Here is a 72,089-nt window from a genome sequence, read left to right as displayed (position 1 = left end):
TGTCTGTAATAAGCCCTTTTGTGGGGGAAAAACTAATTTTGATTAGCTGGGCCTGGCTCCCCAGTGGGTGGGCCTATGCCGTTCCAGGCCCAACCATGGCTGTGCCCCTGCCCAGTCATGTGAAATCCATAAATTAGAGCCTAATTTATTTATTTCAAATGACTGATTTCCTTATATGAACTGTAGCTCAGTAAAATGGTTGAAATTGTTGCATGTTGTGTTTATATTTTTGTTTTTTGGGGGGGAGGCACATGGAGCAGTCTGAGATTGTCGAGGAGTTATTGGACAGATTGGAGGGGAGATTATGAGACATTTGAGGAGTTGTTGATTAAATTGGAGAGTGAAGAGAGAGAGCTGTTGGTTTGGCGTAGTATGCACGGCATTCACCCTGAGTAGCGTGTTAGCTGTCCGATGCCACCTGTGTCAGTTCCTCGTACTCATCCTGAAACGTGTTAAAGTTCCGGAACAATTGATGCCGGCTATACACACCAGGTTTCCAGTGTACCTTCACAACCCGGTGTGTTCTGTTCCTACTCCTCGCACTCTTCCTCCAGTGTGCCTCCAGGGTCCAGTATACCCTGTTCCTTCTCTCCGCACTCGCCCTGAGGTGTGTGTCCCCAGCCCGGTACCACCAGTGCCGGCACCACGCACAAGGCTTCCTGTGCGCCTCCAGGGTCCAGTACGCCCTGTTCCTGCTACTCGCCCTGAGGTGCGTGTCCCCAACCCGGTACCACCAGTGCCGGCACCACGCACCAGGTTCCTTCTCGCACTCACCCAGTCCAGAGCGTCCGGCGACAGTCCACAGCCCGGAGCCTCCAACGACGGTCCCCAGCCCGGAGCGTCCAATGACGGTCCCCAGCCCGGAGCCTCCAACGACGGTCCCCAGCCCGGAGCCTCCAACGACGGGCCACAGCCCGGAGCCTCCAACGACGGTCCCCAGCCCGGAGCCTCCAACGACGGGCCATAGCCCGGAGCCTCCAACGACCGTCCCCAGCCCGGAGCCTCCAACGACGGGCCCCAGCCCGGAGCCTCCAACGACGGTCCAGAGCCCGGAGCCTCCAACGACGGTCCCCAGCCCGGAGCCTCCAACGACGGTCCCCAGCCCGGAGCCTCCAACGACGGGCCACAGCCCGGAGCCTCCAACGACGGGCCACAGCCCGGAGCCTCCAACAACCGTCCCCAGCCCGGAGCCTCCAACGACGGGCCACAGCCCGGAGCCTCCAACGACGGTCCCCAGCCCGGAGCCTCCAACGACGGTCCCCAGCCCGGAGCCTCCAACGACGGTCCCCAGCCCGCAGCCTTCAACGATGGGCCACAGCCCATAGCCTCCAACGATGGGCCACAGCCCGGAGCCTCCAACGACGGGCCACAGCCCGGAGCCTCCAGCGACGGTCCCCAGTCCGGGGTCTCCAGCGACGGTCCCCAATCCAGAACAACCGGCGATGATCCACGCAGCGAGGGTCCCCAGCCCGGGGCCGACGGGGAGGATCCGCAGTCCAGAGCCTCTGACGATGATCCACGGGTCAGTGCTACAAGAGCGGACTACAAGAGTGTAAAGAAGGGGGGCGGCGTCCAGAACCAGAGCCGCCATCGAGGTTAGATGCCCACTCAGACCCTCCCATATAGTTTTAGGTTTGCGGTCGGGAGTCCGCACCTTTGGGAGGGGGTGTACTGTTTATTATTGTCTCTGATTGGGGATCCTATTTAGGTTGCCATTTCCCATTTTGGTTTTGTGGGTTATTGTCTGTGTAGTTGCATGTCAGCACTCATGTTTAAGGCTTCACATTAGTTTTGTATAGTTTGTTCAGTGGTTATTCTTCATTTAAAAGAAGAATGTATTCATCTCACGCTGCGCCTTGGTCTCCTCGTTATGACGAACGTGACAAGTATAGAACATCTGCTATCTGGATTTGGGTAAAGGAGACCCTGGAGAGGCTTGGGGGAGTAGCTGCGGGGGGGGGCGGAGCTGTTGGCCGAGGTTGGAGTAGCCAGGCGGAAGGCATGGCCAGCCGTTGAGAAAGGAGTGTTGAAGTTTTCGATAATCATGGATTTATCGGTGGTGACCGTGTTGCCTAGCCTCAGTGCAGTGGGCAGCTGGGAGGAGGTGCTCTTGTTCTCCATGGACTTCACAGTGTCCCAGAACTTTTTGGAGTTGGAGCTACAGGATGCAAATTTCTGCCTGAAGAAGCTGGCCTTAGCTTTCCTGACTGACTGCGTGTATTGGTTCCTGACTTCCCTGAACAGTTGCATATCGCGGGGACTATTTGATGCTATTGCAGTCCGCCACAGGATGTTTTTGTGCTGGTCAAGGGCAGTCAGGTCTGGAGTGAACCAAAGGCTATATCTGTTCTTAGTTCTGCATTTTTTGAACGGAGCATGCTTATCTAAAATGGTGATGAAGTTACTTTTAAAGAATGACCAGGCATCTTCAACTGACGGGATGAGGTCAATGTCCTTCCAGGATACCCGGGCCAGGTCGATTAGAAAGGCCTGCTCACAGAAGTGTTTTAGGGAGCGTTTGACAGTGATGAGGGGTGGTCGTTTGACTGCGGCTCCGTAGCGGATACAGGCAATGAGGCAGTGATCGCTGAGATCCTGGTTGAAGACCGCGGAGGTACAAAAACAACAAACGTAACGTGAAAACCTATACAGCCTATCTGGTGCAAGCAAACACAGAGACAGGAACAATCACCCACGAAACACTCAAAGAATATGGCTGCCTAAATATGGTTCCCAATCAGAGACAACGATAATCACCTGCCTCTGATTGAGAACCACTTCAGGCAACCATAGACTTTTCTAGATAACCCTACTAAGCCACAATCCCAATACCTACTAAAACCCCAAGACAAAACACACCACATAATAAACCCATGTCACACCCTGGCCTGACCAAGATAATAAAGAAAACACAAAATACTAAGACCAGGGCGTGACATTATTATTATGGACAAAAGAGCGAGTTAATTGTTATTTGTCAAACAGTAGCATCGATCATCATGTCACCAGGATAAGACCCTGAATATTTATTGGAAAGGAGCATCAAGCTCATCACCGTGCTCTTACACCACCCTGTGAAGTTCATCCCAGTTTATTTCATCTGTAGCCTAATGAACTGCATGCTTTCCTGAGTTGTAGTGGGATGACTACACAGCATGTCATCGTGTGACTCCAACTTTACTTCCATATGGTGGTTATTATATCAATATTGATTCATGAAAACGGTTCTACCGGGGGAAAAAAAAAAAATCATTTTACCGACAAGAAGATCTCACTTTGCCTAGCGTGTTTTGTCGACATGTATAAAGTTTACAGAACCATTTTCTGTTTCCATCAGGCCTGTTTGTAGGATCTTTACTCGCGTAAAAAGGTTGGATGGAAACCTGGTTACAGGAAGTAAAACATTTTACAGTATTAGTCTTTTTTGTCAGAATTCACAACTGAAAAAACTGTTGAGGGAGAGATGGGGAAGATAAGAGGAAGTAATAGGCAGGAAGGAGCTGGGGATTAATAGACTTTAAAATTAAGGCTTTTCCAATTGCTGGGAAGGCTTCTGTCTGTGTGTGTGTCTGTGTCTGTGTCTGTGTCTGTGTCTGTGTCTGTGTCTGTGTGTGTGTGTGTGTGTGTGTGTGTGTGTGTGTGTGTGTGTGTGTGTGTGTGTGTGAGAGGGAGACAGTGCAGTGTGTAGCCAGAAGCAGGTGTTAAATGTGTCAGCATGCTTCAGTTCCACAGTTGCCTAGGCAAACCGAACAAGTGTGCTCCAGTTCTCCCTTAAAAGACCTTCGCTTGGAAAATGAGAAAAAAGCTACAGTAGTAGTGTCTGTTCATTTTGAGATGCAGTAATCAGTATATTTCCTAAAATAGTCTAAATGAATTTAAGATAACTCAAGAAGTCTGTCATTCATTTTGACATTTTTGCGGAGGAGTTTTACATCTGACTAGGATGTTTTGGTGCAGTATTTCTCAATTAAAAATGTTGCAAGAAAACCAGTTGTCTCTCGTGGAATGAGAACAAAGACTTTATTTAATTATCCTTATTGTTGTCCAATCACAGACAAAGGGGCGTAGACTTCGGCTACCGACTTCAGCTTGCCTCTAGAAAAAATCTCCTTCTCCATTCCTCCTCCCTATCTCCTTCATTCCTCCTTTCCTTTACCGCTCTGGGAGGTCATGAATATGAATGGAGGCTACTGCAGAGATGAGAGGGCGGGGCCATATCCCAGCACCCATTGCTGACAGGTGTATAAAATCAAACACACAGCCATTCAATCTCCATAGACAAACATTGGCAGTAGAATGGCCTTACTGAAGAGCTCCGTGACTTTCAACATAGCATTGTCATAGGATGCCACCTTTCCAACAAGTCAGGTTGAACAATTTCTACAATGTTAGAGCTGCCCCAGGCAACTGTAAGTGCAGTTGTGAAGTGGAAATGTCTAGGAGCAACAACGGCTCATCAGCGAAATGGTAGACCACACAAGCTCACAGAACGGGACCACCGAGTGCTGAAGCAAGTAGCGGGTAAAAATCGTCTGTTCTCGATTGCAACACTCACTACCGAGTTCCAAACTGCCTCTGGAAGCAACGTCAGCACAAGAACTGTTCATCGGAACTGTTCATCGGGAGCATTGTCATGTTTCAGCCTGACAATGCACCATGGAAACCCAATTCATGAAATGGGTTTCCATGGCTGAGCAGCCGCACACAAGACTAAGATCACCATGCGCAATGCCAAGCGTCGGCTGGAGTGGTGTAAAGCCTCCATTAGACTCTGAAGCAGAGGACATGCGTTCTCTGGAGTGATGAATCAAGATTCACCATCTGCCAGTCCAAAGGACAAATCTGGGTTTGGCGGATGCCAGGAGGACACTACCTGCCCCAGTGCATAGTGCCAACTGTAAAGTTTGGTGGAGGAGGAATAATGGTCTGGTTCTGTTTTTCATGGTTTGACTAGGCCAACATGACATTCTAGATGATTCTGTGCTTCCATCTTTGTGGCAACATTTTGGTGAAGGCCCTTTCCTGTTTCAGCATGATAATGCACCTGTGTACAATGCGAGGTCCATACAGAAATTGTTTGTCGAGATAGGTGTGAAAGAACTTGACTGGCCTGCACAGAGCCCTGACCTCAACCCCATTGAACACCTTCGGGATGAATTGTAACGCTCACTGTGAGCCAGGTCTAATTGCCCAACATCTGTGCCCAACCTCACTAATGATCTTGTGGCTGAATGGAAGCAAATCCCTGCAGCAATGTTCCAAAATCTAGTGGAAAGCCTTCCCAGATGGCAGCTGATGATTGGAGGGGACCAACTCCATATTAATGCCTACGATTTTGAAATGAAATGTTGGACGAGCAAATGTCCACATACTTTTGGTCATGTAGTGTATTACCAGGATGATCTGTGCCTCACTCCCATGCCATGTTTCCTTGTAGCACAGGAAATGTTCACAACAAACAGGTATTGGCTCAAAAGGTGTACTCTTCTACATATGCTGCCTCATCCAGGTTTAAAGACAAGGCTACATGTTGCCTTCCTGACAAGGAGACAAGCTAATGATGCTATCCGAGAATAAAGCTTTTACAGGAAGTTAGTAATTGGGACAACGCCATGGATGGACCATGATCAAATCTGGGCGCTCGTCCACCGAATTAATGTGACTGTCTATGTGTCCGTCCCAGTGTGAACACTGCAACAACTAATTACACCCATGTGATCTGCTCACAGAATTTGTGATTCTCAGAGAGACAGAATAATGCATGCCTGTGTGTATGAGAGAGAGAGAGAGAGAGGAAGGCAGAGACAGAGAGAGAGAGAGGAAGACAGAGACAGTGATAATTGAAACCAGTTTTGTATCACTAGGGGTGTAAATTGCAGATTCAATATTCAGCTTGTTGGTTACACAGACTCCTCTTTTTTTTTGGAACAGTTAAGAGAGACATTCCTTCCCCAGAAACTTCTGCTAGATACTAGGTCTGTTGACAAATCTCAGGAGCCTTATTTCACAGGCTTCTACAGCCATAGAGTACTGCAGTTAGTTTATTAGAATGGTCTGGAAATTAGCCTGTAAACTATTGTTTATTTTATCACGTCCCAAAAATGTTTTATTGAATTCTTCAAAATGTTAATTATTTTGTCAATCAATTTGTTCTTAATCAATATAAAGAATTGTTTAATGTTACTGTATCAGTAAAAAGGCAGCCTATTATTGCCTAATTAAAAAACGAAAGTCCTTTGGGGTCATTTTGACCCTGGGCCAAAATCACCTACTTTCCCCTGTAGTATTTTGATAGATAAGACTTTTATTTGAATGTAGGATTCTCTGGAGACATAATAACAAGTTATCCATACCACCAGAGGGGGGAGGGGGACCTGCTGGAGTGATCGTGACCAGATAGACAGATCACCTGCAGACATGGAGCACCTTATGTACTCACCTATGGTTATGACTGTGTACTCACCTATGGTTATAACTAGTTATGACTGTGTACTCACCTATGGTTATAACTAGTTATGACTGTGTACTCACCTATGGTTATAACTAGTTATGACTGTGTACTCACCTATGGTTATAACTAGTTATGACTGTGTACTCACCTATGGTTATAACTAGTTATGACTGTGTACTCACCTATGGTTATAACTAGTTATGACTGTGTACTCACCTATGGTTATGCCTGGTTATAACTAGTTATGACTGTGTACTCACCTATGGTTATAACTAGTTATGACTGTGTACTCACCTATGGTTATAACTAGTTATGACTGTGTACTCACCTATGGTTATGCCTGGTTATAACTAGTTATGACTGTGTACTCACCTATGGTTATAACTAGTTATGACTGTGTACTCACCTATGGTTATAACTAGTTATGACTGTGTACTCATCTATGGGTATAACTAGTTATGACTGTGTACTCACCTATGATTATAACTAGTTATGACTGTGTACTCATCTATGGGTATAACTAGTTATGACTGTGTACTCATCTATGGGTATAACTAGTTATGACTGTGTACTCACCTATGATTATAACTAGTTATGACTGTGTACTCATCTATGGGTATAACTAGTTATGACTGTGTACTCACCTATGGTTATGCCTGGTTATAATTAGGTATGACTGTGTACTCACCTATGGTTATAACTAGTTATGACTGTGTACTCACATATTGTTATACCTGGTTATAATTAGGTATGACTGTGTACTCACCTATGGTTATGCCTGGTTATAATTAGGTATGACTGTGTACAAAATCTAAATTACCTTAGGTACACAGAGTGTACAAAACATTAAGAACACTTTCTCTTTCCATGACCAGGTGAAAGCTATAATCCATTATTGATGTCACTCATTAAATCCACTTCAATCAGTATAGATGAAGGGGAGGAGACTGGTTAAAGAATAATTTTTAAGCCTTGAGACAATTGAGATATGGATTGTCTTTTGTGGGCCATTTAGAGAGTGAATGGGGAAGACAAAAGATTGAAGTGCCTTTGAGCAGGGTATGGTAGTAGGTGCCAGGAGCACCAGTTTGTCAACAGTTTCCCATGTGAATCAAAAATGGTCCATCACCCAAAGGAGATCCTACCAATTGGACATAACTGGGCTAGCATCCCTGTGAAACGCTACCGACACCTTGTAGATTCCATGCTGACCAATTGAGGCTGTTTTGAGGGCGGGGTGCAACTCAATATTAAGACTGTTCTTAAAGTTTTGTGCACTCAATGTATACGCTAAGTTGCAGTCGAAACAGCTCATAAAAGTATGTCAGTGGTATGAATACTTGGTAGAATTGTAATACAGAAGCCAGCTACCCTTTGAAACCAGCTATCCTCTGAAACCAGCTACCCACAGTGCTGTTTTGGTGTGTATTTATATAAATACCAGTATTCCTATAATATCCTCTAATATTCTATATGTGCAACTTATGGTATTTTGGTTGATATTAACATTTGGTTTGAAGTGAATTTGAGAACTTGGGCCTGCTTTTTCAAGCCTCTTGCCATAGGTCATACCACTCCTATTGGTTCACTAGCAGTGATGCTAATGCTGGCTGTGGGTTAAGTCAATAAAGAAATCTAAGCCATATTGCTGGTCATTGTCTCTCAGGATCAATCCATTTTTTTGTCAATCAAATGAAGTACATTACACCTTTTGGTATACTACCCCTTTTAAAAAGTCATATTTACCACATCATGTAAAAACATGTATATATTTTCTTCAAAATTCCAAAAACTAAATGATACTACGTCAAAACACATTTTAATTATTAATGTGGATTGTACTTTGAAAACAAGCTGCACATTTATAAAAGGGAAAAATATATTTATTTTTCAAAGAATATGCTAATTCACTGTACATTTGCTAAAATAGCAGTCTGTTCTTGTACAAACAAATACAAGTCAGATCATATAATTCACATGTCTAATGATGTTTTGATAAGAATGAAGGTTACATTTTTCTAAGATTGTTGCTTTTTCCAAACGTTTCTACTTTGGGTTGAAATGACCACAGTTGGTACTCCATGTATGTACACTATGTTGGTAGTTTGAGCAGTAAGCAATGACAATCTTACTCAGTAAACAGCAGTCAATCCTGTCAATTAGTTATACAATAACGTATTCAACATGGCAGCCCTGTACAGAGATAGTCAATTGGACATACAGAAAATAGTTTAAATCCAAAAAGCTAGATCTCTTACACAATTTAATATGACTTGCGTATATCTATCTCACTTCTCCAAGATCTACCCCCCAAAAAAAATACAAAAAATACTGATGTGGAAACAAACAGTTCAAAGATGTTCATTTTCACTATTTTCTTCCAACTCTTTCCTCTGTTTATCCATTTCTAACTCTGATAGATACTTTAAAAAACAAACATTATTACAGCCACCAAAAACAATAGTTGCCATTTAAATTCAGCAGAGCACATTTGGGAAGAAACGTCTAGAGTTCGGTTGAAATACTCTACTGGATAGGCCACAACAGTGATCTAGTGATGAGAGGAGTGAGACCGCTTGTGGAACAAAGATGGAACACTATGAAGACACATACGTTGTCTCCAAATCAAATGTTATTGGTCACATACACACATTTAGCAAATGTTATTGGTCACATACACACATTTAGCAGATGTTATTGGTCACATACACACATTTAACAGATGTTATTGGTCACACACACATATTTAGCAGATGTTATTGGTCACACACATATTTAGCAGATGTTATTGGTCACATACACACATTTAGCAGATGTTATTGGTCACACACACATATTAACAGATGTTATTGCAGGTGTAGCGATATGCTTGTCTAACCCTCTACCTGTCTACCCTGTAGTGTGAGATTGGTCACTTCCCTTCACAGATTTTTAAAGGACTAGTGTGAGAAAAATATGGCGGAAACTCCCGCTATCCCATTCTTATACCAATCCAATACTTTGAAATCCATATGGAATAGAGTGCATACGCTCATACTTGGATAGAAAAGTAGAGCAATGGGACGTAGAGAAACTGGCCTGGATCCCACCGCTGACACCCAGCGTAAGAAGAGCCTTGGCCTCCAGCATGTTTACCAGGGGACGAGCAGATGGACCGCTGTGGCCCCACTGATGGCCAGGTGGATCAACCACACAGGAGCCTGGCTATTCCCCAATCCACCACAACCACCTTCTGTGGTACCATGACCTCACCACACCAGATCAACATCAACTGGGTAAGCCAGAACACTCTCTTCCTTTCATCCCGTCATCCCTCCAGTCATCACCCAACAGAGCTGGCCATCTGTGATACTAGTACTGTATATAGGATGGCATACCATGTTGACTGCATAGAAAATAAATGCCTCATATGAGTGTGTTAATCAGACTACTTGTTTTTAAAATCACTGTGACTGTCAGTGTGGTAATCAGACTACTTGTTTTAAAAACACTGTCAGTGTGGTGATCAGACTACTTGTTTTTAAAGCACTGTGATGCTAAGTTGCAGTCGAAACGGCTCATACAAGTATGTCAGTGGTATGCGTTAATACATGTTTTAAAAGCACTGTGTCTGTCAGTGTGTTACCACAAATGTATTTCTGTGTGTATGCCGCAAGTCCACGTTGCAGCATCTGAGATTTGTGGTAGGTAATCCTGCCTTAAGTTTTATTCCTTCTGTGCCTGTGTGCATGTGTATACGTGTGTGTCTGAGCGAGAGAGAGAGAGAGAGAGAGAGAGAGAGAGAGAGAGAGGGGACAGCTTGTGTGTGTGGGAGCACAATCTATATATTGGTGAAAACATTCCACTTACGACTTCAGCTCTTGACCCTGAAGCAAGTGAAGCAGCCAGAAAGGATAAAACATTCAGAAGATTGTGTAGAGGTTTGGGCGTAGGGAAATTTAAATCATTCCACAAATTATATAGATATCAATATCATGATCGAGACAGGCTAATATCTACTATGACAACTTGATGCTGGTTAGGAGCCATGCCAGAAAGAGAAAAAGCATGCAAAACTAATGGGGCCAAAACAAAGTGGTATTTTATGGCAGATATAAAAGGCCTCTAAAGCAGTCCCAGTCTTCATCAAACCTGCTGATGCTTGAAAACTCTGCCTCTCAAGGATAGAGCCCTATATTGCCTCCTCCTCTACACTACTCCTGGGGAAGTTTGAGTGTTTGAGAACACTTATAAGTCTAAAGATCACCTTGCTCTTGATGTTCTACAGTAGTAAGGACTGGGATACCCTGAATTGACAGTCTTAGTCAGTACAGTACAGTGCTGTCACATATACTCCCTCTCCGGCCTCCAGGTCACCAGGCTGCTGATTATCCCGCACACCTGTCACCATCGTCTTGCTCGCCTGCGCCTCATGACACTCACCTGAACTCCATCACCTCCTTGATTATCTTCCCTTATCTTCCCTACCTGTCACTCCCCTTGGTTCTTTCCTCAGGTGTTATTGACTCTGTTTTCGTGTCGGTGCTTTGTTTTGTGTTTCGTGTTCATTGTTTCTTTTATTTATTAAAACATTAAGACATGGGCGTGTCATGCATACTGCACCTCAACAGGAATGAGCTAGATTTGCTACAGATGTAGGATGTTAATTTGACCTATATTGTCACGGCAAAATAATCCTGCAGCAAGAGGATTTTAATGTTCTAGATTGGTGATTAGTCTATTAGCTGGCCAAAAGTAGGCTTCATGAAAAATACAGTGTGAATATAACTGTTAGTGTGGGTTTTCAGCTAATGTATGTAAATCACAAAGCGCATCTGCATTTCCTGTGGTACAGGAAAATTCTCAGCAACAAAAGAGTGATCAACATGGACTTTTTTTTTTTAGAGACTGTACATTCCCTTGAAGTGTTAACTAGCACTTCACTGTCGTCTGTGTCTTTTAGCAATCCTGTATCCACTAAAACATAATGGCCCTGATATCTCAAATTAGTTGTAATGTGAAGTATTGACTTAGCAGCTGAAACAGAGTCCAACATGCAGCATGCTTGACATTGCCTTTTCTACAATGAGTGAGGGCCGTTTTGTGTAAAGCTAGATGGCACTGATCGGCCAATGTTCACCCAGCCTTGCAGGGAAGAGCAGTACCCGTGGGCTCAAGTCAGAGTGACGCAACACTCATTATCTCTTGCATAAGGACCCTGATGCCAAGCGTCCAACGTAGCGGGAGTCTTGTCAAAATGGGGTCCGGAGCTGTATAGGAGGCTGGAACAAAAGTGCTTTCAATTTAGATCTGAAAGATTCCCTTGTTTCCCAGGAATAGGGCCATCTTTATGATGGGCAATATCCGCTCCCAAAGACAGGAAGTGCCAGAAATTGGCGGGGTATTCCGAGCATATCTATTCAGATTCAGATGAAAACCACCAACGAGAGCCCCCCACTCTTCAGTTCTCTGACATCTGTAGGTTATGAGGTCTTTGGCCCCTTATGTTGCTAACCCCAAATCCAAGCCAAATGGATGAATGAGCTCAGACGTTTGATTAGTAGTCTCGTAGTCAATTCACAGAGCTATTCACATTTTCCACGATCAAAAGGAGGGAAATGGTTGAGAGGAAAAGCTAGGAGATCTGAAAGGGAGTTCAGTTACAATGAGAAGTCAGATGAAGCTGTGCTTCACTTCACAATGTGGTGGCTAATGCATCTAATCACTGCACTTGATTTGTTTGGCTAATTGACAATTCCATAGTCTTCCACATTAGCAAACATGCAGTAAGTTGTCATTGGTTGCACTAATTGCATAATCTGGTTCTAGTATTCATGACTTCACCCTGAAGAAGGCACAGTGATGCCGAAACGTTAGTGGTTTACTTAATAAAATGACTGGGAGCTTGTATATAGCGTGCGACTCTATTTATTCTTATTGCCAACATGTTGAAAAGATGCTTACTACCAGAGACCTCCAAAGGAAAATACTCTTAACCCATTGACATTCAAGCATTTTTAGAGTAACTTATCCATGATCACTGAGAACTGTCTTCGATCCTTGACTGTGCAGACACCAGAAGATCAATCAATGAATCAATCAATCACAGCACTGTTTAACTAACTGGTAATTGACATCACTTACCAATCCTAGAAAAGGTTAGGGTTTGACATGATCCTCCATCACCTTTTTCCCAGTGAGTCTACAGATACACACACACACAGACACACACACAGCAGGAGCAGCTGACTTCTTACAGTTGAGATGCACTGTAACACTCCTCGTTGGAATGAGGTGAGGACCAAAGCGCAGCGTGGTAAGTGTTCATTATATTTATTAAACAGAGAACAGTGGTTAAGGGCGCTGTACTGCAGAGCCAGCTGTGCCACCAGAGACTCTGGGTTCGCGCCCAGGCTCTGTCGTAACCGACCGCGACCGGGAGGTCCGTGGGGCGACGCACAATTGGCCTAGCGTCGTCCGGGTTAGGGAGGGTTTGGCCGGTAGGGATATCCTTGTCTCATCGCGCACCAGCGACTCCTGTGGCGGGCCGGGCGCAGTGCATGCTAACCAAGGTTGCCAGGTGCACAGTGTTTCCTCCGACACATTGGTGCGGCTGGCTTCCAGGTTGGATGTGCGCTGTGTTAAGAAGCAGTGCGGCTTGGTTGAGTTGTGTATCGGAGGACGCATGACTTTCAACCTTCGTCTCTCCCGAGCCCGTACGGGAGTTGTAGCGATGAGACAAGATAGTAGCTACTAAACAATTGTATACCACGAAATTGGGGAGAAAAAGGGGTAAAATTCAACAATAAATAAATAAATGAATAAAAAAGAACACTAAACAAAATAACAAAAGACAACGAAACGAAACAGTTCTGTAAGGTGACAGACACATAACAGAAAACAATCACCCACAACACACAGGTGGGAAAAGGCTACCTAAGTATGATTCTCAATCAGAGACAACGAACGACACCTGCCTCTGAGAACCATACCAGGTCAAAAACAAAACCACAACATAGAAAAACGAACATAGACTGCCCATCCCAACTCACGCCCTGACCAAACTAAAACAAAGACATAACAAAAGAACTAAGGTCAGAACGTGACATGCACTCTGTGTTCAACTTACCTTCAAGACTGAGGAAGAACTCTAGCATGACGTAGCATCTCTCCCCCACCCCCCCCCCAAAAAAAAAACATAGCATTTTAATGAAGAACATTCTTTCATTTAAATTGGAAAAAGGCAAAATAACACAATCTAATGCCGCCCTGAGCCAGAGAGATTAGGTAAGTAACTAAGTATTCAATAGAACAATTTAATTGAAATCTCGAGGGTTGAGGAGGTAAGGGAGGGGAAAGCCTGCCCAGTGAGTGAAGTTTTTTAAAAAGCATCAACATTTTCCATGGAATGCCGTTTTTCACTCAGTCCAAGGAAAAGGTCAGCTTGCTCCGCTGTTATATTCATGTATAGCTGTTTGATTATTGGTTTTCTATCATTCACGAAAATGTACAATGCTCCAAGGCACAACATGTTTCTTCTTTGCATTCTCTTGCCGTAGTACTGACATTCCCTCATACATTCCCCCTGTATCTCCCTCTCTTGTTTTCATTAAGGTCATTCCACCTCAAAAAGCATCAGAAAGAGGTTTGACAACAACCATCTCGGAATGTTCTGGAATCATTTCTGTAGTTTGAAAACAGATAAGGTTAGCATTCCTGCAACATTATTTTGCTGAAATATAATTTGATAGCTGAGAAATTAAGATAATTGATTGTACCCAAATACGCCATTTTAAATTATTGGATTTAATATTATATTCAATAGATACAGTCAGGTCCATAAATATTTCAAATTATTCCAAGTTATTATTATTCTATAACAGCGTATCGGAGTTGAAATTAAACAATGAATATGAGCTGAAGGTGCAGACTTTTACCTTCCATTTGAGGCTATTTACATCAAAGTTGTGTGAAATGTGTAGGAATTACAGCACGTTTTATATGCCCCACCCCCTTTTTAAGGGACCACAAGTAATTGGACATTTGCTGCTCAGCTGTTCAATGGCCAGGTGTGTGTAATTCCTTCATTAATTAATTTACAAGTAAGCAGAGAAGTAAGTCCAGAGTTCAAGTGTGGCATCTGGAATCTGTTGCTGTTAACCCTCAATATGAAGTCCATTGAGCTGTCACTGCCAGTGAAGACATCATTAGGCTGAACAATCTAAACAAAGCCATCAGAGAGAGAGCAAAAACATTAGGTGTGGCCAAATAAACTATTTGGTACATTCTTAAAAAGAAAGAACGCATTGGTGAGCTCAGGAACACCAAAAGGCCTGGAAGACCACGGAAAACAACTGTGGTGGATGACAGAAGATTTGTTTCCCTGGTGAAGAACAACCCTTCACAATAGTTGTCCAGGTCAATAACACCCTCCAGGAGGCAGGCCTATCTGTGTCAAAGTTAACATTCAAGAGAAGACTTCGCCAGAGTAAATACAGACGCTTTACCACCATTGATAAGCCTCAAAAACAGGAAGAGCAGATTAAAGTTAGCCACAAAACATCTAAAAAACATGTACAGTTCTGGAACAACCTTGTATGGATAAATGACACAAGGAGCAACTTGTACCAGAATGACGGGAAGAGAAGAGTATGGAGAAGGGAAGGAACTGCTCATCATCAGAGCATACCACCTCATCTGTGAAGCATGGTGGAGGTAGTGTTATGGAGAAGGGAAGGAACTGCTCATCATCAGAGCATACCACCTCATCTGTGAAGCATGGTGGAGGTGGTGTTATGGTGTGGGCATGTATGGCTGCTAATGGAACTGCTCATCACCTGAAGCATACCAACTCATCTGTGAAGCATGGTGGAGGTAGTGTGTTGGAGTGGGCATGTATGGCTGCTAATGGAACTGGTTCCCTTGTATTTATTGATGACTGCTAACAAAAGCAGCAGAATGAATTCTGAAGGGTTTAGGGCCATATTATCTGCTCAGATTCAGCCAAAACTTATTGGATGGCTCTTCACAGTGCAGATGGACAATGACCCGAAGCATACCGCGAAAGCAACCCAATACTTTTATAAGGCAAAGACTGGAAATGTTCTGCAATGGCCAAGTCAATCCCCTGACCTGAATCCAATTGAGCATCCATTTCACTTGCTGAAGGCAAAACGCCCCAAGAACAAGCAGGAACTGAAGACAGCCACAGTAATGGCCTGGCAGAGCATCACCAGGGAAGAAACACAGCATCTGGTGATGTCTATGGGTTCCAGACTTCAGGCAGTCATTGACTGCAAAGGATTTGCAACCAAGTATTAAAACTCACAATTTAATGTATGATTATGTTAGTTTGTCCAATGACTTTTGAGCCCCTAAAATGGGGGGGGGCTGGCTAAGTTTACAAATGGTTGTAGTTCCTACACGATTCATACTATAATTTTGACAGAACTCTTAAATAAAAGATTCAAGTCTACACTTAAAGCACATCTTGATTGTTTCCTTTCAAATCCATTGTGGTGGCGTACAGAGACAAAATGATGCACATTGTATCACTGTCCAAATACGTCTGGACCTGACTGCAACATCCGATTTGGACCCCCCAAAAATGTTGGTTTCCTTACCCTGTAAAACAGTCTATGGACGAGGTATGATAGCAACCCATCCTTTGATTTTGTTTACCTGGCCACTGTTTCAAATGTTCACTTTTTAGCATTTGTGGCACGAATCCAATGCAACTCAAGCAAACCAAGGCATTGATTGTCAAGAAAGAGAGGTTCTGGACAGATTCTAAAAATCCCAGGCATAAATAGCCTGCTTTTTGAAAGGTTGTCTTTTCCCTGAAGGCCGAGGGACAATAACCCTGTGAGCACACAACTCAACACTAGAATTTCATTTTCAGGGCAAGCAGATGGAGTTTTTTTAATGTTTGGACATATGGGACCACCACTATGAAAAAACAGACCAACCGGTCAATCAGCCAATCAAACTTTGGTCTGTTTTGCAATGACACAGAGCATCAGTGGAATGACTTATCGTTCCATCCAAATCAATATCCTCGAAGACTAGGCGCATCATATCATCCTCTGAACCATGAGTCCGAACACACAACCAATGTAAAGCCAAAGGCTCTGTGTGTGACAGAATACAATTGGTGTTGAGCGATAGCTGTAGCTGTGGGGTGAATGGATCGTGCCTCTGCAGGGTGTGTGTAGGGTTGAGGATTGATACATACACTTTGCCTGATGTGGAGGAGAGGTTCAATCATGCTGTCCAGTCCAAATGTGGGTTAGTGGGCCAGAGCCTGTAGCCAGAGCCTAGGGGACGGATGAACCTGATTGAGATAGAGACGCAGGTAACAACAGGAAGGAGATAGATAGATAGAGACGCAGGTAACAGCAGGAAGGGGAGGGAGGGAATAGAGAGACAGGTAACAACAGGAAGGAGATAGATAGAGACGCAGGTAACAACAGGAAGGAGATAGATAGATAGATAGATAGATAGATAGATAGATAGATAGATAGATAGATAGATAGATAGATAGATAGATAGATAGATAGATAGATAGATAGATAGATAGATAGATAGATAGATAGATAGATAGATAGATAGATAGATAGATAGATAGATAGATAGATAGATAGATAGATAGATAGATAGATAGATAGATAGATAGATAGATAGATAGATAGATAGATAGATAGAGACGCAGGTAACAACAGAGAGGGAGGGGGGAAATAGAGACACAGGTAACAACAGAGAGGGAGGAGGGAAATAGAGACACAGGTAACAACAGAGAGGGAGGGAGGGAAATAGAGACACAGGTAACAACAGAGAGGGAGGAGGGAAATAGAGACACAGGTAACAACAGAGAGGGAGGAGGGAAATAGAGACACAGGTAACAACAGAGAGGGAGGAGGGAAATAGAGACACAGGTAACAGCAGAGAGGGAGGAGGGAAATAGAGACACAGGTAACAACAGGAAGGGAGGAGGGAAATAGAGACACAGGTAACAACAGGAAAGGAGGGAGGGAAATAGAGACACAGGTAACAACAGGATGGGAGGGAGGGAAATAGAGACACAGGTAACAACAGGAAAGGAGAGAGGGAAATAGAGACACGGGTAACAACAGGATGGGAGGGAGGGAAATAGAGACACAGGTAACAACAGGAAGGGAGGGAAATAGACACAGGTAACAACAGAGAGGGAGGAGGGGAAATAGAGGCACAGGTAACAACAGGAAGGGAGGAGGGAAATAGAGACACAGGTAACAACAGGGAGGGAGGGAGGGAGGGAGGGAGGGAGGGAGGGAGGGAGGGAGGGAGGGAGGGAGGGAGGGAGGGAGGGAGGGAGGGAGGGAGGGAGGGAGGGAGGGAGGGAGGGAGGGAGGGAGGGAGGGAGGGAGGGAGGGAGGGAGGGGGGGGGGGGGGGGGGAGGGAGGCGGGGACCCTGATGGAGATAAACAGACTTTCCTATATTTCCTGATTCTTATCATCATGTCTGTCTTTAGACCTATGACTTTGTATGTGGGAATTACTTTATCGTCAATTCCTAAGTGAACTGAGATCCTTTGTGAAGTGGAATGTGTGAGTAGTGAGTAGTCAGTTCTCGGTAACTATGTACCGTGTAGCTGTAGGGAATAAGGAACTGTTGGCAGGTAGTACAGAGTAGAAGGGAGGGAGGGAGTAATATTGAAGGAGTGGAAATGTGAAAAGGTCAGAGAGTCTTTAAGACTCCCACTAATGATGTCGCTGACTGAGTAGTAAATGAAGCTCTTGGTGAAAAGTGCTGACACAACCTCAAAAGGTCTCAGCCTCCTGCTGCTCTCAATCCTATTTCTTATTTTCTGGGATTAACTTTGCAGACTCTCGTCCATTGATAGACTCCCAATCAAAGCATAATTATAGAGAACCCCGTTCATTTGAGAGATATGTGAGACATTATGTATTCACTGTTTTGTATAATTTTCTGGGTAATGATTATGTGTGTAATAACACATTTTATTGCAGTGTCAGATCAGACATATTAGCATTCATGTGCTTGTCCAATTAACTTTGCTGATTGAGACACCAATCAAATTAACTAAATGATTAATGTTATGCAACAGAAAGTAACTTGACTTCAATGGATACAAAGTCTGTTTAAATATAAAGTCTGTTTAAATATAAAGTCTGTTTGCCAGATATTATAAGACTCAAGGATGAAATTGAAAGAAAGCATTACCTATAAAAGTATTGTATGGTAGACTTCTGGTAGACTTCTGGTAGACTTCTGGTAGTCTTCTGGCAGACTTCTGGTAGTCTTCTGGTAGTCTTCTGGGTAGACTTCTGGTAGACTTCTGGTAGTCTTCTGGTAGACTTTTGGTAAACTTCTGGTAGTCTTCTGGTAGACTTCTGGTAGGCTTCTGGTAGACTTCTGGTAGTCTTCTGGTAGACTTCTTGTAGACTTCTGGTAGTCTTCTGGTAGACTTCTTGTAGTCTTCTGGTAGACTTCTGGTAGGCTTCTGGTAGGCTTCTGGTAGTCTTCTGGTAGACTTCTGTCAGGCTTCTGGTAGACTTCTGGTAGGCTTCTGGTAGACTTTTGGTAGGCTTCTGGTAGACTTCTGGTAGACTTCTGGTAAGCTTCTGGTAGACTTCTGGTAGGCTTCTATAAAGCATGGTATCCCTGAGTTAGCAATGCTATGAGTGGATCAGTATCGGTATCAGAACCAGCAGTATAGTATGGACATGATCATGGATTGATGATCTGGATGTGACCAGAGACAAATCCCTCTAAGCCTTCCTCACTCAGCAGCTTTACCCTTGATTAGTAATCAGCATTGGGTCTTTAATTAAGAAATGAATGACAGAGAAGTCTGGGTGGAAAAGGTAAGGCACTGGGTTCCTGTACCTCTGTGTACCTTGGTGTAGGAGTGGACAGATGGGATGGGACAGGATCCCTGGCTGATGAGCAATGCTTCTGCTCCCATGGAGTCCATCATTACTGAGAAAGAGTGTAAGAGACAGACAGACAGAGATAAAGACAGACAGAGATAAAGACAGACAGACAGACAGAGATAAAGACAGACAGACAGCCAGCCAGCCAGAATACAGCCAGCCAAACAGACAGACAGACAGAGAGAGAGAGAGAGAGAGAGAGAATAGAGACAGTGACAGACAGACAGAGAGAATACAGACAGAGGGAATGCAAACAGACAGAGAGACAGACACAGAAAGAGAGACAGACAGACAGACAGAGATAAAGAAAGACAGACAGCCAGACAGAATACAGCCAGCCAGCCAGACAGACAGACAGAGTGACAGACAGAGAGAATACAGACAGACAGACAGACAGACAGACAGACAGACAGACAGGCAGGCAGGCAGACAGACAGACAGACAGACAGACAGACAGACAGACAGACAGACAGACAGACAGACAGACAGACAGACAGACAGACAGACAGACAGACAGACAGACAGACAGACAGACAGACAGACAGATATTTGTTTTTCTTATCTGACTTGCCTAGTTAAATAAAGACAAAAAAAAAATATATATATATATATATATATATATATATATATTTATATCTTCAATATATTTATATCTTCAATATATTGCAGATATTCTTAGGTGATATCCAGGTGACGTTGGTTTAATTTCACAGTGACGATATGAAGGCCCCGTGCCAGACGGCGTAACTCCAGGGCTCGTATTGCATCACCTGGATTCTCACACTGATACAAAATCCAGAATCTCTTACTCTCATTATCTCTCATATTTACTTCATGAAATACCACCCTGTTATCCACCTAAAAAGAATAAAGTCTTGCTGCGGTACATCCTAACAAATCAATCCAATTAAACCTGTTTTAATCTTTTCTCCATCAGGCTACCTAAAATGAGCACTGACATACGTTTAAAGGGATATACCGTGCCAGTAGATTCAAATCAGATGTAACTCTATTAGGGTTTCTCGTTTTATACCAAACCAAGGTAATTCATCTGTGTTCAAGATGAACCTATCGCAATTTCTACTACTGCACCCTCGCTCTCCTTAGGCTAACAAGCAATGTAAAATCGTATGCTGTTGATTAAAACTGCCTCTCCGATACTTGCCTCTTTAAGGTGACTCAAATGTGGATCTTGGCAATAGGGTATGGGAGTAATCAAAATGCTGATTCACTACTCAATGCGTCCCAATCAACCTGTACTGGTAGAACTTTATGTTTTCTTCATAACCTTTCTCCTGCTGTCTCGTTCCCCATGTTTTTCCATCTCTCCGTTTCCCTGTCGATGTGCCAATGACAGGTTGTGTGGTACTGCTGATTATAGCTGGCACTATTTCAACTCAGTTCAAGCACCAGTCAATCAAGGCTGAGTAACAAATTGGATGTATAACAAAGCAATATGATTGCTACATGTACTTCAATCATTTGTGTGCTTCGGCAAATCATCTTAATTCTCTCTTTCCCGCCCCTTTCCATCTCCTTACCCTTCTTCTCCCCCCTCCCTCCCTCCATGCCTCCCTCATCCATCTTCCTCTCCTTTCTACACCTCTGACTAAAGCTCCACATTCCACACGTGAGTGCTGCTAGGCCAGGACTGACAGGATCCGTGGAAAGCAGCTCTAGTATGGGTGCGTTTCGTAGACGTTGTGTAAACACCCTGCCTGCTTCAGAGCACACAGCAGGGTCACCACAGGGGCATAGGGAGAGAGGTGACAGGCATGTGTCGTGAAGGGAGAGAGGTAACAATGTTTTTTTTAAATTAAGTGTTATGAAATGTAATATTTTAAATTTAATTTAACTGCCTTAATGTTGCTGGACCCCAGGAAGAGTAGCTGCTGCCTTGGCAGGAACTAATGGGGAAACCATAATAAACCCCAGGAAGAGTAGCTGCTGCCTTGGCAGGAACTAATGGGGATCCATAATAAACCCCAGGAAGAGTAGCTGCTGCCTTGGCAGGAACTAATGGGGAAACCATAATAAACCCCAGGAAGAGTAGCTGCTGCCTTGGCAGGAACTAATGGGGATCCATAATAAACCCCAGGAAGAGTAGCTGCTGCCTTGGCAGGAACTAATGGGGATCCATTATAAACCCCAGGAAGAGTAGCTGCTGCCTTGGCAGGAACTAATGGGGATCCATAATAAACCCCAGGAAGAGTAGCTGCTGCCTTGGCAGGATCTAATAGGGATCCATAATAAACCCCAGGAAGAGTAGCTGCTGCTTTGGCAGGATCTAATAGGGATCCATAATAAACCCCAGGAAGAGTAGCTGCTGCCTTGGCAGGATCTAATAGGGATCCATAATAAACCCCAGGAAGAGTAGCTGCTGCCTTGGCAGGATCTAATAGGGATCCATAATAAACCCCAGGAAGAGTAGCTGCTGCCTTGGCAGGAACTAATGGGGATCCATAATAAACCCCAGGAAGAGTAGCTGCTGCCTTGGCAGGATCTAATAGGGATCCATAATAAACCCCAGGAAGAGTAGCTGCTGCTTTGGCAGGATCTAATAGGGATCCATAATAAACCCCAGGAAGAGTAGCTGCTGCCTTGGCAGGAACTAATGGTGATCCATAATAAACCCCAGGAAGAGTAGCTGCTGCCTTGGCAGGAACTAATGGGGATCCATAATAAACCCCAGGAAGAGTAGCTGCTGCCTTGGCAGGAACTAATGGGGATCCATAATAAATACAAATATTAACTCTCTCTCTGAGGCGGTTCACTCTAGCAGCCTGCCATACTGGCTGAGTGTGTAGGTCTTGGGTGGGAAGGTGGGAAGGTGTGTGTGTGTGTGATAATCCTGGTCGTCGCTGCACATTAGCACCAGCTATCGATAACAGACAGACACAGATGGTGTTGACGACAACAGCAGTAGTGGCAGCAGCACGTTCAATCCAAAATACATGATCTACTTGATAACCAATGGTTTCCTTAACAATAACATCTAAGGACCTGAACGGGTCAAGGGAAGAAACCAGACAATACCGAAGCATTTATTCACATCTTCTCACACATTGTCAAATTGTCAAATCATCCACAAAACTAAGCCTTTGACATAATAAATGACATTTTCATTTATCAACCGTGTTACTGTATCTCTCCCCAAACAAACAGTTTGAAAGTCATGCGGTAGTCTTTAGTGCATGAAGTTTCTATACGCATATCAGAGAATGGAATTTCAGAAATACATGTTTGAGAGTCAACAGTGCATCCATTCTGTATAAAGACATCTACAGCACCAGTCAAAGGTTTGGACACCGACTCATTCAAGGCTTTTTCTTTATTTTTACTATGTTCTACATTGTAGAATAATAGTGAAGACGTCACACATATGGAATCATGTAGCAACCAAAAAAGTTTTAAACAAATGTAGATTCTTCATAGTAGCCACCCTTTGCCTTGATGACAGCTTTGCACATACATAAATGGATGAACAATGCTAGAATACGTCAATATCATTCATTGCTCTGCTATTAAAGAATTTCCAGCCTCATAGAAAAACATTATAGGGAGTGAGGGATGATATTTTCTGAAACCATTGGAGTGGTAAGGTTTTACACAAAGATCTCAACCTACAGTGACATCTCGCTTGGTCTCTGACGGCTTACTTCTAATCAAAGGAGGTGGATGGGAATTGGCGGAGGAGGATTGGCCGACATATACTGTATCTGTAAGAAAGGAGGAAAATATAGGTTTGTCTCTGATGACATTCTCATTGATTGAAACAAGTGTCTCCCCTCCATCATGGGGCGGTGACAGCGCATAGTATTTGGGGGTCAGCCATGTCCAGAAAACATGTTTGGTCAGTGATGAATTCCTTGTTTTCCCGTACATGGGTTTTTCAATCTCTGCCAACAACACTGATAGAAAATCCACAAATCACTTGTTGGCTGTTCTTTTGATAGAAAACCTAACTGAAGACAAATGAAAAGCAGAAAGAATTTTTTTTTTTTTTCATTGTAAATTTAAAGGATAAAAATAAGAAAGTAAAAGAAAGTAAAAGAAAGAAACCGTTCCCTCCTCTCTGTCTGACCCACCTGTCCCTAACCGTTCCCTCCTCTCTGTCTGACCCACCTGTCCCTAACCGTTCCCTCCTCTCTGTCCGACCCACCTGTCCCTAACCGTTCCCTCCTCTCTGTCCAACCCACCTGTCCCTAACCGTTCCCTCCTCTCTGTCCAACCCATCTGTCCTTAACCGTTCCCTCCTCTCTGTCTGACCCACCTGTCCCTAACCGTTCCCTCCTCTCTGTCCGACCCACCTGTCCCTAACCGTTCCCTCCTCTCTGTCCGACCCACCTGTCCCTAACCGTTCCCTCCTCTCTGTCCAACCCATCTGTCCCTAACCGTTCCATCCTCTCTGTCCAACTGACCTGTCCCTAACCGTTCCCTCCTCTCTGTCCAACCCACCTGTCCCTAACCGTTCCCTCCCCTCCTGACCCTCTGTCCTGACCCATCTGTCCCTGTAACCGTTCCCTCCTCTCTGTCCAACTCACCTGTCCCTAACCGTTCCCCCTCTCTGTCTGACCCACCTGACCCTAACCGTTTTCCCTCCTCTGTCTGTCCAACCCAGCTGTCCCTAACCGTTCCCTCCTCTCTGTCCAACCCATCTGTCCTTAACCGTTCCATCCTCTCTGTCCAACTGACCTGTCCCTCCTCTCTGTCTGACCCCCTCATCTCTGTCCAACCCACCTGTCCCTAACCGTTCCCTCCTCTCTGTCTGACCCATCTGTCCCTAACCGTTCCCTCCTCTCTGTCCAACCCACCTGTCCCTAACCGTTCCCTCCTCTCTAACCGTTCCCTCCTCTCTGTCCGACCCACCTGTCCCTAACCGTTCCCTCTTCTCTGTCCGACCCACCTGTCCCTAACCGTTCCCTCCTCTCTGTCCGACCCACCTGTCCCTAACCGTTCCCCCTCCTCTCTGTCCGACCCACCTGTCCCTAACCGTTCCCTCCTCTCTGTCCGACACATCTGTCCCTAACCGTTCCCTGCTCTCTGTCTGACCCACCAGTCCCTAACCGTTCCCTCCTCTCTGTCCGACCCATCTGTCCCTAACCGTTCCCTCCTCTCTGTCCGACCCACCTGTCCCTAACCGTTCCCTCCTCTCTGTCCAATTCACCTGTCCCTAACCGTTCCCTCCTCTCTGTCCGACCCATCTGTCCCTAACCGTTCCCTCCTCTCTGTCCGAGCCATCTGTCCCTAACCGTTCCATCCTCTCGGTCCGACCCATCTGTCCATAAAGGTTCCCTCCTCTCTGTCCGACCCATCTGTCCCTAACCGTTCCCTGCTCTCTGTCTGTCCCACCTGTCCCTAACCGTTCCCTCCTCTCTGTCCGACCCATCTGTCCCTAACCGTTCCCTCCTCTCTGTCCGACCCACCTGTCCCTAACCGTTCCCTCCTCTCTGTCCGACCCATCTGTCCCTAACAGTTCCATCCTCTCTGTCCGACCCATCTGTCCCTAACCGTTCCCTCCTCTCTGTCCGACCAATCTGTCCCTAACCGTTCCCTCCTCTCTGTCTGACCCACCTGTCCCTAACCGTTCCCTCCTCTCTGTCCGACCCATCTGTCCCTAACCGTTCCCTCTTCTCTGTCCAACCCATCTGTCCCTAACCGTTCCCCTAACCATCTTCCCTGCTCTCTGTCTGACCCACCTGTCCCTAACCGTTCCCTCCTCTCTGTCCTGACCCATCTGTCCCTAACCTGTTCCGTTCTGCTCTCTGTCTGACCCACCTGTCCCTAACCGTTCCCTCCTCTCTGTCCGACCTATCTGTCCCTAACCGTTTCCTGCTCCATGTCTGACCCACCTGTCCCTAACCGTTCCCTCCTCTCTGTCCAACACACCTGTCCCTAACCGTTCCCTCCTCTCTGTCCGACCCATCTGTCCCTAACCGTTCCCTCCTCTCTGTCCAACCCACCTTTCCCTAACCGTTCCCTCCTCTCTGTCCAACCCACCTGTCCCTAACCGTTCCCTCCTCTCTGTCCGACTGTGACGTAGAAGTCCGTCACTGGCCGCGGGCAGTATTTGGTTCTTTAACGCACACACATATTCATCACTCCTCCCTGCGCCATTATACCATAAGTTAACAATGTGGGTCGACACACAATTTAACTTCTGTCTTGGTGCATGCATTTCACACTTGTCAATGTTCATATTTGAGAGATACAATAATTATTATACTTATCAATGTTGTGGATGAGCGCATTGTTTGTTTGTTCTGTTCCTCTCTCTCCATTTCTGTAGCTTCTGGGTATGCTGGAAAAGGACCCGAGCTAAGGGAATTGGGTTGGCTTTATAGTGCCTGTTCCAAATGGCTCATTAATGCATATGGGCATATTGAAAGATATTGTCAGTAGTGATGTAATGTTGTAAATGTTATGTTGTGATATTGTTTAAAACCGTGTTGCAATGTATATCCTTTAGTATGTTTAGTTCATGGAAAATGTAGGTTTGTATTGTTAATTGATTAATTAATTAGGGTTAATTGTTCTGAGGGGAGGGGCTAGCCCTACAAAAGGAGTCTCTCTCCAGTCTCTAAGGGGGATTTTTGGATTGAGCTGTGGATGGGGCAGCATTGTTGTTAAGCTATCCCATAAGGTAGACGTTGATGGCAGTACTGTTGTTTTCTGTTCCGGAATCACTTGTAAATAAACACCTTTGCACAGAAGAACTTTTGCGGTTCCGCCATCTTTTTATTTTTATAGAGGTTAGGTTATCCAGTTTAGCCATCTGGCCTACTCTACGTGACATATGGTGGCAGTGGTGGGATGGCGTACCGCAAATCAGTGAATTTCAACAAGAGAGGTAAAGGAATGCGTACAGGATTGCATTCTCAGCAACAGCATCAACTGTCAGAAAAGGTACCTGAAGTTGAACCGGGGTGGAATACCATGGAATCGTCTGGTGAAGAAGAGGTCAAGTATGAAAAACTAGGAGCCCGACCGCGGGGCCAAAGACAACCAGAACTGGGTGAGCTGCTGACTGAAGGAGCAGTTGGGAGACCAGAACCACACCCAACCATGGTAACCCTTTTTCAGCAACTTTTCACCTGCCTTGAGAGGGACGAAGACCTCAAGCAGGAGTTACGTGGCCTACGCCAATCTATCCTCACAGCTCCCCACCAGGCGGAACTCGTCAGTGAGAGCCCAAGATAAAGGCTCGATGCAGCAGGGACTTCAACTCCACAGCAGGCACCCCAAGCAGTAATGAGGCCAGCACCAGGAGACCAGTCCAGCAGTGTTAACGTCCATCTTCCAGCATTCCTGAGGAAGGAGCCAAAGATGCCCTCATACCAGCAGGGGGAGGACATTGAAAACTACCTGCTGAGGTTTGAGCGCATGGCTAAGACGTGGCAGTGGCCTGAGGTAGAGTGGGCCTGCAGGCTTGTCCCATTGCTCACGGGCAAGGCCTTAGAGGCTTACACAGCAATGGATGAGGGGCTGGCCAATGTCTACAAGGGCTTGAAGGAAGCGCTGCTGGTGAAGTTTGACATCTCACCGGAAACCTACCGTCAACGCTTCAGAGCTGCATCAACGCCATCGGGTGAGTCGCCGACAGAGACGTACCACAGCCTCAAGGGTCTCTACCGACGATGGGTTCGACCGGGGAGAAGACACAGGACGAAATCGGGAGGTCATCATCCTCGAGCAACTTCTACAAGTTCTACCACACGACATTCGAACCTGGGTCCGAGAGCACGAGCCCAAGGACGGGCTTATGGCGGCCAAGCTTGCACTGCAGTATCTTAATGCACGTAAAGGGGGCCCACCACAACCTGCAGCACCCGCTCCAAGGAGTCTCAGAGACACAAGGGACATCAGAAACGCCAGAGATGGTGGAGGTAACTCTGGGGGTTATGTGTCTGGGAGGGAGGTAAGGGATCATGCAGTTCGCTCTGATGGGAGGGGTCTGACCTGTTTTTACTGCCGGCAGCAGGGGCACAAAGCTTCAATGTGTCCGCTACGTAAATCCAAGCTCTCAGGTTACTGTTATGTACCCAGAGAGGGGGATGGTGTTCAGAATAGACAGACTCGGGAAGGGTCATGCTTGGTACCTGTAAAAGTGAATGGTAAAAGTCTTACTGCAATGATTGACACCGGCAGTTCCCTGTCATTGATCAGAAAAGGTAATGTACCTGTTAATGACATTGATTATGGTCATCAGACACTGATCCAATGTGTCCATGGTGACCAGTCACAGCAGCCCACAGCTGAGCTCACAGTTGAGATTCAGGGTCAGAAATACCTCCTCAAAGTTGGGGTAATGGAGAAGCTACCTTTTGAGATGATTTTGGGGAGGGATGTGCCTGTACTCTCTGATCTGTTGGGAAGTGTGGGGGTCAGCTATATGAGCAGTCAGTTTGCCAGTCTGATGTTCAGATGGCATGTTCAGTTGTCACTCGTGCCCAGGCCAAAGCTGGTTTACAACCTCTGCCTGACTTGTGTGATAGTCTGTGCGAGGGGGGAACCAAAGTGCCCAGAAAGTCACGCCGCCAGCGGCGTCTTGAGAAGTATGTGGGAACCCCTGTACCTGTTGCTGATGTGTCTGGGTTAGAGGTGCAATGGGATGTTCCACAAAATTTTGCTACACTGCAGAAGTCTGACGCAACCTTGAAATGTTTGTTTGACAAGGCCTTAGCTGGGGACAGTCAATGTTTATGTGGGGGGATTTACACAGTAGACAACCACATACTCTACCTTGGGTCAGAGGCAGATAGCAGGAAGTTGGTGGTGCCATCTACCTGTAGACCACTTGTTCTCAACCTTGCACATACAGTTCCATGGGCAGGCCATCTAGGGCAACATAAGACCTATCTTAGGCTAGGCTCCCATTTCTTTTGGCCCTCCATGTATACTGATGTACAAAAATACTGCAAATCATGCCCCACGTGCCAGAAAACCAGTGCTGTCCGTAGGTCTGAACGGGCTCTATGTTCACTGGCAGTTATCTCTACCCCATTCAAGAGAATTGCAATGGACATTGTTGGACCCTTGGAGAAGAGTAGTGCAGGTTACAAGTATATATTGGTGATCTGTGACTATGCCACCCGGTTCCCAGAAGCCTTCATGACACTGAAAAAACGACTGTGCTCATTCCCTGTTCTCCAGACCCCTGATTTTAAGAAGAGATTTCTCGTGCAGGTGGACGCTTCGGCTGTACGAATTGGAGCTGTACTGGCCCAAGGGGAGCCAAGAGAAGAGCTTCCTGTGCTGTACCTGAGTCGGAAGCTGTTGCCCAGGGAAACCAGGTATTCTACAATCGAAAAGGAGTGCCTGGCTATAAAGTGGGCCCTAGATAGCCTCCGTTACTACCTTCTTGGGAGGGAATTTGACCTGCACACGGACCACAGAGCACTGACCTGGATCCAGACCATGAAGGACCGGAATTCTTGTGTGACCAGGTGGTATCTGGAGCTCCAGCCCTTCAGGTTCTGTGTCCGTCACAAGGCAGGAAAAGAGAACGTTACTGCGGACTACCTATCAAGGCTCCCGAACATGGTCGCTTCAGGAGAGGAGGAAGGTAATGTGACGTAGAAGTCCGTCACTGGCCGCGGGCAGTATTTGGTTCTTTAACGCACACACATATTCATCACTCCTCCCTGCGCCATTATACCATAAGTTAACAATGTGGGTCGACACACAATTTAACTTCTGTCTTGGTGCATGCATTTCACACTTGTCAATGTTCATATTTGAGAGATACAATAATTATTATACTTATCAATGTTGTGGATGAGCGCATTGTTTGTTTGTTCTGTTCCTCTCTCTCCATTTCTGTAGCTTCTGGGTATGCTGGAAAAGGACCCGAGCTAAGGGAATTGGGTTGGCTTTATAGTGCCTGTCCCAAATGACTCATTAATGCATATGGGCATATTGAAAGATATTGTCAGTAGTGATGTAATGTTGTAAATGTTATGTTGTGATATTGTTTAAAACTGTGTTGCAATGTATATCCTTTAGTATGTTTAGTTCATGGAAAATGTAGGTTTGTATTGTTAATTGATTAATTAATTAGGGTTAATTGTTCTGAGGGGAGGGGCTAGCCCTACAAAAGGAGCCTCTCTCCAGTCTCTAAGGGGGATTTTTTGGATTGAGCTGTGGATGGGGCAGCATTGTTGTTAAGCTGTCCCATAAGGTAGACGTTGATGGCAGTACTGTTTTCTGTTCCGGAATCACTTGTAAATAAACACCTTTGCACAGAAGAACTTTTGCGGTTCCGCCATCTTTTTATTTTTATAGAGGTTAGGTTATCCAGTTTAGCCATCTGGCCTACTCTACGTGACACCGACCCACCTGTCCCTAACCGTTCCCCCCTCTCTGTCCGACCCACCTGACCCTAACCTTTCCCTCCTCTCTGTCCAACCCAGCTGTCCCTAACCGTTCCCTCCTCTCTGTCCAACCCATCTGTCCTTAACCGTTCCATCCTCTCTGTCCAACTGACCTGTCCCTAACCGTTCCCTCCTCTCTGTCCAACCCACCTGTCCCTAACCGTTCCCTCTTCTCTGTCCGACCCACCTGTCCCTAACCGTTCCCCTCTTCTCTGTCCGTCCCATCTGTCCCTAACCGTTCCCTCTTCTCTGTCCGTCCCATCTGTCCCTAACCGTTCCCTCTTCTCTGTCCGACCCATCTGTCCCTAACCGTTCCCTCCTCTCTGTCCGACCCACCTGTCCCTAACCGTTCCCTCCTCTCTGTCCGACCCACCTGTCCCTAACCGTTCCCTCTTCTCTGTCCGACCCATCTGTCCCTAACCGTTCCCTCCTCTCTGTCCGACCCATCTGTCCCTAACCGTTCCCTCCTCTCTCTGTCCGACCCACCTGTCCCTAACCGTTCCCTCCTCTCTGTCCGACCCACCTGTCCCTAACCGTTCCCCCTCTGTCTGACCCATCTGTCCCCAACCGTTCCCTCTTCTCTGTCCAACCCACCTGTTCCCTGATCTCTGTCAGACTCACTTGTCCCAACCGTTCCCTGCTCTCTGTCAGACCTGCCTGTCCCCAACTGTTCCCTGCTCTCTGTCAGACTCACCTGTCCCTAACCGTTCCCTGATCTCTGTCAGACCCACCTGTCCCCAACCGTTCACTGCTCTCTATCCGACTAACCTTCCCCAACCGTTCACTGCTCTCTATCCGACTAACCTTCCCCAACCGTTCACTGCTCTCTATCCGACTAACCTTCCACAACCGTTCACTGCTCTCTATCCGACTAACCTTCCCCAACCGTTCCTGATCTCTATCCGACTAACCTTCCCCAACCGTTCACTGCTCTCTATCCGACTAACCTTCCCCAACCGTTCACTGCTCTCTATCCGACTAACCTTCCCCAACCGTTCACTGCTCTCTATCCGACTAACCTTCCCCAACCGTTCACTGCTCTCTATCCGACTAACCTTCCCCAACCGTTCACTGCTCTCTATCCGACTAACCTTCCCCAACCGTTCACTGCTCTCTGTCAGACTAACCTTCCCCAACCGTTCACTGCTCTCTATCCGACTAACCTTCCCCAACCGTTCACTGCTCTCTATCCGACTAACCTTCCCCAACCGTTCACTGCTCTCTATCCGACTAACCTTCCCCAACCGTTCACTGCTCTCTATCCGACTAACCTTCCCCAACCGTTCACTGCTCTCTATCCGACTAACCTTCCCCAACCGTTCACTGCTCTCTATCCGACTAACCTTCCCCAACCGTTCCCTGCTCTCTGTCAGACTCACCTGTCCCCAACCGTTCACTGCTCTCTATCCGACTAACCTTCCCCAACCGTTCACTGCTCTCTATCCGACTAACCTTCCCCAACCGTTCACTGCTCTCTCCTTTCTGTATGACAGGTGGTGCTTTTTTCCGGCCATGTTTGAGCTTCCAAGGGCCCAGTGGACACTCGCGGACTGCGATACAAGCAAAGACAGGCACATGAAAGATAATTATTACCCTTTCTGAGGCTGTGTAGTCTTGCACAAAAATGAAATCAGCAGTCCCACCAGGACTCATTATTCCACTTAAGATCACAACTACTTTTATGGTTCCTGAGAAGGACATTCTAATGGCGACCAGATGTGTGCCTCTATTTGTGCTTGAGAAAGTTGTTTATGGAGTTTAAGGGGGTGTCGTGTCGGCTTAAATGATATGACATGCTATTCTATAAAATCCCTTCTCTGTAATTAATATTATCTGATTGAGCTAATCATGTAAATGCAATTAACTAGAAAGTCGGTGCACCACGAAAGAGTGTTTATAGAGCTGTTGTCTTCTGAATAAACTCTGAAAGATCTAGTAATATTTTTCATCAATAGCAGTCAATATTAATTGTCACATTATTTCAGTCTCATCTGAAAGTTGTAAATTCTTCACGAACCCTGGCTAACAAGTTGAATCAGCAATACAAAATTGGGTTTAATTATTTATTTACTAAATACCTAAATAATCACACAGAATTACATCTACACAGAATGAATCACCATTGATTACAAATGATGTCATAAAGGAAAACGTCCCTAGTGGATGGAAGAGATATGACAGCTTGTTACACAAAGAATGGGGGTTGGGTTTGAGTGAAAGAGCGGGAAGACTTGAGGAACAAAGGGAGAAGCTATGTCTCTATCGGGCCGTAGACAGCTACTCTATCGTAAATACAGAATCTTATGCATTCTAAATTACCGCCCATTTGGAAAAGGGAAATGCAATAAATATTTACTCTGAGCTGCACTTCAATAGGTTGGTGGTAGATGGAAAGCCGTGTTGCCCAACAGAGTCCTTTGTCCTTTGAAGAGTGTCTCTGATGGTGAACGGGGTACGTTGTAGTGCCGTCATTGTGTGGTAGATGGGATACTCTGTCTGTTCATTCCGAGCCCAAGTTTACAGCTGCAGTTGCTAACTCAACGGCTAGGATGTCTCACTTCTTTAGTGAGTAAGAGTTCAAAGTTTATACCATTCACAACCAAAGCTCACGGTGAGGTTGGCTTAGTTCTGTAGTTGACATGTTAGTCCTTTTCAACGTATGGACCGTTGTCCTGTCGTCCTCGGAACAGATAGTTACATTTTCGTCAAGGCTTTACATAGTGGAGGGAGAAGGGTGTGTTTTCATAGTTTATAACCAATATCTCTTCACAGGGGCGGGCCACTGATTGAGCAGAGCACTAACCTTATGAAAACCCAAATCTCTCATTTGGAAGCTAAAATTACATTTAATATTTTCACAAATAGTGTCATATTTAAACATTTAAATTGCACAACAATTCCATGTGAATCTGACAACCAGAATGTGTAGACTTTCCCAGATACAGTTTATGTCGTCCTGTCATCAGTCATAATGTCTCAGATGACAACCAAACTCACATCATATTCATTAAGTACCAATGCATATTTCAACTGGTTCTATTACCTAAACATGGTTCCTTTCCCCCCACTTGTTTGATGTTCCCAGACTCTCTATGTTTAACAAAGGCTATTCAAGAGTCCTTCAGTAGAGTCAGAGAGAGAGGGAGGGGAGGGGAGAAAAGTATTTATGGGAGAGGTCATAAACCTTACTCACAGGACAGTGTCATGACAGGGGCCATGTCCTCCAACCAGCATATGCTTCCTGACCTCCACCCTGGGGGTGACCCGAGTACCCTGATACCCTCTGTGACCCTAAGTGTACATCAGAACCGGTGTTGCTACGGTACAGAGAGCCTGAGACATCTGTGGACCGGTGAGTCCTCTGAGGCCTGTGGTGAGATCAACTCCATGGAGGAAAAGTTCAAAGGGAGAGCATTTGTGCTGTTATGGCCTACATATCAGGTAGGCCATAACAGTAGCCTACATATCAGGTAGGGGGTCATCTCAGCTTCCCTGTGTTTGTTTGTGTTCCATTTGTACTGTGTTATATTATTATAGGCTTTCACTCCCTTTTATTAGGTTTCATATAAAAAGTATAACAGTGGTTCAAAGCCATTTCCATTTCATTTGGCATTTCAATCCCACTACTCTGGCCTGTTCCTCCCTGCCAAAACTGTTTTCGCTCGAACACCAAGGGGACAGCAGTGACTGACTCAGTCCAGTCGTTAGATCACCAAGGGAAGAGCAGTGACTGACTCAGTCCAGTCTTTAGATCACCAAGGGGACAGCAGTGACTGACTCAGTCCAGTCGTTAGATCACCAAGGGAACAGCAGTGACTGACTCAGTCCAGTCTTTAGATCACCAAGGGAACAGCAGTGACTGACTCAGTCCAGTCTTTAGATCACCAAGGGAACAGCAGTGACTGACTCAGTCCAGTCTTTAGATCACCAAGGGAACAGCAGTGACTGACTCAGTCCAGTCGTTAGATCACCAAGGGAACAGCAGTGACTGACTCAGTCCAGTCTTTAGATCACCAAGGGGACAGCAGTGACTGACTCAGTCCAGTCTTTAGATCACCAAGGGAACAGCAGTGACTGACTCAGTCCAGTCTTTAGATCACCAAGGGAACAGCAGTGACTGACTCAGTCCAGTCTTTAGATCACCAAGGGAACAGCAGTGACTGACTCAGTCCAGTCGTTAGATCACCAAGGGGACAGCAGTGACTGACTCAGTCCAGTCGTTAGATCACCAAGGGGACAGCAGTGACTGACTCAGTCCAGTCGTTAGATCACCAAGGGGACAGCAGTGACTGACTCAGTCCAGTTGTTAGATCACCAAGGGGACAGCAGTGACTGACTCAGTCCAGTCGTTAGATCACCAAGGGGACAGCAGTGATGGACTTTTATTTTGATATATTAAAATAAACACTACTATTCCCTGACTGTGAATTGGAGGGAAGTCGAGTGTTGTTCTTCTGGGATTGTCAGGGGATTTCCAGCTCTGCATTGAGGCCATCTGCATCAAACACACAGAACCAGTGACCGTAACCCGCCACAATACTGTTTCTCTGTTGTTTCAACAGTGGAGTTGAACAATGAGTAATGAGGGATCATTATATTATATTTTGTAATTCACTATTATTTATACAGTGAATATATCATGTGTCATATTATTATTGACCTGGAGATGCCGTTCACTGACTGTATAATTTCTTGACTTTGTCAGAAGAGGTTGGGATTGTTAATTACATCCATGTGTGGTCATTCACAATATTGTTTGAATATGTTTATTCTACACATTTGAAAAACGGTACAACTGCAGCTACCTGCTACCTTTGCTCCTGGGAGAAACTGCTGCAGTGCTATTGCACAGGGAAAGATATATTCATCTCCGCATGAGAGCCAGTATGTGTCATAGGCCCCTGGTGGTGGAGTCAGAGTCTCTGTATTCTACAGTATGGTTGAGTCCCTCTGTATGGAGAACACAATGTGACAGCAGCCATGACACACACTCTCCTTCCCCCTCTCCTCCACCCTCTGTCTCCCTCCCCCTCTCCTCCACCCTCTGTCTCCCTCCCTCTCCCCTTTCTCTCCATCCCCCTCTCCTCCACCCTCTGTCTCCCTCCCCCTCTCCTCCACCCTCTGTCTCCCTCCCTCTCCCCTTACTCTCCATCCCCCTCTCCTCCACCCTCTGTCTCCCTCCCCCTCTCCTCCACCCTGTCTCCCTCCCCCTCTCCTCCACCCTCTGTCTCCCTCCCCCTCCTCCACCCTCTGTCTCCCTCTCCCCTTACCATCCCCCTCTCCTCCACCCTCTGTCTCCCTCCCCCTCTCCTCCACCCTCTCTCTCTCCCTCCCCTCTCCTCCACCCTCTCTCTCCCTCCCCCTCTCCTCCACCCTCTGTCTCCCTCCCTCGCCCCTTTCTCTCACCCCTCACCCTCTGTCTCCCTCCCTCTCCCCTTTCTCTCCTTCCCCCTCTCCTCCACCCTCTGTCTCCCTCCCCCTCTCCTCCACCCTCTGTCTCCCTCCCCCTCTCCTCCACCCTCTGTCTCCCTCCCCCTCTCCTCCACCCTCTCTCTCCCTCTCCCTCTCTTCCACCCTCTCTCTCCCTCCCCCTCTCCTCCACCCTCTCTCTCCCTCCCCCCTCCCCCTCTCCTCCACCCTCTGTCTCCCTCCCTCCCTCTCCCCTTTCTCTCCCTCCCCTCTCCTCCACCCCTCCCACCATCCCCCTCTTCTCTCCCTCCCCCTCTCCTCCACCCTCTGTCTCCCTCCCCTCCTCCACCCTCCTCTCCCTCTCCCTCTCTTCCACCCTCTCTCCCTCCCCCTCTCCTCCACCCTCTCTCTCCCTGCCCCTCCCCCCTCTCCTCCACCCTCTGTCTCCCTCCCTCCCTCTCCCCTTTCTCTCCCTCCCCCTCTCCTCCACCCTCTCCCACCATCCCCCTCTCCCTCCCCTCTCTCCCTCTCTCCTCCACCCTCTTTCTCTCCCCCCTCTCCCCTTTCTCTCCCCCCCCTCTCCTCCACCCCTCCCACCATCTCTCCACTCCCCTCTCTCTCCTCCACCCCTCCCCTCCACCCACCCTCCCTTCCCTCTCCTCCACCCTCACTCTCCCGCCCCCTCTCCTCCACCCTCACTCTCCCGCCCCCCTCCCCTCTACCCTCTGTCTCCTCCCCCTCCCCCCCACCCTCTCCTCCCACCCCCTCTCCCCTCCACCTGCTCCTCCCTCCCCCTCTCCTCCATCCTCACTCCCCCCCACCCTCTCTCTCCCTCCCCCTCTCCCCTCCACCCACTCTCTCTCCCGCCCCCTCTCCCCTCCACCCTCTCTCTCCCGCCCCCTCTCCCCTCCACGTGCTCTCTCTCTCCCCCTCTCCCCTCCACCCACTCTCTCTCTCCCGCCCCTTCTCCCCTCCACCCGCTATCTCTCTCCCGCCCCCTCTCCCCTCCCCCCGCTATCTCTCCCACCTCCTCTCCCCTCCACCCGCTATCTCTCTCCCGCCCCCTCTCCCTCCACCCGCTCTCTCCCGCCCCCTCTTCCCTCCACCCTCTCTCTCCCGCCCCCTCTCCTCCAACCCCTCCTCTCCGCCCCCTCTCCCTCCACCCGCTATCTCTCCCACCCCCTCTCCCCTCCACCCGCTCTCTCTCTCCCGCCCCTTCTCCCCTCCACCCGCTATCTCTCCCGCCCCTCTCCTCTCCACCCGCTCTCTCTCTCCCGCCCCCTCTCCCCTCCACCCGCTCTCTCCCGCCCCCTCTTCCCTCCACCCTCTCTCTCCCGCCCCCTCTCTCCCCCTCCACCCTCTCCTCTCCCCTCCACCCTCTCTCTCCCGCCCCTCTCTCCCCTCCACCCTCTCTCTCCCGCCCCCTCTCTCTCCTCCACCCTCTCTCTCCCGCCTCCTCTCCCCTCCACCCTCTCTCTCCCACCCCTTCTCCCTCTCCATCTATGTGTTATCTCTGGGGAAAGATGTCCCGGTTGTGTATGAAGAAAACACGCCCACCCTAACGTTGCCTGTAGGTTTCAGACCCTGTGGCAACATCCAACAGCCGGTATGATATCGACTGGCTGGGTGGAGCTGAAAGAGCCTCACTGGGCTTTTAGCTGCTCCATCATTTAGATTGCTTTGAAAAGGGGCCCTGCAGTTATAAGACGAATGTCGGGGGGGAAGATCTGATCTCTTTTCTTCCATCCACCCCTTTATAACGCTGTATTCCATTTCTTCATCCTCCAGTGTGGTGAGGGACAGGAGAAGAGGAGGATTAGGGTTCGAGCGGCGTCCTGTCATGTGACAGTTTGTCAAGTAAAGTATCCCACGGGGAGGGGGTGCGCGTGTGTGCGTGTGTGTGTGTGTGTGTGTGTGTGTGTGTGTGTGTGTGTGTGTGTGTGTGTGTGTGTGCGTGTGTATACAGTATGTCTATGTGTTATTGTATGCATGTGTTTGTTAGTGAAGTGCATTTATTTTGTTTAACCTAAGGCCAGGAAGGTCATTAGACAAAGACATGTACAACACATATAAACCTACAATATGATCAAATACATCTTTGAGGAATCATCTACAAACTATATCTAGCCATTAAATTGACATAAATAGTATGATCAGTTAACATACATTTACACTGTAGCTGTCCTGTGGCAGGTATACTTTTACCAGATTTCATTTTAGAGCACACATATAATATCTTCCTTCCTACTGGCTTTACAGGAAGTGCATTCTGTAGTGGCTGCAGGTCTGTGTGAGTCCACCCTGCCAGACCAAATCAAGATGTAACTGGCAGTGGAAAATTACATGGAAATGGAGAAAGAAAAAGGGAGGGAGTGTGAGAAGAGAACAGAGGGAGTGTGAGAAGAGAACAGAGGGAGAGTGACAAGAGAACAGAGGGAGTGTGAGAAGAGAACAGAGGGAGAGTGAGAAGAGAACAGAGGGAGAGTGAGAAGAGAACAGAGGGAGTGTGAGAGAACAGAGGGAAGTGAGAAGAGAGAGGGAGAGTGAGAAGAGAACAGAGGGAGAGTGAGAAGAGAACAGAGGGAGAGTGAGAAGAGAACAGAGGGAGAGTGAGAAGAGAACAGAGGGAGAGTGAGAAGAGAACAGAGGGAGAGTGAGAAGAGAACAGAGGGAGAGAGAGAAGAGAACAGAGGGAGAGTGAGAAGAGAACAGAGGGAGAGGGAGAAGAGAACAGAGGGAGAGTGAGAAGAGAACAGAGGGAGAGAGAAGAGAACAGAGGGAGTGTGAGAAGAGAACAGAGGGAGAGTGAGAAGAGAACATAGGGATACTGAGAAGAGAACAGAGGGAGAGAGAGAGAGAGCAGAGGGAGAGTGAGAAGAGAACAGAGGAAGTGTGAGAAGAGAACAGGGGGAGTGTGAGAAGAGAACAGAGGGAGTGTGAGAAGAGAACAGAGGGAGTGTGAGAAGAGAACAGAGGGAGAGGGAGAAGAGAACAAAGGGAGAGCAAGAAGAGAACAGAGGGAGAGCGAGAAGAGAACAGAGAGAGAGCGAGAAGAGAACAGAGGGAGAGCGAGAAGAGAACAGAGGGAGAGCGAGAAGAGAACAGAGGGAGAGGGAGAAGAGAACAGAGGGAGAGTGAGAAGAGAACAGAGGGAGAGAGAAGAGAACAGAGGGAGTGTGAGAAGAGAACAGAGGGAGAGTGAGAAGAGAACATAGGGATACTGAGAAGAGAACAGAGGGAGAGAGAGAGAGAGCAGAGGGAGAGTGAGAAGAGAACAGAGGGAGTGTGAGAAGAGAACAGAGAACAGGGGAGTGTGAGAAGAGAACAGAGGGAGTGTGAGAAGAGAACAGAGGGAGAGGGAGAAGAGAACAAAGGGAGAGCAAGAAGAGAACAGAGGGAGAGCGAGAAGAGAACAGAGAGAGAGCGAGAAGAGAACAGAGGGAGAGCGAGAAGAGAACAGAGGGAGAGCGAGAAGAGAACAAAGGGAGAGCGAGAAGAGAACAGAGGGAGAGCGAGAAGAGAACAGAGAGAGAGCGAGAAGAGAACAGAGGGAGAGCGAGAAGAGAACAGAGGGAGAGCGAGAAGAGAACAGAGGGAGAGCGAGAAGAGAACAGAGGGAGAGCGAGAAGAGAACAGAGGGAGAGCGAGAAGAGAACAGAGGGAGAGCGAGAAGAGAACAGAGGGAGAGCGAGAAGAGAACAGAGGGAGAGTGAGAAGAGAACAGAGGGAGTGTGAGAAGAGAACAGAGGGAGTGTGAGAAGAGAACAGAGGGAGAGTGAGAAGAGAACAGAGGGAGAGGGAGAAGAGAACAGAGGGAGAGGAGAAGAGAACAGAGGGAGTGAGAGAGAACAGAGGGAGAGAGAGAGAACAGAGGGAGAGTGAGAAGAGAACAGAGGGAGAGCGAGAAGAGAACAGAGGGAGAGCGAGAAGAGAACAGAGGGAGAGTGAGAAGAGAACAGGGGAGTGTGAGAAGAGAACAGAGGGGAGTGTGAGAAGAGAACAGAGGGAGAGTGAGAAGAGAACAGAGGGAGAGTGAGAAGAGAACAGAGGGAGAGCGTGAAGAGAACAGAGGGAGAGCGTGAAGAGAACAGAGGGAGTGTGAGAAGAGAACAGAGGGAGAGCGAGAAGAGAACAGAGGGAGAGCGAGAAGAGAACAGAGGGAGAGCGAGAAGAGAACAGAGGGAGAGCGAGAAGAGAACAGAGGGAGAGCGAAAAGAGAACAGAGGGAGAGCGAGAAGAGAACAGAGGGAGAGCGAGAAGAGAACAGAGGGAGAGCGAGAAGAGAACAGAGGGAGAGCGAGAAGAGAACAGAGGGAGAGCAGGAAGAGAACAGAGGGAGAGCGAGAAGAGAACAGAGGGAGAGCAGGAAGAGAACAGAGGGAGAGTGAGAAGAGAACAGAGGGAGAGTGAGAAGAGAACAGAGGGAGAGTGAGAAGAGAACAGAGGGAGAGCAGGAAGAGAACAGAGGGAGAGTGAGAAGAGAACAGAGGGAGAGTGAGAAGAGAACAGAGGGAGAGTGAGAAGAGAACAGAGGGAGAGTGAGAAGAGAACAGAGGGAGAGTGAGAAGAGAACAGAGGGAGAGCAGGAAGAGAACAGAGGGAGAGTGAGAAGAGAACAGAGGGAGAGTGAGAAGAGAACAGAGGGAGAGAGAGAAGAGAACAGAGGGAGAGTGAGAAGAGAACAGAGGGAGAGCGAGAAGAGAACAGAGGGAAAGCGAGAAGAGAACAGAGGGAGAGTGAGAGAGAGAACAGAGGGAGAGCAGGAAGAGAACAGAGGGAATGCGAGAAGAGAACAGAGGGAGAGTGAGAGAGAGAACAGAGGGAGAGCAGGAAGAGAACAGAGGGAATGCGAGAAGAGAACAGAGGGAGAGCGAGAGAGAGAACAGAGAGAGAGCGAGAAGAGAACAGAGGGAGAGCGAGAAGAGAACAGAGTGAGAAGAGAACAGAGGGAGAGCGAGAAGAGAACAGAGGGAGTGTGAGAAGAGAACAGAGGGAGCGAGAGAGAGAGAGAGAGAGAGAGAGAGAGAGAGAGAGGGAGATATTTTCCATGCCAATAAATCCATTTGAATTGAATTGAGTTGAGAGAGAGCAGCTCAATCTGAATAGGTTACACTCACACATCGCATCTCAGGTTTCATCAATAACTTAGAGGCATGATGGGAAATCCTCTTTAAACAGCCCCAGACCCTCAGCCTGCTGTTGCTCATTCTTATTTGACACGTTTTTGGCAAGAGCTTCGCACATGGACTACATACGGACACGGCCCGCTCTAGACCTTGTTAATGTCATGTGATTGTCAAGTCAATCTACCCTGAAACATATGTTAGTACTCTCCTAGGATTACAGTACAGATTTAGCCTGTTATGTATAAAATATTGGTAGGGAAAAGGGTTGCTGGGTTGGATTAGCTAGATTGAGTTGACTGATGCAGTGTTCTACCCACAATGCAACAGTCGTGGAAAATGATCAAATGTTGGTCCTCCCGGGTGGCGCAGTGGTTAAGTGCGCTGGACTGCAGTGCCAGCTGTGCCACCAGAGACTCTGGGTTAGCGCCCAGGCTCTGTCGTAACCGGCCCCAACCGGGAGGTCCGTGGGGCGACACACAATTGGCCTAGTGTCGTCCGGGTTAGGGAGGGCTTGGCCGGTAGGGATATCCTTGTCTCATTGCGTACCAGCGACTCCTGTGGCGGGCCGGGCGCAGTGTCATGACCCATATATTTACACCTGTTGCATTATTTAATGGCTGGTTATGATACCTACATAAGATTTATTTAAATGTGTTTTTCCAAGATGTTTCATTTAGTTTGTTTCTTAAGACTTTTGTTGTTGTTGAAATTAATTCATTACATGTTTTTAAAAAATCATATCTTACAACTTCTTGTGTCGAGCAATCCCGTATCCGGGAGCGTAATCATAGCCTCAAGCTCATTACCATAACGCAACGTGAACTATTCATGAAAATCGCAAATGAAATGAAAGAAATATATTCACTCACAAGCTTAGCCTTTTGTTGACAACACTGTCATCTCAGATTTTCAAAATATGCTTTTCAACCATAGCTACACAAGCATTTGTGTAAGAGTATTGATAGCCTAGCATAGCATTAAGCCTAGCATTCAGCAGGCAACATTTTCACAAAAACAAGAAAAGCATTCAAATAAAATCATTTACCTTTGAAGAACTTCAGATGTTTTCAATGAGGAGACTCTCAGTTAGATAGCAAATGTTCAGTTTTTCCAAAAATATTATTTGTGTAGGAGAAATCGCTCTGTTTTGTTCATCGACTCCATTTTGTTGATCCCTGCCTACAGACAGAAACTAAAACAAGAAGCTCCCACGCTGAGGTCTGTCCAACGCTGGTCCGACCAAGCTGACTCCACACTCCAAGACTGCTTCCATCACGTGGACTGGGAGATGTTTCGTATTGCGTCAGACAACAACATTGACGAATACGCTGATACGGTGTGCGAGTTCATTAGAACGTGCGTTGAAGATGTCGTTCCCATAGCAACGATTAAAACATTCCCTAACCAGAAACCGTGGATTGATGGCAGCATTCGTGTGAAACTGAAGGCACGAACCACTGCTTTTAATCAGGGCAAGGTGTCTGGTAACATGACTGAATACAAACAGTGCAGCTATTCCCTCCGCAAGGCTATCAAACAAGCTAAGCGCCAGTACAGAGACAAAGTAGAATCCCAATTCAACGGCTCAGACACAAGAGGTATGTGGCAGGGTCTACAGTCAATCACGGACTACAGGAAGAAACCCAGCCCAGTCACGGACCAGGATGTCTTGCTCCCAGGCAGACTAAATAACTTTTTGCCCGCTTTGAGGACAATACAGTGCCACTGACACGGCCTGCAACGGAAACATGCGGTCTCTCCTTCACTGCAGCCGAAGTGAGTAAGACATTTAAACGTGTTAACCCTCGCAAGGCTGCAGGCCCAGACGGCATCCCCAGCCGCGCCCTCAGAGCATGCGCAGACCAGCTGGCCGGTGTGTTTACGGACATATTCAATCAATCCCTATACCAGTCTGCTGTTCCCACATGCTTCAAGAGGGCCACCATTGTTCCTGTTCCCAAGAAAGCTAAGGTAACTGAGCTAAACGACTACCGCCCGAAGCACTCACATCCGTCATCATGAAGTGCTTTGAGAGACTAGTCAAGGACCATATCACCTCCACCCTACCTGACACCCTTGACCCACTCCAATTTGCTTACCGCCCAAATAGGTCCACAGACGATGCAATCTCAACCACACTGCACACTGCCCTAACCCATCTGGACAAGAGGAATACCTATGTGAGAATGCTGTTCATCGACTACAGCTCGGCATTCAACACCATAGTACCCTCCAAGCTCGTCATCAAGCTCGAGACCCTGGGTCTCGACCCCGCCCTGTGCAACTGGGTACTGGACTTCCTGACGGGCCGCCCCCAGGTGGTGAGGGTAGGCAACAACATCTCCTCCCCGCTGATCCTCAACACTGGGGCCCCACAAGGGTGCGTTCTGAGCCCTCTCCTGTACTCCCTGTTCACCCACGACTGCGTGGCCATGCACGCCTCCAACTCAATCATCAAGTTTGCGGACGACACAACAGTGGTAGGCTTGATTACCAACAACGACGAGACGGCCTACAGGGAGGAGGTGAGGGCCCTCGGAGTGTGGTGTCAGGAAAATAACCTCACACTCAACGTCAACAAAACTAAGGAGATGATTGTGGACTTCAGGAAACAGCAGAGGGAACACCCCCATCCACATCGATGGAACAGTAGTGGAGAGGGTAGCAAGTTTTAAGTTCCTCGGCATACACATCACAGACAAACTGAATTGGTCCACTCACACAGACAGCATCGTGAGGAAGGCGCAGCAGCGCCTCTTCAACCTCAGGAGGCTGAAGAAATTCGGCTTGTCACCAAAAGCACTCACAAACTTCTACAGATGCACAATCGAGAGCATCCTGGCGGGCTGTATCACCGCCTGGTATGGCAACTGCACCGCCCTCAACCGTAAGGCTCTCCAGAGGGTAGTGAGGTCTGCACAACGCATCACCGGGGGCAAACTACCTGCCCTCCAGGACTCCTACACCACCCGATGCTACAGGAAGGCCATAAAGATCATCAAGGACATCAACCACCCGAGCCACTGCCTGTTCACCCCGCTGCCATCCAGAAGGCGAGGTCAGTACAGGTGCATCAAAGCTGGGACCGAGAGACTGAAAAACAGCTTCTATCTCAAGGCCATCAGACTGTTAAACAGCCACCACTAACATTGAGTGGCTACTGCCAACACACTGTCAATGACACTGACTCTACTCCAGCCACTTTAATCATGGGAATTGATGGGAAATGATGTAAATATATCACTAGCCACTCTAAACAATGCTACCTTATATAATGTTACTTACCCTACATTGTTCATCTCATATGCATACGTATATACTGTACTCTATATCATCGACTGCATCCTTATGTAATACATGTATCACTAGCCACTTTAACTATGCCACTTGGTTTACATACTTATCTCATATGTATATACTGTACTCGATATCATCTACTGTATCTTGCCTATGCTGCTCTGTACCATCACTCATTCATATATCCTTATGTACATATTCTTTATCCCCTTACACTGTGTATGACAGTAGTTTTTTTGGAATTGTTAGTTAGATTACTTGCTCGTTATTACTGCATTGTCGGAACTAGAAGCACAAGCATTTCGCTACACTCGCATTAACATCTGCTAACCTGTGTATGTGACAAATAAAATTTGATTTGATTTGATTTGATTTGATTTGATCATGTTTGGCTAAGAAAAAAAACCAAAATTCAGTCATTACAACGCCAAACCTTTTTCCAAATTAACTCCATAATATCGACAGAAACATGGTAAACGTTGTTTAGAATCAATCCTCAAGGTGTTTTTCACATATCTATTTGATGATAAATCATTCGTGGCAGTTTGGTTTCTCCTCGGAAGCAAATGGAAAAATACACGCAGCTGGAGATTACGCAATAATTTCGACTGAGGACACCAAGCGAGCATCCGGTAAATGTAATCTCTTATGGTCAATCTTCCAATGATATGCCTACAAATACGTCACAATGCTGCAGACACCTTGGGGAAACGACAGAAAGTGTAAACTCATTCCTGGCGCATTCACAGCCATATAAGGAGACATTGGAACACAGCGCCTTCAAAATCTGGGGCATTTCCTGTTTGAAATTTCATCTTGGTTTCGCCTGTAGCATCAGTTCTGTGGCACTCACAGATAATATCTTTGCAGTTTTGGAAACGTCAGAGTGTTTTCTTTCCAAAGCTGTCAATTATATGCATAGTCGAGCATCTTTTCGTGACAAAATATCTTGTTTAAAACGGGAATGTTTTTTATCCAAAAATGTAAAGAGCGCCCCCTATATCGAAGAAGTTAAATACACTACATGACCAAATGTTTGTGGACACCTGCTCGTCAAACATCTCATTCCAAAATCATGGGCATTAATATGGAGTTGGTCCCCCTTTGCTGCTACAACAGCCTCCACTCTTCTGGGAAGACTTTTCACTTGATGTTGGAACATTGCTGCAGGAACTTGCTTCCATTCTGCCACAAGAGCATTAGTGAGGTCGGGCAGTGATGTTGGGCAATTAGACCTGGCTCACAGTCAGCATTTCAATTCATCCCAAAGGTATTCGATGGGGTTGAGGTCAGGGCTCTGTGCAGGCCAGTCAAGTTCTCCCACACCGATAGCAAAAAACTATTTCTGTATGGCCCTTGCTTTGTGCATGGGGGCATTGTCATGCTGAAACAGCAAAGGGCCTTCACCAAACTTTTTCCACAAAGTTGGAAGTACAGAATTGTATAGAATGTCCTTGTATGCTGTAGCGTTAATATTTCCCTTCACTGGAACTAAGGGGCCCAGACCATTATTCCTCCACCAAACTTTACAGTTGGCACTATGCATTGGGTCAGGTAGCGTTTTCCTGGCATCTGCCAAACCCAGATTTGCCCGTCGGACTGCCAGATAGTGAAGGGTGAGTCATCGCTCCAGAGAACCGCTCCAGGGTCAAGCGGCTGCGAGCTTTACATCACTCTGGCCGACGCTTGGCAATGCGCATGTTGACCTTAGGCTTGTGTGCAGCTGCTCAGCCATGGAAACCCATTTCATGAAGCTTCCAACAAACAGTTCTTGTGCTGACGTTGGTTCCAGAGGCAATTAGGAATTCGGTAGTGAGTGGTGCAACCAGTGAAAGACAATTTTTACACACTTCAGCACTCGGCGGTCCCGTTCTGTGAGCTTGTGTGGCTTAGCACTTCCACTTCACAATAACAGCACTTACAATTGACCAGAGCAGCTCTAGCAGGTCAGAAATTTGATGAACTGACTTGTTGGAAAGGTGGCATCCTATGACGGTGCCACGTTGAAAGCCACTGAGCGCTTCAGTAATGTCTTGTCCTGCTCCTGCATTCATCCCAGTCATCAGAAACAGAGCAATTGGAGTAGGTACATGTCTGACATCAATTTGGGTGCAATTTCAATGAAAAATGTACGTGGTCAATTTCAGAAAATGTTACATAACGTAAACATACTGTTGACAAGTAGGTTACTGTGTAATGGAATGGTTTGTCTTGAGTGGTAGGTTTGGGGGTTTTGACACTCTTATGTAGGTGTCATAACCAGCTATAAAAATATAATGCAATATATGTCACTACAGGTCTAAATACATGTGACGTGACAGTGTTATGACCACATTATGACAGGTTATAACATGGTTACAACCGTGTCATAATGTGTTACCGACTGCTTTAACTAAGAACATGTATGATAAGAGAGGAAGAAGAAGGAGGAGAGCCATAACTGGGAAAGGGGGATGATTCACTCTTCATCACAGTCTGACATGAGGCCAAACCCACTATTGTAGAACATGATAAAAAGAGACTACTAGGAAACATAACCCTGAAGGGAGAAAGGAAATGATTCCATGAATAGTTCTTCGCAACTTCAACATCCAATTTAGCATTTGCTTATCCTTTGTCTAGGAAGTTGTTCATGCTTCAGGAAAAAAATAATCCATCTCTCTACATATGAAGCCTCAATCTCCACGACATAAAACCCCCCAAAACGATAACACTTGGTCAGTGCAAGTCAAGACAGTGGAACAGTTCACAAAACTCTCCACAGCTCTTTTCGAAGTCCAAAATAATCGTTTCTATGGACAAACAACCAAACACAGCTAGTCAGTCAACTCCACTGTACATTTCCTTTTTGTGCAAGCTGTAGGTCTCATAGCAGCAGCCAATCGCAGGGCAGAACTCAGAAGGTATAGGGCTAATGGTGTTCAGCTGTGCCTTGTTGTAACTCGTTAGTGGGTAATTAGGTCAGCTTGTCACATCAAACAACACAACACTCTTACAGCAAACATTCCTGCAGAGCCAAATTAAGGCAATGGCCTTGAAATACAAAGCAACATTATTGCAAGACACCACAGACAGAAACACACTTTTTCATTTAACATTACATTTTGTAAAAGTGAGACATCTCCTTTATTTTATAATAGACAGCCTGACAGGAGACGGCAGTATGGCTTTGGTCATTTATGGCTTCATCTTGCTCCCGAGAACTCAAGGCATTAACCAGGCATTAACCAGGCATTAACCAGGCATTTCCAATGCATTACCAAGGCATTAACCAGGCATTAACCAGGCATTTCCAATGCATTATCAAGGCATTAACAAGGCATTACCAAGGCATTACCAAGGCATTAACCAGGCATTAACCAGGCATTAACCAGGCATTTCCAATGCATTATCAAGGCATTAACAAGGCATTACCAAGGCATTACCAAGGCATTACCAAGGCATTCGGCATTCCGTAGTTAGCATCTATGGATGGAAGTTATGTTTCAACACACAGTAATGAAAGGTGTAGAACCCTGGGATTCCCAGTGTCCCATAAAGAGAGTGTGAAATACATAGAAATATACCTGGGCTCCCGAGTGGCACAACAGTCTAAGGCACTGCATCTCAGTGCTAGAGGTGTCACTACAGACACCCTGGTTCGAAGCCAGGCTGTATCACAACCGGCCGTGATTGAGAGTCCCACAGGGCGGCGCACAATTGGCCCAGCGTCATCCGGTTTGGCCCGTGTAGGCCGTCATGGTCTTAACTGACATGCCTAGTAAAATATACTCATATTTGATCTAGATAGCGTGTGGAGGGTAGGCTATATGGCCTGCAGTGAGAGGCAGCAATAGACAAGACAGCAGCACCAGTTAGTTCCCAGGGGGCTCCAGGACAGCAGCACCAGTTAGTTCCCAGGGGGCTCCGAGACAGCAGCACCAGTTAGTTCCCAAGGGGCTCCGGGACAGCAGCACCAGTTAGTTCCCAGGGGGCTCTGAGACAGCAGCACCAGTTAGTTCCCAGGGGGCTCCAGGACAGCAGCACCAGTTTGTTCCCAGGGGGCTCCAGGACAGCAGCACCAGTGCTTTCCCAGGGGGCTCCGGGACAGCAGCACCAGCTGCCCATGTCACAGTAACGTCAATGGCTGCCATAATGAAGCTCTCAGCCCTGCAGCGTACTGCACACACACATGCAAGCAAACAAACACACACACACACACACACACACACACACACACACACACAGCAGTACACACATGAGCATGAACACCGACAGTAAACCTAATGAAACACAAGCCTGCTCCTTCTCGCTCTCCTCTCTCTCTCTCCTCTCTCTCTCAAACACACACACAGTGAACATAACACACTTCTGACTAAATGCATAGCATTACTCTTCTTGACACTCAAACAATGCAAAGAACAGACCACTAAAACATCCACAACTTCCCTCCCTCAACGCTTGACTTTCCCAAGAGACAAGCTGTCCTTTCTTTCTCTCTGTGCGCTTTAATCATTTATTTCCGGTGGAAGCACAGGTCATCACCAGTTCAGAGATGGTATTTTCAGTGTGTGCCATAACTCAGTCAAGCTTCTTGATGAGAATTATTAACTGTGGTACTTGGAGTTTATCCCCTGCCAGGACCCACAGCTGGCTACTGACCCTGTTTATCCCCTGCCAGGACCCATAGCTGGCTACTGACCCTGTTTATCCCCTGCCAGGACCCATAGCTGGCTACTGACCCTGTTTATCCCCTGCCAGGACCCACAGCAGGCTACTGACCCTGTTTATCCCCTGCCAGGACCCATAGCAGGCTACTGACCCTGTTTATCCCCTGCCAGGACCCATAGCAGGTTACTGACCCTGTTTATCCCCTGCCAGGACCCACAGCTGGCTACTGACCCTGTTTATCCCCTGCCAGGACCCACAGCTGGCTATTGACCCTGTTTATCCCCTGCCAGGACCCATAGCAGGCTACTCACCCTGTTTATCCCCTGCCAGGACCCACAGCTGGCTACTGACCCTGTTTATCCCCTGCCAGGACCAATAGCAGGCTACTGACCCTGTTTATCCCCTGCCAGGACCCACAGCTGGCTACTGACCCTGTTTATCCCCTGCCAGGACCCATAGCAGGCTACTGACCCTGTTTATCCCCTGCCAGGACCCACAGCTGGCTACTGACCCTGTTTATCCCCTGCCAGGACCCATAGCAGGTTACTGACCCTGTTTATCCCCTGCCAGGACCCACAGCTGGCTACTGACCCTGTTTATCCCCTGCCAGGACCCACAGCTGGCTACTGACCCTGTTTATCCCCTGCCAGGACCCACAGCTGGCTACTGACCCTGTTTATCCCCTGCCAGGACCCACAGCTGGCTACTGACCCTGTTTATCCCCTGCCAGGGACCCATCCCCTGCCAGCAGGCTACTGACCCTGTTTATCCCCTGCCAGGACCCATAGCAGGCTACTGACCCTGTTTATCCCCCCAGGACCCCAGGCTACGGACCCTGTTTAGCCAGGCTACTGACCCTGTTTATCCCCTGCCAGGACCCACAGCTGGCTACTGACCCTGTTTATCCCCTGCCAGGACCCATAGCAGGCTACTGACCCTGTTTATCCCCTGCCAGGACCCACAGCTGGCTACTGACCCTGTTTATCCCCTGCCAGGACCCACAGCTGGCTACTGACCCTGTTTATCCCCTGCCAGGACCCACAGCTGGCTACTGACCCTGTTTATCCCCTGCCAGGACCCATAGCAGGCTACTCACCCTGTTAATCCCCTGCCAGGACCCATAGCAGGCTACTCACCCTGTTTATCCCCTGCCAGGACCCATAGCAGGCTACTGACCCTGTTTATCCCCTGCCAGGACCCACAGCTGGCTACTGACCCTGTTTATCCCCTGCCAGGACCCATAGCAGGCTACTGACCCTGTTTATCCCCTGCCAGGACCCATAGCAGGCTACTGACCTTGTTAATCCCCTGCCAGGACCTATAGCAGGCTACTCACCCTGTCAATCCCCTGCCAGGACCCACAGCTGGCTACTGACCCTGTTTATCCCCTGCAAGCACCCATAGTAGGCTACTGACCCTGTTTATCCCCTGCCAGCACCCATACCAGGCTACTGACCCTGTTTATCCCCTGCCAGCACCCATAGCAGGCTACTCACCCTGTTAATCCCCTGCCTGGACCCACAGCTGGCTACTCACCCTGTCAATCCCCTGCCAGGACCCATAGCAGGCTACTGACCCTGTTTATCCCCTGCCAGCACCCATAGCAGGCTACTGACCCTGTTTATCCCCTGCCAGGACCCACAGCTGGCTACTGACCCTGTTTATCCCCTGCAAGCACCCATAGTAGGCTACTCACCCTGTCAATCCCCTGCCAGGACCCATAGCAGGCTACTCACCCTGTTAATCCCCTGCCAGGACCCATAGCAGGCTACTCACCCTGTTTATACACAGCATGAGCCACAATACTATATACACAGCATGAGCCACTATACACTCAGTATGAGCCACTATACTATATAAACAGTATGAGCCACTATACACTCCGTATGTGTCACTATACTATATAAACAGTATGAGCCACTATACACTCAGTATGAGTCACTATACTATATAAACAGCATGAGCCACAATACTATATAACCAGCATGAGCCACTATACACTCAGTATGAGCCACTATACTATATAAACAGTATGAGCCACTATACACTCAGTATGAGTCACTATACTATATAAACAGTATGAGCCACTATAGCCTCAGTATGAGTCACTATACTATATAAACAGCATGAGCCACTGTACTATATAAACAGTATGAGCCACTATACTATATAAACAGTATGAGCCTCTATACTATATAAACAGTATGAGCCACTATACTATATAAACAGTATGAGCCACTATACTATATAAACAGTATGAGCCACTATACTATATAAACAGTATGAGCCACTATACTATATAAACAGTATGAGCCACTATACTATATAAACAGTATGAGCCACTATACTATATAAACAGTATGAGCCACTATACTATATAAACAGTATGAGCCACTATACTATATAAACAGTATGAGCCACTATACTATATAAACAGTATGAGCCACTATACTATATAAACAGCATGAGCCACTATACTATATAAACAGTATGAGCCACTATACTATATAAACAGTATGAGCCACTATACTATATAAACAGTATGAGCCACTATACTATATAAACAGCATGAGCCACTGTACTATATAAACAGTATGAGCCACTATACTATATAAACAGTATGAGCCTCTATACTATATAAACAGTATGAGCCACTATACTATATAAACAGTATGAGCCACTATACTATATAAACAGTATGAGCCACTATACTATATAAACAGTATGAGCCACTATACTAATCTCAGCAAAACAATAAGCGTCTTCTCACTGTCAACTGCGTTTATTTTCAGCAAACTTAATTTAACATGTGTAAATATTTGTATGAACATAACAAGATTCAACATCTGAGACATAAACTGAACAAGTTCCACAGACATGTGACTAACAGAAATGGAATAACGTGTGCCGGACCAAATGGGGGTGTCAAAATCAAAAGTAACAGTCGGTATCTGGTGTGGCCACCAGCTGCATTAAGTACTGCATTGCATCTCCTCCTCATGGACTGCACCAGATGTGCCAGTTCTTGCTGTGAGATGTTACCCCACTCTTCCACCAAGGTATCTGCAAGTTCCCGGACATTTCTGGGGGGAATGGGCAGAACACTGACATTCCTGTCTTGCAGGAAATCAGGCACAGAATGAGCAGTATGGCTGGTGGCATTGTCATGCTGGAGGGTCATGTCAGGAAGGGTAACACGTGAGGGAGGAGGATGTCTTCCCTGTAACGCACAGCGTTGAGATTGCCTGCAATGACAACAAGCTCAATCCGATGATGCTGTGACACACCGCGCCAGACCATGATGGACCATCCACCTCCAAATCGATCCCGCTCCATAGTACAGGCCTCGGTGTAAAGCTCATTCTTTTGACGATAAAGGCGAATTCGACCATCACTCCTGGTGAGACAAACCGTGACTCATCAGTGAAGAGCACTTTTTGCCAGTCCTGTCTGGTCCAGCAACGGTGGGTTTGTGTCCATAGGCGATGTTGTTGCTGGTGATGTCTGTTGAGGACCTGCCTTACAACAGGCCTACAAGCCCTCAGTCCAGCCTCTCTCAGCCTATTGCTGACAGTCTGAGCACTGATGGAGGGATTGTGCGTTCCGCGTGTAACTCGGGCAGTTGTTGTTGCCATCCTGTACCTGTCCCACAGGTGTGATGTTCGGATGTACCGATCCTGTGCAGGTATTGTTACACAGTCTGCCACTGTGAGAACGATCAGCTGTCCATCCTGTCTCCCTGTAGCGCTGTCTTAGGTGTCTCACAGTACGAACATTGCAATTTCTTGCCCTGGCCACATCTGCAGTCCTCATGCCCCCTTGCAGCATGCCTAAGGCACGTTCACGCAGATGAGCAGGGACCCTGGGCATCTTTCTTTTGGTGTTTTTCAGAGTCCGTAGAAAGGCCTCTTTAGTGTCCTAAGTTTTCATAACTGTGGCCTTAATTGCCTACCGTCTGTAAGCTGATAGTGTCTTAACGACTTTTCCACAGGTGCATGTTAATTAATTGTTTATGGTTCATTGAACAAACATGGGAAACAGTGTTAAAACCCTTTACAATTAAGATCTGTGAAGTTATTTGGATTTTTATGAAATATCTTTCAAAGACAGGGTCCTGAAAAAGGGACGTTTTTTTTTGCTGAGTTCATATAGACAGTGTGAGCCACTATACTACATGCTGTGTGCTACATGATACGTCATGAATAAAGGACGGAATTCCCTCTCGTCAGTGTTTCACATCAAGGTATTTTTACCTGCTGTATAGGAGTCAATGGGAATGTATGAATAGAAATGCACTCGTAGAAGTGTGGGTGTGATTATTCAGAAGAGTGTCTGAGGTAAAGTGACCAGTCGGTTGTGTTGTCTGATGTGAGGAAGTTATCTTCAGGGAGGATGTCAGGTTTGACGTATTCTGTCATGAGATGGTGTGTTGGCTCTGAGGCATTATGTAGACAGGGGAAGGTAGAGAGAAGGATGGTTTGAGATGGTGTGTTGGCCTTGAGGCATTATGTAGACAGGGGAAGGTAGAGAGAAGGATGGTTTGAGATGGTGTGTTGGCCTTGAGGCATTATATAGACAGGGGAAGGTAGAGAGAAGGATGGTTTGAGATGGTGTGTTGGCCTTGAGGCATTATGTAGACAGGGGAAGGTAGAGAGAAGGATGGTTTGAGATGGTGTGTTGGCTCTGAGGCATTATATAGACAGGGGAAGGTAGAGAGAAGGATGGTTTGGAATGGTGTGTTGGCTCTGAGACATTATATAGACAGGGGAAGGTAGAGAGAAGGATGGTTTGGAATGGTGTGTTGGCCTTGAGGCATTATGTAGACAGGGGAAGGTAGAGAGAAGGATGGTTTGAGATGGTGTGTTGGCTATGAGGCATTATGTAGTCAGGGGAAGGTAGAGAGAAGGATGGTTTGAGATGGTGTGTTGGCTCTGAGGCATTATATAGACAGGGGAAGGTAGAGAGAAGGATGGTTTGGAATGGTGTGTTGGCCTTGAGGCATTAGGCATTATGCTATGAGGCATTATGTAGGGGAAGGTAGAGAGAAGGATGGTTTGAGATGGTGTGTTGGCTCTGAGGCATTATAGGGAAGGTAGACAGGGGAAGGTAGAGAGAAGGATGGTTTGGAATGATGTGTTGGCCTTGAGGCATTATGTAGACAGGGGAAGGTAGAGAGAAGGATGGTTTGAGATGGTGTGTTGGCCTTGAGGCATTATGTAGTCAGGGGAAGGTAGAGAGAAGGATGGTTTGAGACGGTGTGTTGGCTCTGAGGCATTATATAGACAGGGGAAGGTAGAGAGAAGGATGGTTTGGAGCACCAAATGGGAACTTGGCAGCAGTGGATGACTGGAGCACCAAATGGGAACTTGACAGCAGTGGATGACTGGAGCACCAAATGGGAACTTGGCAGCGGTGGATGACTTGCCAGTCTTCTCATATACAATAGTAGATTTGATCTAGATACAAAAAAACATGCAAGTCAACAATGATGAATGAATTGGTCTGGCGACTGGAGGGCTACTGGTTTCACATCCTCCAGACATTCCCCTACTGTTGGGCCCTTGAGCAAGGCCCTTAACCTCAACAACATGTTCTCCATCCAGAGGCGATACACTGCAGCTTGAACCTGTTCTCATGTGCTTTCTGGGATGGGGTTGAATCATAAAACACGGGACGAGATGTTAAAAACTGCCCATTGTGCCAATAGATGGTATGCACTCACATGAGATTTGCCGTGATGTTGACAGAGTGGCATGGGAGGTTTATTTCTTAGACTGGGTTAAGATGTCAATTTTGGGACACACCCTCAGTAGTGTGCCTTCGAATCAGTGGGTGTTTCGGCCTTTAATCACTAAACACCCTCATCAAAGGTGGCCAGCTAAAGGGTGATCAAGCCTTAGCTTGTGTCCCATGCCCAATTAAGATGTCCCACGGGACTATGCAAGGCAGGGGCGTCCTCTTCCCTGAGCCAGCCCTACAGCTGACCGCATACCTCATATGCCCTCCTCAAGTTGGAGGGATCTGAATTGGGTTCTCAGGTGGGGGTGGGGGTCATGAAGTTATAGCCCAGCAAGGGTCCTTCCGTTTGATCCAGATCCACTGGCTGCCTCTTTCAGCTGCTTGAGAAACTGCTCTGACGGTCTGCCGCAGAGCCTGTCCATGGATTCCAAGTTCTTTCAGCAACCTGATGGTGGAAGAAGCCACGAATCCTCTGCATCCCACTTCAACTGGCCAGACTTTTGCATTCCAGCCACGCTGAGTTGCGTCTGCTGCCAACTCTGTGTAACGCAGTTTCTTACGCTCGTAGGCCTCTTCAACAGAGTTTTCCCACGGGACTGTGAGCTCTATGATGTACACAGCCTTTCGTGAAGGGGACCAGAGTACCATGTCTGGCCTAAGGTTGGTAGAAGCAATCTCAGATGGAAAAATTAGTTGCTGGCCAATATCGACAAGCATCTTCCAGTCCCGGGCCATGGCTAGGTGTCCAGTTTCTGGCTTTGTAGGAGGATACTTGGGCCTTTTCTGTCCCTCCCGGATGAATGTTGTTGTTTTGACGGGATTGCTTGTTTTTGGAGGTAATGAATTGGTTGCACTCCTCTTGGTCTCAAGTGCTGCAACCAGGCACTTGAGGACCTGATTGTGCCTCCAGGTGTAGCGGCCTTGTGAGAGGCTGGTCTTGCAACCTGTCATTATATGCCTGAGAGTCGCTGGAGCTGGGCAGAGGGGGCAGGTCGAGTCCTCGCCATACCATTGATGTAGGTTTTTTGGTGATGGAAGCACATCATAAACAGCTCTTATGATGAAGCTGATGTTGCTTGCCTCCATTTGCCAATGCTCACTCCAGTTGATCTTTCTCCTCTCCAGGCCTTCCCACCGCGTCCATTGCCCTTGTTTAGCAAGAGAGACAGCCTTTGCACTTCTTGCAGTCTCCTCCTGTCTGCGCACCTCCTCGACCACCAGCTTCCTGCATTCAGATGTTGTTGCCTTATGGAACGTTGGTTTGCTTCCTGGCAGACCAAAGCCTCCTCTTCCATGCTGGATATTCCCCACAATGTTTTGGTGTCTCAGGGCTGATGTTGCTTGCTGCACAGCCTTGGATGATGTCCATTTCCGTCCAGTTTGTGGGGGAGGTGCAGCCTTGCTAATGGTCTGGTCTTTGGAGTCCTTCAATGTCATCTGAAGTCTTACTTTAGAGCACTTGTACTCCTCCGTTAGACTTGTAAGAGGTAGTTCAAGGACCCCTTTGCCATAGAGGCCGATGTTACTCAGGCATCGTGGGACACCCAGCCATTTCTTCACGTATGAGGTAATGGTTCGCTCCATCTTCTCCACTGTTGTTATTGGGACCTCATAGACGGTGAGTGGCCACATTACCCGGGGGAGAAGTCCAAACTGTAGGCACCAAAGCTTGAGCCTCCCAGGCAGTAGGGTCTTGTTGATGTTCTCAAGACCGTCGGCGATGTCCTGCCTTACTTGCCGAACTTGATCTTTATCCCGGAGGCTTTCGTTGTACCATCTACCCAGGCTCTTGATGGGTTGCTCAGACACCGTTGGTATCGGGTCATCTCCAATGCAGAACCTCACATCTTTAAGCTGTCCCTTGACTATGGAGATGCTTCGAGATTTGCTTGGCTTGATTTTCATCCGGGCCCACTTGATGTTATCCTGCAGTTTTGCAAGTAGCCGCCTGGTGCATGCTGCAGTGGTGGTCAGTGTAGTCATGTCATCCATGTATGCTCAGATAGGTGGGAGACGGAGCCCTTCCTTAGTTCTCTCACCGCCGACCACCCATCTCGATGCCCTGATGATGACTTCCATGGCCATAGTGAAGGCCAGAGGTGAAATTGTACAGCCTGCCATTATGCCTACTTCCAAGCGCTGCCATGTTGTTATGAAGTCAGGTGTTGTGAAACACAATTGCAGGTCTTGGAAATAGGCCTTTACCAGTGTAGTGATGGGTTCTGGTACGTGGAAAATGTTGAAGGATTCCCAGAGGAGTTCATGGGGAACTGAGAATGGAGCAGAATACATATGTAATACATATGTAATACATATGTTACATATGGCTGTAACATATGGACAATAGAAGGTGTATTTTATAGTCCTGTCAGAGCTATAAAGAGCTGTAAGTCCAATGAGCAAATTCATAAAGTAACTGAAAACTTTAGTCCTAACAGAACTCTGGTTGAGTCTTTGAATGGAAGTCCAAGTACACCTAAACAGTATATTTGTAATCCAATAATAATAATAATAAATACAATTATCCCAACGGATTCCCAGAAATAAAGTCAATAATCCAACAGAATGTAAAGGTACCAAGGAAGGTGATTGTAACTATTCAATGTCTATTTTTACACCAACACAGTTGAATGAGTTAAAGGAGGTGTCATGTTGCGTTAATAACCAAGTGGGAAGGTGGTATTTATCACGTATGACTAGGAAAAATCCAAACGAAGGGCCGTCCAACGGGTATTAGTAGTGGGAAACTCATCTGTCATCCCAGGACTTCTCCCACATGCTGACCTCTGACCTACTAAGGAAATTACCTAGATAAAAGCATTTTCTGCAGTTAAATACAACGACAAAACGTTGTTTATAAAAAGCAATCTTTTCATATGGGTTTTGAACACTATAATTTGTTTACATGATAACAGTACTTTAAGTTTATGGATGACGCAGCTTGTTGGCGATTATCCAATCGGCGTTACTCAACGAGTTCAAATCACGTGAACTCATCCAACTATTATTTCCGACTTCACAACTGGTAATAACCACCTTCCCACTTGGTTATGAACGCAGCACAACTAAATACCCTTTTAGAAAACAGCAAACAATGCTAGCTCTCTCAAACATGGGCCTCACAGTCTATTTCAAGATAGCGTCTGTGGTTTGGACACACCTCCAACCACACTCATAGCTTCAGCCTTAATTTGCCCACTGCATAATAGTAGGCAATTATCATCACAACAAAGCATGTTAACATAGTCTTGGCCAAGTACATTCAACACATACATTGTTTCATGATTACAAGTAAACCCTCTCTAGAAGAGCCCTAGCAGTAAGGATAGGTTTTCCTCTGAGTGACAGCTCTTTCCGTACAGTTGGAAACAGGCCTCAATTGCCCTCTTCCTCTTTCTCTCTCTCCCTTCCTCTTCCTCTTCCTCTCTCTCCCTTCCTCGCGCCGCTAGTCCCGGGATTACAGCAGAGTAGCTTTTCCCCCTGTTTGTTCTAGCGCTGTCCACAGACTCAGAGTTGTGGTAATTAAAGCTGGATAGAGCCCTATCAAGAAAAGCTGCTTATCTTTAATACAGCCAACCATGCAGGCAGAGCTCTGCACCCCCCCCGCCCACGCATAATCCTGGAGAATAAATCACAAGCAGAAAGAGGGGAAGAGAGGGAGAGAGAAAGAGAGAGTCAGAGAGCATGGATGTGTGTGTCACAAGAGGATGTCTGATAGTAATAGGATGGAGTGAATGGAATGCCATGACACATATTAAAACGATGTGTTTCATGTGTTCAATACCATTCCATTAATTCCGTTCCAGCCATTACCATGAGCCCTTCCTCACCAATTAAGCTGCTACCAGCCGCCTGTGTGTGTGTGTGTGTGTGTGTGTGTGTGTGTGTGTGTGTGTGTGTGTGGATTGGGGAGAGATTTCACTCAATACTCTATTCTCTGTTCTGTGTTCATGGATCAGAGAGACTGGAAGTGTCTTATAAGAGCGTCTGCTAAATGACTCAAATGTAAATGTAAAAATGTAAATAACTGTATCGGCATCTCTCTCAGTGTGGAACTAGGGCATAGAAACCCGAGGAAATGCCTCAAAGCTGAAGCTACAGGGTTATTTGAATACAATACCCACAAATCCACCACATAGAATATTGCCTTTAGAAAGCCCTGTTAATAAATGTCCACAGCGGATCCAGATACCCAGACTGGTTATAACATTGTTATAACATGCGTATTACATTGTATCAGTTGGACCAGTGTTACATCACTGTATACACGCTTGTATCATGTACAGTTGTGACAATGCAAGACTGTTCAAATTAGATCAACATAATAGCTATTGTTAAAAACAATTTGCATGTTTAGTTTCCTTAGATTTCCCTGTTGGCAGAAACGCAATAAAATGTCATTAACAAATTGAGTATGTACACAGTAACACACTGCATATTGTGGAAGCACTCTGTAGCAAATCACAGTCACTCTCACAGTCACTCTCACACAGAAGTCATTAGCTGTGTTGTTGCTCGACCTTATGCTAACCCTGTAGGGGGAGTTTTTCACAGTTGTAAGGAGGATTGGGGGTGGTGGGCTAAAACATGTTTCTCCAAACGCAATGTGTACTGCAATTTCACAGCTGTAATGTAGCATAAAATGTGCCTTTTCGAATCAACATCTAATCTAACCTCAGCCCCAGAAAATATCTGAACAATTCTTCTCAAAGAGGAGCAACCAAAATCCCTGGCATCAATCGCCTCTTAATAAACTGTAAGCTCCGTGTTTGATTTCAACAGAACCTGAAATAACACTAAGTCCGTTGAAAAGGGAATGTTGTTTTCCATAACTGTGACATGTGTAACATTAGCTGAAGGCAGGGGAGGGAGAGGAGGGAGCCTGGCGGATTTACTTAATGGTTCATGTGCAGTATGCTCATGTTTGCTGAAGTGGTTCAGCCGAGATGCGTTTTCCTATCGATCTCGTCTCGGCCTCGTCTCGTGGCGCGTCTCCTCTGGCATTCCATTGACGCCCTCTCCTTTCGTCTGGCAGCGGTTGATCCTTGCACGGTAACCCAGCGAGGGGTATTAAGTTTCCTGAAGACAAGAAGTAGGCTTAGAGGCTCCAGGGATCAATACTCTCAAGCTGCTTCATTTATTAACATTGTACAGAGATTAATGGAGATGTCTTAACGAGCAGAAGCCGGTGTGAAAAGAGATGGCTTGATGGGCCTAAAATGGAGAAATGTGATACCGCTTCGGTTAGCTTTTTCCATCCCCCCCTCCCGAGAGAGAGAGAGAGAGAGAGAGAGAGAGAGAGAGAGAGAGAGAGAGAGAGAGAGAGAGAGAGAGAGAGAGAGAGAGAGAGAGAGAGACAGAGAGAGAGAGAGAGAGACAGAGAGACAGAGAGAGAGAGAGAGAGAGACAGAGAGACAGAGACAGAGACAGAGAGAGAGAGACAGAGAGAGAGAGAGAGAGAGAGAGAGAGAGAGAGAGAGACAGAGAGACAGAGAGACAGAGAGAGAGAGAGAGAGAGAGAGACAGAGAGAGAGAGAGAGAGAGAGACAGAGAGACAGAGAGAGAGAGAGAGAGAGAGAGAGAGAGAGAGAGAGACAGAGAGAGAGAGAGAGAGAGAGAGAGAGAGAGAGAAAGAAAGAGAGAGAGAGAGACAGAGAGAGAAAGAGAGAGATAGACAGAGAGAGAGAGAGAGAGAGACAGAGACAGAGAGAGAGAGAGAGACAGAGAGACAGAGAGAGAGAGAGAGAGAAAGAGAAAGAGAGACAGAGACAGAGAGAGAGAGAGAGAGAGAGAGAGAGAGACAGAGAGAGAGAGAGAGAGAGAGAGAGAGAGAGAGAGAGACAGAGAGAGAGAGACAGAGAGACAGACAGAGAGAGAGAGAGAGAGAGAGAGAGAGAGAGAGAGAGAGAGAGAGAGAGAGAGAGAGCGGGGCTGTCTGACCTTTCTAACCCTTGACCTGGTATGTTTTCCTGGTCGTACCAATTGGCTGCTTTCCTCCCTGCTTTGGCGGTGAATGTAAGCTATTGTGTCGATTTCAAAGGGTTCTTTAAGGTCGGTGACCTGCACCTCCTTGTCCTCTGACCTGAAACTAGAGGAACAGCTTTGATGTTGTTGTCATTAGTAAGTCAAAGTAAAGACACCATGGACAGGCAGCCATGTTGACAACAACATGACCTTACTACAACCCACGTACAGAGCCTTAACAGTTGGTGATGAACCTGATTTCTGTTATATTATACTGTTTTAATGAGTAAATTAGAAATGTTAATATCCAAATGTAAGTTGTACTGATAATTCAGCATGTTGCTGCCACTTGTAGAATGTTCTGTTGAAAAACAATAAAAAATAAATGATCTCGTGCAGTAAAGGTCAAAAAATGTTTCAGGATAGATCTGTCACGCCCTGACCTTAGAGAACCTTTTATTTCTCTATTTTGGTTAGGTCAGGGTGTGACTAGGGTGGGTAGTCTAGTTTTTTATTTTCTATGTTGGCCTGGTATGGTTCCCAATCAGATGCAGCTGCCTATCGTTGTCTCTGATTGGGGATCATATTTAGGCAGCCTTTTCCCACCTGTTGTTTGTGGGATCTTGATTTTGTATTATTGCTTTTCAGCCCTACAAAGCTGTACATTTCGTTCGTTACTCTTTCTTGTTTTGTGCCGGTTATCATAAATAAAAATGATTAACCTACCCCACGCTGCATCTTGGTCCGACCATCCTTCCAACAACGATAATTACAAGATCTTTCTACAGATAATATACTCTGTACTGGACTGTATTGTACTGGCAATATTGTACTGACTGTATTGTACTGGACTGTATTGTACTGACTGTATTGTACTGGACTGTATTGTACTGACTGTATTGTACTGACTGTACTGGGCTGTATTGTACTGACTGTACTGACTGTATTGTACTGACTGTACTGACTGTATTGTACTGACTGTATTGTACTGAATGTACTGGGCTGTATTGTACTGACTGTACTGGGCTGTATTGTACTGACTGTACTGACTGTATTGTACTGACTGTACTGACTGTATTGTACTGGCTGTATTGTACTGACTGTATTGTACTGACAGTATTGTACTGACTGTATTGTACTGACAGTATTGTACTGACTGTACTGACTGTATTGTACTGACTGTACTGACTGTATTGTACTGGACTGTATTGTACTGGGCTGTATTGTACTGACTGTATTGTACTGGCTGTATTGTACTGACTGTATTGTACTGACAGTATTGTACTGGCTGTATTGTACTGACTGTATTGTACTGACTGTATTGTACTGGACTGTATTGTACTGGCTGTATTGTACTGGGCTGTATTGTACTGACTGTATTGTACTGACTGTATTGTACTGGCTGTACTGACTGTATTGTACTGGGCTGTATTGTACTGGCTGTATTGTACTGACTGTATTGTACTGACTGTATTGTACTGACTTATTGTACTGGCTGTATTGTACTGACTGTATTGTACTGGCTGTACTGACTGTATTGTACTGACTGTATTGTACTGGCTGTACTGGGTTGTATTGGCTGTATTGTACTGGGCTGTATTGTACTGGGCTGTATTGTACTGACTGTATTGTACTGGGCTGTATTGTACTGACTGTATTGTACTGGCTGTATTGTACTGGCTGTATTGTACTGACTGTATTGTACTGACTGTATTGTACTGGGCTGTATTGTACTGACTGTATTGTACTGGCTGTATTGTACTGACTGTATTGTACTGGGCTGTATTGTACTGACTGTATTGTACTGACTGTATTGTACTGACTGTATTGTACTGACTGTATTGTACTGGGCTGTATTGTACTGACTGTATTGTACTGACTGTATTGTACTGACTGTATTGTACTGGCTGTATTGTACTGACTGTATTGTACTGGCTGTACTGACTGTATTGTACTGGCTGTATTGTACTGACTGTATTGTACTGGCTGTACTGGCTGTATTGTACTGGCTGTATTGTACTGGGCTGGCTGTACTGGCTGTATTGTACTGGCTGTATTGTACTGACTGTATTGTACTGGCTGTACTGGCTGTACTGACTGTATTGTACTGGGCTGTACTGGCTGTATTGTACTGGCTGTATTGTACTGGCTGTATTGTACTGGCTGTATTGTACTGACTGTATTGTACTGACTGTATTGTACTGGGCTGTATTGTACTGACTGTATTGTACTGGGCTGTATTGTACTGACTGTATTGTACTGACTGTACTGACTGTATTGTACTGGCTGTATTGTACTGACTGTATTGTACTGACTGTATTGTACTGACTGTATTGTACTGACTGTATTGTACTGGGCTGTATTGTACTGACTGTATTGTACTGGCTGTATTGTACTGACTGTATTGTACTGGGATGTATTGTACTGACTGTATTGTACTGACTGTATTGTACTGACTGTACTGACTGTATTGTACTGGGATGTATTGTACTGGGCTGTATTGTACTGGGCTGCATTGTACTGACTGGATTGTACTGACTGTATTGTACTGACTGTATTGTACTGGCTGTATTGTACTGGCTGTATTGTACTGGCTGTATTGTACTGACTGTATTGTACTGACTGTATTGTACTGGGCTGTATTGTACTGACTGTATTGTACTGACTGTATTGTACTGGGCTGTATTGTACTGGGCTGCATTGTACTGACTGGATTGTACTGACTGTATTGTACTGGCTGTATTGTACTGGCTGTATTGTACTGGCTGTGTTGTACTGACTGTATTGTACTGACTGTATTGTACTGACTGTATTGTACTGACTGTACTGACTGTATTGTACTGACTGTATTGTACTGGCTGTATTGTACTGACTGTATTGTACTGGCTGTATTGTACTGGCTGTATTGTACTGGCTGTATTGTACTGACTGTATTGTACTGACTGTATTGTACTGACTGTATTATACTGGGATGTATTGTACTGACTTTATTGTACTCAAATCAAATTTCAAATCAAATCGAATGTATTTATATAGCCCTTCGGACATCAGCTGATATCTCAAAGTGCTGTACAGAAACCCAGCCTAAAACCCCAAACAGCAAGCAATGCAGGTGTAGAAGCACGGCGGCTAGGAAAAACTCCCTAGAAAGGCCAAAACCTAGGAAGAAACCTAGAGAGGAACCAGGCTATGTGGGGTGGCCTGTCCTCTTCTGGCTGTGCTGGGTGGAGATTATAACAGACATGGCCAAGATGTTCAAATGTTCATAAATGACCAGCAGGGTCCAATAATAATAAGGCAGAACAGTTGAAACTGGAGCAGCAGCACGGCCAGGTGGACTGGGGACAGCAAGGAGTCATCATGTCAGGTAGTCCTGAGGCATGGTCCTAGGGCACAGGTTCTCCGAGAGAGAGAAAGAAAGAGAGAATTAGAGAGAGCACACTTAAATTCACACAGGACACCGAATAGGACAGGAGAAGTACTCCAGATATAACAAATTGACCCTAGCCCCCCGACACATAAACTACTGCAGCATAAATACTGGAGGCTGAGACAGTACTGACTGTATTGTACTGGGCTGTATTGTACTGACTGTATTGTACTGACTGTACTGACTGTATTGTACTGACTGTATTGTACTGGGCTGTATTGTACTGACTGTACTGACTGTATTGTACTGACTGTATTGTACTGGGCTGTATTGTACTGACTGTACTGACTGTATTGTACTGACTGTACTGACTGTATTTTACTGACTGTATTGTACTGACTGTACTGACTGTATTGTACTGGGCTGTATTGTACTGGGCTGTATTGTACTGACTGTATTGTACTGACTGTACTGACTGTATTGTACTGACTGTACTGACTGTATTTTACTGACTGTATTTTACTGACTGTATTGTAATGACTGTACTGACTGTATTGTACTGACTGTATTATACTGACTGTACTGACTGTATTGTACTGACTGTATTGTACTGACTGTATTGTACTGACTGTACTGACTGTATTGTACTGGGCTGTATTGTACTGACTGTATTGTACTGACTGTACTGACTGTATTTTACTGACTGTATTGTAATGACTGTACTGACTGTATTGTACTGACTGTATTGTAATGACTGTACTGACTGTATTGTACTGACTGTATTGTACTGACTGTATTTTACTGACTGTATTTTACTGACTGTATTGTAATGACTGTACTGACTGTATTGTACTGACTGTATTGTACTGACTGTATTGGACTGTATTTGATTGGCTGTATGTGTTCTAATGTACTGACTGAATTGGACTGTGGTGTACTGGCTGTATGCATTCTATTGTAGTGGGAAATTGAGAAAGCATGGTGTCAAATCCCATTCAAAAGTTGAACGGCGCGAGATGGTGCGCGAGATGCGCGAGATGGTGCGCGAGATGCACTTTGAGAGATTTTTGTTCGCCAGAGGAAATACTTACTACATGTCAAGACTCCCTCACGTCCGTTTTACAGTTTGCTCTCCAAAATCTATTTTGCTCTCACTGCTTACTATAATTTTATAACGTGGAAATCTTAGCCAATGAACATAGCCTGTCGCAGTCTACTGAAACGCTTGACTGCACTTGAACTGAATTTTCTACCACAGAGACGATAGGGGATGTTGGGAGGTGAATGATGGTAAGTTTGTTTTTCAGTAGGGAAAATAGATAACCAACTAGCTAGCTAATCAACTATGATTTTAATATTGGAACTGAAGTAAGTAGTTATTTGGTATTCTGTTAGTAAAGCAGTATATTGATGAGACAAGCTAGGTGAACATCAGCTAGCCAGCTACCATTTAACCATGTGGTTTAACCAAAGCCAAGGTGGTTATGTTTTCTATACCACCTATGGTTTAACTTTGTACCTAAGTCAAGGAGGGTTTACTAGAGGAGGAGGACTTGGAAGAGCAGTATGACTAGGTGGCAGAAGAGGGAGGAGAGGGGTGAGAACAGACAGGGAAGACCCTCACTGGGGAAGAGGTCAGTGATTGAGGAGGGGGAACCAAGAGAGGTCAGATTCTGAACTAAACAATAGCCAATATTGTAAACCGCTAACCACATATTTTGAGATAAAATCTGATTTAAATAAAATAATACATTTCACTCTGTCAGTTTTTATACAGATTCAATAAATGAGAATGACCGTTTCTCTTTTCTAAATGAGAAAAGCATTTCTCTCTCAGTTTCTCTTTCTTTGCAGGTCCACTGTCACTAATATGTGGTGGTGTTGTGTCTCTGCGCAGCTGAAAGACAGGAGTCTATTCTGTTCCAAGTAGGTTACCTTGTCTCTCCTCTATGCACAACCCTCTGGAGATTTCCTGCAGGTAACCATGACATCCACCAATCACTCCCGTAGCTTAATCATGAAGGCATTGTACATAGGACATGTGTCAAGTAGAGAGGATGATGACCAGCTGCTGTCTATTGGTTAGAAAGATGGTTCTATACTGAATGTATGTGATGGTCATTGCTAAACAATTTGAGTACTGTAGGTAAGGGATGAAGTTTGTTTAATTGTACTGTTTAATTCTGAGCCATGTTGACTGACAAGTGGTGTGGATTGGTACAGTGCAATTCCACGATAACAGAGAATTGCTGAGACTCAGATTGTCACATATTTGTCTAATGATTATCCATAGTTACCTCTTGATACAGCCACAGCAGTCTAAAATGGACTAAATTGAAGGCAACATTAAGATGTTCAAACATTTAAAATTGAACTGAACTTTGTCTGTGACATAATTTCCTGACATCTTATTTCCCTCCCTCTCTCCCTCCAGTTCTCAGGAGACAGGTCAGTGTGTGTAGAGAGAACACGTTTGACCAGGTGGAGTCAGGCTTCTACTTCATCGCCTTGGACCACGACACCAACGAGGTAGAGGACGTTATGTTTGGACCAGTAAGACACCAACGCGGTAGAGGACGTTATGTTTGGACCAGTAAGACACCAACGAGGTAGAGGACGTTATGTTTGGACCAGTAAGACACCAACGAGGTAGAGGAATTTATGTTTGGACCAGTAAGACACCAACGAGGTAGAGGATGTTATGTTTGGACCAGTAAGACACCAACGAGGTAGAGGACGTTATGTTTGAACCAGTAAGACACCAACGAGGTAGAGGGACGTTATGTTTGGACCAGTAAGACACCAACGAGGTAGAAGGACGTTATGTTTGGACCAGTAAGACACCAACGAGGTAGAGGACGTTATGTTTGGACCAGTAAGACACCAACGAGGTAGAGGGCGTTATATTTGGACCAGTAAGACACCAACGAGGTAGAGGACGTTATATTTGGACCAGTAAGACACCAACGAGGTAGAGGACGTTATATTTGGACCAGTAAGACACCAACGAGGTAGAGGACGTTATATTTGGACCAGTAAGACACCAACGAGGTAGAGGGCGTTATATTTGGACCAGTAAGACACCAACGAGGTAGAGGACGTTATATTTGGACCAGTAAGACACCAACGAGGTAGAGGACGTTATGTTTGGACCAGTAAGACACCAACGCGGTAGAGGACGTTATGTTTGGACCAGTAAGACACCAACGAGGTAGAGGACGTTATGTTTGGACCAGTAAGACACCAACGAGGTGGAGGACGTTATGTTTGGACCAGTAAGACACCAACGCGGTAGAGGACGTTATGTTTGGACCAGTAAGACACCAACGCGGTAGAGGACGTTATGTTTGGACCAGTAAGACACCAAGGGGTGGGGGTAGGGGTAGGGGGGCACCGTCCTCAAACTCCAGTGTCATACTTTTGTTTACCTTTTTACCAATGTATATGGATTGTACAATGATTTAAAATTGGGACTTGGAGTCCATTCTAATCTAATTCCATATCCGTTGTTGTTCTGTCCTCTCTATGGGGCGGCAGGAAGCCTAGTGTTTAGAGCGTTGGGCCAGTAACCCAAAGGTTGCTGGATCGAATCCCCGAGCTGACAAGGTAAATATCTGTTGTTCTACCCCTGAACAAGGCAGTTAACCCTGGTAGGCCGTCATTGTAAATAAGAATTTGTTCTTAACTGACTTGCCTAGTTAAATTAAAAAGTCTACAAATTATGCTGATCCCCACTGTAAGAACCTGGAGATGTTCTATGGTTTTGAGGGAGGTGATGTGGCCACAAACAGTGCCTGAGACACCTTCCAGCACTACCATTGTCTGGAGAACAACCAGAGGGTGGTCAAGACATCTGCTGCAACTTCATCTTTAGTGTATCAGCTCTACTGCACCTGGGAGATAAAGGTATGGCACCACACTCCCAATGCTTATAGATACTTCTCTACGCATTTGTGTTTCTCAGAACACCTTTCAGTAACTGCCTAACTACCTTAAACAACCTGACCACTACAAACAGGACTACACTCTATAGCACTTGGTAGAAGAAAGACTTGGGGAGCGATATGAGGAAAAATACTCCCATCTTCCATCCCCCAATCAATGTCATGCGTTAACATAAATAAAGCTTAAACGATTCAAATTATTGGACTCTTGATTTCTTCTACCTAAATTGGGTAAAATGATGGCATAGGTGCCTGTCTCTGAGTCTGAAATCTCCCTAATCACGGTGCTTCTACCTTCCATTCCCAGCCAGCAAGAAAAATCTCTGATGAATTTGCCTTAATTGTCAGTATTTACTGCCTTTGCCTTGATCAGCCCAGCACATGACAGGTATTTCTCGTCTTCATTTTTTGTTGTTGTTTAAATGATCCCTCATCCCTCTCTATTTCCCTCTGTAAACTGATTGCTCAACGAGCGGTGCCCGGAAAGAGCGTTCCTATTCTATTTATAACATAAAAGGTGCTACAGTCGTCTGGGTTGATGGCAAACGCCGGGTGCTCCGGGGTTGCTAAGAGAGAACATTAGAGCTTGGCGTGGCGAACGCCGGGAGCTCCGGGGTTGCTAAGAGAGAACATTAGAGCTTGGCGTGGTGAACGCCGGGAGCTCCGGGGTTGCTAAGAGAGAATATTAGAGCTTGGCGTGGCGAAGAGCTTGGCTTAGAGCTTGGCGTGGCGAACGCGGCAACATGCGGCATCATCGCATGTTCAATTAAACCGTCTCTGATGAGGTTTTGATTTCGCAACAATAGAGCCGGGTGGCAAACTAGCGAACGAGGAAAACATTAGCGAAACAAACAAATGGAGGAGAAAAAACAACATCTATCATAAACAAAAAGGAGAATGAAAGGGGATTGGAAAACACTTTATAGGTGACGCAACAATGCCAACATGGGGATTTACATTTACAGTTAGCTGTCGTTCTAAATCCTACTGTTTACATTCCCCTTTTAACGGGCTGCCTTTAATGTTTGTGCATCGACACGGTGGTTTTCAAGCAACTCTGGAAGGTTCTTTTAAGTACCACTGAATACATGACACGATTACCGTTCACATAAGACACATTACCTCTGTTTGGCCTTCATGACTTCTCTGATTTCTGCATAATCATTTCTGTGAGATGACAGTGGAACACACATCCTGTCTTCTTCTGTGTAATAGCAAAGGCTAATACAGTGTTTAGGTAGTGCTCTAGGACTACAATGAAGTAGGAGTAAGTAAAAATACTCTTCTTCCACCAATGGGATATGAAGAACTGCACACTACACATCCAACTCCATTGACTGGCCCAGGGGTCCCATTGCAGATAATCGGAATTTATGAATAGGGCTATTTTCTGCTTCCTGAAGAATTGGCTCCTTCAGAAAATGACTTCACCATAAATAGTGCTCTTGGAGAATGTTTAAATGATAAAAGCACACTGGATGTTATGAATAGGGTATTGTGGGGGTTTTGAATGGTGCTTTTCTTCGACCTGCCACATTCCCCTACCCTTTCTAAACACTCTCCCCACAGACAGACGGGGGGAGATAAGATCTCAACCCAACCTGGACCTGTATACAAGTGGTCATAAAGAACAGGAAATGGACATAACTGTATGTCTGGTATTTACAGCAGGGGATAAATAGATGGCAGTTGGCCCATCCACAGCACTGCTTTTTTTCACCCGGCGTGAACATTAAGGAGTTTCCAGAAGAGGGACGGATATGAAACGTCAGGTCCAGACGTATTTTGACAGTGATACAATGTGCATCATTTTGTCTCTGTACGCCACCACAATGGATTTGAAAGGAAACAATCAAGATGTGCTTTAAGTGTAGACTTTAATCTTTCATTTAAGAGTTCTGTCAAAATCATAGTATGAATCGTGTAGGAACTACAACCATTTGTAAACATAGCCAGCCCCCATTTTAGGGGCTCAAAAGTCATTGGACAAACTAACATAATCATACATTAAATTGTGAGTTTTAATACTTGGTTGCAAATCCTTTGCAGTCAATGACTGCCTGAAGTCTGGAACCCATAGACATCACCAGATGCTGTGTTTCTTCCCTGGTGATGCTCTGCCAGGCCATTACTGTGGCTGTCTTCAGTTCCTGCTTGTTCTTGGGGCGTTTTGCCTTCAGCAAGTGAAATGGATGCTCAGTTGGATTCAGGTCAGGGGATTGACTTGGCCATTGCAGAACATTTCCATTCTTTGCCTTATAAAAGCATTGGGTTGCTTTCGCGGTATGCTTCGGGTCATTGTCCATCTGCACTGTGAAGAGCCATCCAATAAGTTTTGGCTGAATCTGAGCAGATAATATGGCCCTAAACCCTTCAGAATTCATTCTGCTGCTTTTGTCAGCAGTCATCAATAAATACAAGGGAACCAGTTCCATTAGCAGCCATACAGGCCCACTCCATCACACCACCTCCACCATGCTTCACAGATGAGTTGGTATGCTTCAGGTGATGAGCAGTTCCTTCCCTTCTCCATAACACCACCTCCACCATGCTTCACAGATGAGTTGGTATGCTTCAGATCATGAGCAGTTCCTTCCCTTCTCCATAACACCACCTCCACCATGCTTCACAGATGAGGTGGTATGATTCAGATCATGAGCAGTTCCTTCCCTTCTCCATAACACCACCTCCACCATGCTTCACAGATGAGGTGGCATGCTTCAGGTGATGAGCAGTTCCTTCCCTTCTCCATAACACTACCTCCACCATGCTTCACAGATGAGTTGGTATGCTTCAGGTGATGAGCAGTTCCTTCCCTTCTCCATAACACCACCTCCACCATGCTTCACAGATGAGTTGGTATGCTTCAGATCATGAGCAGTTCCTTCCCTTCTCCATAACACCACCTCCACCATGCTTCACAGATGAGGTGGTATGATTCAGATCATGAGCAGTTCCTTCCCTTCTCCATAACACCACCTCCACCATGCTTGACAGATGAGGTGGCATGCTTCAGGTGATGAGCAGTTCCTTCCCTTCTCCATAACACTACCTCCACCATGCTTCACAGATGAGTTGGTATGCTTCAGGTGATGAGCAGTTCCTTCCCTTCTCCATACTCTTCTCTTCCCGTCATTCTGGTACAAGTTGCTCCTTGTCTCATTTATCCATACGAGGTTGTTCCAGAACTGTACATGTTTTTTAGATGTTTTGTGGCTAACTTTAATCTGCTCTTCCTGTTTTTGAGGCTTATCAATGGTGGTAAAGCGTCTGTATTTACTCTGGCGAAGTCTTCTCTTGAATGTTAACTTTGACACAGATAGGCCTGCCTCCTGGAGGGTGTTATTGACCTGGACAACTATTGTGAAGGGTTGTTCTTCACCAGGGAAACAAATCTTCTGTCATCCACCACAGTTGTTTTCCGTGGTCTTCCAGGCCTTTTGGTGTTCCTGAGCTCACCAATGCGTTCTTTCTTTTTAAGAATGTACCAAATAGTTTATTTGGCCACACCTAATGTTATTGCTCTCTCTCTGATGGCTTTGTTTAGATTGTTCAGTCTAATGATGTCTTCACTGGCAGTGACAGCTCTTTGGACTTCATATTGTGTCTCCTGACCCCTCCTGTCTCAGCCTGCAGTAGTTTATGTGTCGGGGGGCTAGGGTCAGTCTGTTATATCTGGAGTACTTCTCCTGTCTTATCCGTTGTCCTGTGTGTATTTAAGTATGCTCTCTCTAATTCTCTCTTTCTCTCTCTCGGAGGACCTGAGCCCTAGGACCATGCCTCAGGACTACCTGGCATGATGACTCCTTGTTGTCCCCAGTCCACCTGGCCGTGCTGCTGCTCCAGTTTCAACTGTTCTGCCTGCGGCTATGGAATCCTGCGGCTATGGAACCCTGACCTGTTCACTGTCATTATTATTATTTGACCATGCTGGTCATTTATGAACATTTGAACATCTTGGCCATGTTCTGTTATAATCTCCACCCAGCACAGCCAGAAGAGGACTGGCCACCCCTCATAGCCTGGTTCCTCTCTAGGTTTCTTCCTAGGTTTTGGCTTTTCTAGGGAGTTTTTCCTAGCCACCGTGCTTCTACATCTGCATTGCTTGCTGCTTGGGGTTTTAGGCTGAGTTTCTGTTCAGCACTTTGAGATATCAGCTGATGTAAGAAGGTCTATATAAATTAATTTGATTTGATATTGATGCTTAACAACAACAGATTCCACTTGAAATCAACTCAGGACCTTTTATCTGCTTACTTGTAAATTAACTAATGGGGGAATTACAAGACACCTGGCCATGGAACAGCTGAGCAGCCAATTGTCCAATTTCTTGTGGTCCCGTTCACGACTTGGATGTAAATACCCTCAAATTAAAGCTGAAAGTCTGCACTTTCAGCTCCTATTCATTGTTTAATTTAAACTCCTATATGCTGTGGTTGACAGCTAAAATAATAATAACTTGGTCAATGTCAACAGTTTCTGCTTTTCTATTTTGCTATTGCTGGCCTGAATTTCAACATCCCCCTTGATATCGTTTGCTGACCTGGCTCCTAGCAGTGTGTGTGTCAGGTCAGGTGTGTGCGTGTCAGGTCGGGTGTGTGCGTGTCAGGTCAGGTGTGTGCGTGTCAGGTCAGGTGTGTGCGTGTCAGGTGTGTGCGTGTCCGAAGCTTGGCCAACGCTCTGACAGGTGGACAGAATATGTGTGAATCGCCCCCCTCACTGGCCCCGGCGGCAGCTGCGGATTTGGGTGGCGAGCCGCCGACTCCTCACTAGACCCCGATTCACGCATCATCACCTGGCAGGCTGACAGCATTGTCAAACCCTGTAACCATGTGGCTGACATCCTCCTCA

At 46.2% G+C, this 72,089-nt stretch overlaps 1 long non-coding RNA gene across 1 annotated transcript; it reads left to right on the top strand.

Moving 5' to 3' along the window:
- Positions 1-64,263: 64,263 nt before the first annotated feature.
- Positions 64,264-66,659, top strand: LOC112262346. Its single transcript, XR_002955339.2, has 3 exons — positions 64,264-64,584; positions 65,149-65,272; positions 65,729-66,659. It is a non-coding gene; the product is annotated as an uncharacterized LOC112262346 (long non-coding RNA).
- Positions 66,660-72,089: the final 5,430 nt, after the last annotated feature.

The sequence above is a fragment of the Oncorhynchus tshawytscha genome, linkage group LG11, assembly GCF_018296145.1.
Source record: "Oncorhynchus tshawytscha isolate Ot180627B linkage group LG11, Otsh_v2.0, whole genome shotgun sequence".
Lineage (NCBI taxonomy): Eukaryota > Metazoa > Chordata > Actinopteri > Salmoniformes > Salmonidae > Oncorhynchus > Oncorhynchus tshawytscha.
The sequence above is the reverse complement of the archived record's forward strand: the minus strand, read 5'-3'. Positions and strand labels throughout refer to the sequence as shown.